At 34.2% G+C, this 67,577-nt stretch overlaps 1 protein-coding gene and 1 long non-coding RNA gene across 3 annotated transcripts; both read left to right on the top strand.

Annotated features, from left to right (window-relative positions):
- The first annotated feature begins 32,234 nt into the window (after window positions 1-32,234).
- On the top strand, window positions 32,235-38,219 carry LOC140011114 (SWI/SNF complex subunit SWI3A-like). 2 transcript variants are annotated; one of them, XM_072059334.1, is made up of 7 exons: window positions 32,235-32,384; window positions 32,651-33,225; window positions 35,108-35,569; window positions 36,986-37,149; window positions 37,248-37,321; window positions 37,428-37,591; window positions 37,813-38,219. In XM_072059334.1, the coding sequence occupies exons 1-7, from the start codon at window positions 32,297-32,299 to the stop codon at window positions 38,008-38,010; spliced, it is 1,725 nt and encodes a 574-aa protein (XP_071915435.1). In that variant the 5' UTR covers window positions 32,235-32,296; the 3' UTR covers window positions 38,011-38,219. The 2 variants fall into 2 exon arrangements, with proteins under 2 accessions (XP_071915435.1, XP_071915436.1); XM_072059335.1 differs by having other exon boundaries at window positions 37,436-37,591; window positions 37,813-37,954.
- Window positions 38,220-54,550: 16,331 nt separating this feature from the next.
- On the top strand, window positions 54,551-63,132 carry LOC140011439 (uncharacterized). Its single transcript, XR_011818594.1, has 4 exons — window positions 54,551-54,747; window positions 60,911-60,989; window positions 61,081-61,172; window positions 61,303-63,132. It is a non-coding gene; the product is annotated as an uncharacterized lncRNA (long non-coding RNA).
- Window positions 63,133-67,577: the final 4,445 nt, after the last annotated feature.

The following is a 67,577-nucleotide window of genomic DNA, read 5'->3' as shown; positions in this document are numbered from 1 at the left end:
GATTAAGATTTTGAATAACCCAATTCACCCCCCCCCCCTCTTGGTTGTCTTTGGGACTTACATATTCCAACTGCGATATCTATCTTAGTTTGAGAAACAAAAATTCAATTTGGTAGGCTCGGTTTCATCGTCTTTGTAGTTTCTACTTTGTTTAAGCATAGAGACAACAGATGAAGAAAATCCCGTGTCTATCTTCATAGAAGTGCTTCTCATCTTTGCCCTAGTAAGGCTTCGATTTTAATGGCTATCTTTCCGTTGATAATTTCAAGAATTTTCTCATGGATGACTACCGTAAGATGGTTCAACAACACCCAGTCAAGAAGGATGTGGTGGAAACCAGTGCGGTGACTCTAGCCTACTTCTTTTTCTTGGTGTTCTTAACAGTTGTTGGTTTATGGTTGGCTATACACGTTTCAAGAAAATTCATTGAGTTAATATGACAGAACAGACACATGGACCAAAATCAATTTTTTTTAAAAAAAATTCTAATGTAAAAGCATTCATTTCGTATAAATGTACTTAGAGCAAACCAATATATAGAGTTCGAAGAATTTCCAAGATTATTTAATATCACTATATTCTATTATAGATGGATCATGCATTCATATTTCTATCCAATACAAGAATCAATTTTGTTACACTCATTAACATCTAGAATCTGTAAGGTAGTATCAACTATGTCTACAGCAGTTTGGATTTCTGGAGTTAATGAAGGTTCAAGTGGCTTTGGGTCATTCAACACATCTTCACACTCTTGAGCTTGACCATAAGCTTCTGTGAGTGCTACGGCAAGTGTTGGATACGTTTCATGATTTAACACTGAAAAATTTCGTCCAATCTAAAGTTGACTCTATCATATGACTCTGAACATTCTTAGAGAGCACTTTTAAGAAGAGGATCTGTGGTGGTTCTTAGTAGACTTGAGATTTTTGATGAGGTCCCAACAGCAATTGCTTTGGCCTCATCGTTGACTATGGTGCAAAAGCCGCTGAGACTAGTCTTCAAATCGCTTCGAGGATCGGCAGAGATCACATCAATACACTTGGCACTATGGGTTGTCTTTTTACACCATGTATGGAAATCCTCTGCCGCGGTGCCTTGAGAGGTAAGAATGTGCAGGAGGAATGTTGCTATCGAAAGTACGAGTGACAGGCCAACTCTATTGGTAGCCATAATCTCCTAAAGCTGATTTAATTTTCTGCTGAGTAATGGCTTTGAATTTTTAAGATGAGGACTGGAAAAGGCTGAAGGCCTTTTAATACAGAAAATAAGCGAAGACAGTGAGAATTGAATATGGTAATAAGCGATAGAGAATATGCCAAGACGGAGATGGAGTTTTCTATCAGTTTACAGAAAAAAAGGAAGTTCCTATAGACTCATAATTTGGTAAGGCATTCAACCCACATTGAATTATATGCTTACCATATTAAAGCTATCAAATAGCAGTATTTCTTAAAGTTGGCTAATTAAAAATAAATAACATACCACCTAAACTTAAAAACTTACCAAACTTATGAATAAATATAATTCGAAAAAAATAGAAATGACCATAACTAAAAGTAAATAACAACATTCCGAACTATTTATTTTGGGAATACTAAAAATAAAGATGGGTGGAAAAAGTCGTACGAAAGAATTTGCAAGAATGGTGCGGGATTGGCCAATTGGGTAGAAAACAAGTAGGTGAAGGAAGGTAGGGCTTAGGTGAGGGGGGATGGTTGCTAGGAAGCTTGGGTTTAATAACTCAAGTGAGGATAGCGGAGAGTTAGATGAGGGTATTCAGGAGAGAAAAAAGAGGAAGGAGGTTACTACCCTTGTGAGGTGGAGCAATGGCTTGATGTGATTGAATTGGGGGAGGGGGGGGAGAGGGAGGTGATCATGTGTGTATCTGGTGTGGTTTTGGTATTTCTTAAAGTGATTTATTGAGTATTTTTAGTATTTATTAGCAAAGTATATAAAATAAGTTATATGTTGTACGATATTTCGATATAAATGAAATACTATTATAAAATTCTTTTTTATTTTTAACCTCTTTTGCATATAACTATTTTTAAAAATTATTATTATTATTTAATTTATAAATCCGTACATAGTATGAGTCAAAATGCTAGTCTGTATCATGACACAATGCCTTGCATGGCCAAAATGCTAGCTTATATGATGAGGCATTGCCTTGCACGTATTAAAATGCTAGTTTGTATCACGATCAGACAATGCGCATACTTATGTAAAATGAAATTAAACATCTAGTTCAATGAATTTAGACTGTTGATGAAACAAGTGCAACAAAACTAGGTAATATCTTCAAGATAATATATCTAATTGATACTAATTCTACAAGGCAACATGTTTATCGATGTCAATTAATACAAAAGAATACATCCTAATTAGTGCTAATGGTACTATTAAATACATTAGATTTATTTACATTAATAGATACAAAAAATCCTTTCTACCTTTGGAGCACACCGCATGATTTATAAGTGAAGACAAAGAGAATTCAATATATGGTAACATGTGGTAGAAAATATGGCAAGACGGACTTACCTATGAGATTACAAAAAAACCAAAAAAAAACATCATATAGACTCATAATTTGGTAAGGCATTCAACCGCATTCAATTTTTTAACAAATTAGGACTTTATACTAGTAATCCCAGATAAGAAAATAATCAACAATGTAAGACACCATCTAGCTAATGGGTACCCAATGGTGTGAGGATCCGAAATTTTTTTATTTTATTTTATTTTACTAGCTTAATTAATTATTTACTGACCCGTTCTCTCTAAATATTTTATTCCAACCTTTTTAGACCCAATTATATGGAATTATGGCTTACATGTATTTTTAAATTGACTTGTTACGAAAATTAATTTTTGGAAACTCGTTTAGTGAAAAAAAAAAGTGAATATGCGTTTGGAGACAGTGATCGATTTGAGGATATAGTGAGTTTGGAAAATTGGAGACTTATACATTAGTCTTAAAATAGGTATTTTTTATGTTTAAGTACTCAAGTATTAGTTAGTAGTACAATCGTTATAAGAATTTCTTGAAAATTTCACTTTATCGCGCACAAATCGGAAATACGCGTTTTCACACGCGCGGTTTAATTGAGGGACTTAAGAACTTTATTTCTAGACTATTAAGAGTGAATAATTATAAGGTTTAAGGAAGTGCATTAGAGATTTAGTGCACAAGTGAAACAAATCCGAGGGGAAACGAGCACGAAACGCGCGCGTACGCACACTAGTCTTGGTTGACTTTTAGAGTATTCTTAGCCACACAATCTTAAGCTTCCTCAAGAAGCTTTTGCAGCTGCAACAACCTTTCTTTTCTTCTCTACCAGCCGTGCATCACTCCAAGGAAGATGACAACCAAAATTCTTCTTCAACAACTCCCTCATTTCTCACCCAAATCACTCCAAAATTTAACTACAACTAGCAAACAACTTGGAAATTCACTTGAGCTTGGAGGAGAGATTCATTTCACGATTTTTCTTGGGCTTAGAGTGACCAAAATTTTCTACTCAAATCATCCAAGGAGGTAAACAACGATCAACCTCTTAAACCATTGTTTATGGAAGTTATCTAGCACTTATAAGTTCATAATTTCATGTGGGTAGCTTTAGATTGTTGGATTTTGGTGTGTGGGCTCTATGAACTCCCACAATGACTTGAGGATTGATTTCATGAGTTTTGATGTTATTAATATCGGTTTAGTGCTTAAATTAGTGAAAATAAGTTGTACTGGTGAAAGGAAACTCAAAGGAGGTGATGAGCAAAAATATTTTGAAACTGCCCCTGTCATTTTCGTGTGCTTTTGAGCACTTTTTAGTGGTTTAATTGACTTGTTTATGATGTATATATGTTGTATGGGTTGTGTAAAAAGTTTCATCAAAAAATAACGTGATTTGGTTGGCCAAATGATGTGTTTTCGGAAATCAGCAAAACTGGAAATTTTTTCCGTAACTACTCTGGCAGTGTTCTTGTTTTGGATATAACTTTTTACTTCAATGTCGAAATTGAATGCTGTTAGCGGCACTGAAAACTAGACATTCCCAGTTTTCCAACGGTATAAAATGTACATTCTGGTTCCACCTGAGTCATCCATACCAATAGTTTAAACATGACTGTCCTGTTACACGTCTACACTGGGAGCTCTGTTTTGAGTAGCGAATTGATGCTCAAATGTGAGCTAGTTTTCGACAAATTTTGAAAATGATTTCTTCTAAGAAATTGTAGCCTTATGAATCTAGTTTTCAATGCTGCCAACCACGCTCAATTCTGAGTTGAATTGAGTGATTTATGACTAGAATTCGAAACTGACTTTGTGGGAGAAAACCCTCATGTTGGACAGATTTGTAACCAATTTTGATTTGAGACTTGCTCTTCGAAATTCTTGGTTTAAATCACCTACCAAATGTATCTTGGATCCTTATTAGACCTGGTTAGCATAAATGAGACATGTTTTAAGCATTTTATTGGCCAAAGGTTTGAGAAAAAGAAAACTAGTGGTGCAAGGCAGCTTTGCCTTGGAGATTTAGAAATTTTGATGGTTTTGTTAACCGACATCACGAATGAATTTTCCTATGAAATTTTGTAGAGGAATAGCCCTTATATGGTAGCATAATACTGCCAAATTCGGTGCCATCCGAGTCCATTTCAATGCTTAACCAAAGTCCCAAAGTTTGTGATTTGAACCAGAAAATTGCCTAAAAGTTTCGATTTTTCTGCAACTTTGAACTACTATATCTTGGTGCTCAAAACTCTGATTCTTGTTTCGCTTGTTGTGTTTTAAACTTTGTTTATGACTCTAATTGAGTTCCAAATTTCAGAGGTTGGTTCACATTGTGTGAATTTTGCCGAATTTCCAAACTTAGCCGAAAATCAACCCCAAAACTGTCTTGCAAGCCAAAACAGCAACTTTGAGACAAATTTTGAATACCTTTCGTTTGGAATCATGGAAAAGTGTCTTCTAAAAACTTTTCGTACTTTGGAAGAAGTTTCCAACGGTACCAAGTTTTCCAATTTTGGACTTATAGAGAGTGAGATCTGATTTTTCAAAATTTACTTACCGAATCTGAAATTTCCGAACTTAAAGGAAATTGAGGGTTTCGAACTCTCCATTTTCCTCCAATATTGCTAGACCATTTTACACTTGATTTCAAATGTGAAAATCAGATTTCTCTTGTGTTTTTGAAACCCACTTCCGAGCCTCGATTATAAATAATTAAGGTTCAATTCATGAAATTTCCTTAAATGGTATACTAGTACAACCTTCTTTGATAAGTTGGGGTTCTAAGTGATAGTGTATAATAATTGATGGTTATTTGCTCAGGTGCCCAAGGAGACATTCAAGAGGAACTCGAAGTGGACGCCTAAACACTTATTTGCGTACTTACTCACTTGTTCTGAATAGGTGAGTGTTCCATATAGGAGTACGTAATTTGAACAAGTCTATGACATGCTTATCTCATAGTCATTAAGTGTTAAGTGCTACATGTTAAGTATTTACCACACTCATGCATATCTAAGTAAGGTATACTTGAATTACTAGATATGAAATGCTTGAAGAGCATATTTACGTGACTACTTGAATTACTAGATATGAAATGCTTGAAGAGCATATTTACGTGACTACTTGAACTACTCGATATGAAATGCTTGAAAAGCATATTTACGTGACTACTTGAACTACTCAATATGAAATGCTTGAAGAGCATATTTACGTGACTACTTGAATTACTCGACATGAAATTCTCGAAGGGCATATTTATTTAATATATCTATCAATTAACCGTGACTACTTACCGTTAACCGTTAACCGTAATTACTTACCGTTTATCAATTTACTTGATTACCTGCTTACGTGATTACTTGACTATTTGATTACTTGATTATCGTAAATTATATGTTCATATGAAATTATCCACCATTTTAAGGCGAGTGTGTACTTTATCTCACTTGATCTATTAAAATGATAAATTTTTACTGTTCATCGATTTACTTGATTACTTGTACATGTTGTAAGTTCTAAGTTGAACTGGGCCCTGCCCTTGGTTACTAACCTACTCGAGTCAGGATTGGACTCGGTCGGGTAGGTTGGAATCTTGGGCCACCGTTTCGGTATACTCGAGTACTACTACTGGAGGGATAAGGTGATGGCCAGACAAACCGAGGGGATCCGGAAGTTATAAGGTGCAGATGACCGACATGGTTCCACTGGAACACTGTATCCTTCAATGTGTATTTATTTTGCATAGAGATAACTATTTCGTGTAAATGTGCCAACATGTAAATCTTGACTCATACCTGTGACATGCTCAAATTACTCGTACCATGATAATTGTCTCATGTTAATGTGTCATACCTGTGATATGGTCAAAGTACTCGTATAATGATAATTGTTTCATGTTCATGAGCCAACGTGCAACCCCGAACCATACATGTGGTATGCTCAATTACTTGATTTATTAAAACTGCAAGAGTGTCTTGAAACCTCACTGGGTTGTGTAGCTCATCCCACGTTTTTGTTCTCTTTAACAGGGTTCGAGACCAAGAGTGCTCGTGAATAGTACTAGATAGCTTTCTTTTGAAAATTTTTAAGTTGTATTATAGCGGATGGTTATAGTACATATTCCGTTGGGTTGTACTTAAGCTTGAAAACTAAATAATTGTAAGTGTGAAATATTTTGGAGTACTTTAATTATGTATTGAAGTTATTTGAAGTATTACGAGTTTTGAATTGTGGATTGTACCGAGTCCTGGCGAGAGTTGGGCAGGCGTCCCGCAAATACCCTTTAGTTCTCCTTAGGGAGAAGTGGGGGCGTCACAGTTGGTATCAGAGCTTAGGTTTCAGATCTTTGTAGTGTATCTTAGGCTTAAAAATTTAGGATGCCGGACTGTGGGATTAATTTAAAAGTTAAGTGACCGCTTGTAAGGATGAAAATCAGAGCTCTTCGCGTAGTTTGTGCGCGGGGTGAGTTTGGGCCAAGTGGTGTTATTGTCCTTATTATGTGAATGAGTAGGCTTAAGTACTCTTCTAGAGTATAAGCTGTGAATCATGAATGTGATAGGTATAAACCCCCTTTGTCTTGATATTTGGGAAAAACATTTGGTATGTATGTTGGATAGGAATCTCAAATGTGATGATTTACTCTTGGAAACTGGCCAGCTTGAGACGTGAATTATCTTATTTCGGATTCTTGTACTCGAGTACTCAAGCGCTGAGGACAATTCTAAGGACTTGAGATCTCCATTTGTGGGAAATAAGAATGAATTGATGTTTCACGTGAATGGTTACAAGAAACCAGTAATCGTTTGGCTAAGATGACACGATAATTAAGAGCGGGAGGTGGAAATGATCGTAACCCAGAAGATCCTTATGTTGGGATTGAAGTTGAACGTGTTAGGGAACGGGAATCATCTAGTTCCAATTGATCTAGTGAAGTACGACTTGTGATCTTTCGTAGTGGAATGATGGGAGTAGAACTTAAGAGTTTGTGCCTTAGAGATGGATGCACTTTTGATAATCACTTGTTCATTTTTGTTTATTGACTTTGACTTGGTATGTACTTTACTTCGCTTGTTTGTGACCTCTTGATTCGTATTATGACTTTTGATATATGTAAAGAATCATGTTTCTAATTCTAAATGTATTTGTAACTTGTATATGTTTTAAGTTCTTCTATGCCTAATTACTCTTTTTCTTACGCCTATAGACTTATATTAAGTATGGCTCGGCAAGAACAATGAATGGATTGTGGTGTGGGTTTAGGCAACCCGCACCCTTGAGAAAGAATGATGGCTGGTCTTATTGTGATACCCCAACTTTTAGGATACTATTGTTGTTAAGTTTCAAAGAAAATATTACGATTTCTTTAGTTTATTTTTCTTTTAAGACATTGTTTTGTTTAAAGACTAGAAACCCTAAATACTAAAAAGAAAAAAAAAACCCTAGTTACTTGTGACTAATCGATTTTCTTAAATCTCTCATATTTTAATCGACACTCTACTTTTAATGGAATTGTAAAATTCCGCACATTTTTCTCAAAATTCCTTTTGATTGGAAATTATTACTTTATATTGGTCCTACTACCGAATCACCCCACAATAAGTGCAAATGAATATAGAATTAACAGTTTTTCCTTTTCGTTTTCAAATTAGTGTGAATTAGGATTTTTACGCCTATCCGTGGTGTGACTATCCGGTACGGAGTGTGGATCAAATTTGATGATTAAGAGTGAGTTTTAGATGATATTAAGTGTGTGATTAGAAGTGGTAATAATAAGTTAGTGAATTATAAGTTAAAACCCTAGGATATGCAATTTAAGGAAAAACGGGTTGAACCGACGGGTACCGTTCACTATTGATGAACACACCACTTGACTACCACTTTCCTACCATAAAATATCCTTGATATTCTTGCAAAATATCCCCCTCATCCTCAGCTTAGGTTGGCCGAAATTATTGACCAAAAAACACAAGGAAAAGAAAAAAATTGAGATGGAATTTGGTGGTGACAAGTGGAGGCTATCCAAGCACCTTTGACCCAAACCAAGACCAAGTCTTATAACCTTTCTTAGCCTCCAATATTCTCCATTTTTCTAGCTGAAAACCGTGAGCTTGAGGGAGAGAGAGAGCAAGAGAAAGAACTCCACTTCATCTTGAGCTTGATCCATTTGAGTGAGAAAACAAGATTCTAAATCGATTAAATCCTTCTTTGAGCACTTGAAAAGTTTGGTGTGCAAAAGAATTATAAGAAGAGGTGGTGGATAACTCTTATAAGCATTTTTGAGAGGTATACGGGTTGACCATCACATTTATTTCCCTTAATCTTGTCTAAGTTGAGTAGTAACTTGTAATTTTGCTTGTGATGCTTAATTCATGTGATTTTGGATGATTGTAGTAATGACTTTTGAGTTAGGGTTTGAATGGTTCACTTGAAATTCCTATTGTTTGGATGGTATATGGTATATGTAAGCTTGTATAAGAGGTTGTGGTAGTGATTTAAGCAAGAAATGAAGAAATTTCCCTTTGAAACCCCAAATTCCAGATTTCAGTTTTTCACCTCCCCTGTTCTGCCCGGTTCTGGTTGACCATGAGGAAGGCCGAGTTAGGCTTAGTATAAAACATGAAAGTTGTAGAGGATGATGTTTTATAACTGCCTATAAAATTTCAACTCAATATGAGCACTATAACTTGTTAAAAGACAAAAAATACCCCTAACTACCATAGGTTTAGTCCAATAGACAGCTTTGACATTTCATCAATCTGATCGTGTCTTTTCACCTTGATACATACTGAATTAGAATTTGGTCAAAACATAGAAGTTCTAGTGATATGTCTTAGCTTTCCAACGGCCCTAAAAACGCCTTAATCGGACTTCGATAACCTGAGTTGTTGTCATTTACGCATAGTATAGTTAACTAGTCCGAATGTGAGATTCTGGTTCTGTAATTTGAAATTTTAACTTAGATATACTACGAACTGGACTAAGTGGTCTTCATCAAAGTTGTAAATCTTTAGCTTAGCTTCAAAACGGTATAAATTGCACCCCAATCCGATAAGCGTAATTTCGATTGTGTCTGTTCTGCTAAGAAACGTCAAACCTGCTATTTAGCTTTTGTCCTTAAAACTTGATTTCTAGTTGCATTCTTAGACTTGCTTTGTATTTGGATGAACTTGAACCTAGTTGAAGGGCTATTGTATTGAGATTTCTTACGTGTTGAATTGGACTGACTTAAGGAAAAACAATGAAACCATAAATGGCTGGAATATAGCAAAATACAGAGAGCATGCTGCCCAAAATTTTAGGGCTACGCGATTCCTTCAAATTGAGTTGATCTTAGTAAAAATGAAAGGTTTTAAGGATTGTTTGTAACCTAAGGACCAACTATTGTCTTTTTACTCAAAAGTCATATTTTTATTCTTCTGTACTAGTACTTAACCTGAAAAGGCGTACGACATGTAGTCGGGTCTCATTTATGCATTCCATTTACTGGATTTGTGGATGTGCGAACTATAATTGTTTTATCTTGATTATTTTAGGGTTTCTTGGCGATTAAAATTACTTTGGGTAAAAAACTTTTGAAGTATCTGTACTGGAACCGGTAAGTGTACAACTCCCCTCATTTGTTGCTTAACTTGATTTCTGCACCTACAATCTATGATTTAAATGATTGTATCATCTGTTTATTCTGTTTGAGACGAGGGTGTACTTTATCACACTCGTTCTCTTGGCTGTCTGTATGCCTATTTACTGTGTATAATCTGTTATCTGTATCTGAGTCTGTTCGGACGTCGTTTGGAGGCTGGTATCCAATGACCTTTATGTGACCTCTGAACTCAACACCTGTGACTAGTTACTCGAGTCAGACCGGCAAAGGCCTGGTCGATTAGATAACGAACCACGGTAGTCTGTTTCTGGGAATTTTTGGGTATTGAGACTCTTGATTCCGGTATACTCAAGTGTTACCACTTCTGTTTCTGTTGAGGTGTTCAGGCCCGGTAGGGGTATGTTTGGTGGACGAAAATTGGTGTAAAGTGGGATCTACGGATATGTTGGTTCTATTTACGTTGATGGAGAGTCAACGGTCGGATCAAGTACTGCAAATGGAAATCTGGCTCCTGAGATCCACTTGTATCATTTCCCTTTGAATCACTGCGTCTAACTGCTTTCCTTTATATCTGGTATATGTATCTGATTGGTTAAACATGAAAAGCCATGATTTTATCCCTATATGTTTGGTACCTCATTGAGCGTAAACTCACCCCTTTCTGTTACCTTTGTTTTCCTTACAGAGAACAAACTTGAAAATCACGATTTTGGAAGAAAAGGGTCAAGCTAGTATATATGTCATGTTGTTAAGCTCTTTCGAAAACGAAGCCCTAATTGTATTTTGTGTAGTATGAATATCTTGGATTGCACTGTATGTTAATTTGACTCCAATATAAATATATGTATAAGTGTTTAATTTTGTCTATTAAATGTATTCCGTTGAAACTATGATTTTATGGTTTGGTAAGCATGTTCTCACCTTAGTAGTTTCCGATTGTTGGTTTTCTTTGGGTCCTATCGCGCGTACTATATTGGGTTTGTGTGAATCGACTCCGTAGTCCTGGCGAGAGTTGGGCAGGCGGTCCGCCGATACTCTCGGGTTCTCCCAAGCTTTAAGGTGAGGTGGGGCTGTCACAGGTGGTATCAGAGTCTTTTCGCGTGGTCTCTGCGCAGAGTGGCTTTGGACCAAGTGGTATTATGGTCCTAATTTCATGAATAGGTGTAAAGGATTAAGGACTCTTTTGAGCATAAGTTACGAATCATGAAACGTTCTAAGTTTAAACCTTTATCATGGTACTTTGGGGACAATAGTTAGGTATGTCAAGTAGGAATCTCTAATATGGGTGATTTACTCTTGGGACCGGCCGGTTCGAGTTATGAATTGTCTTATTGTGGATTCTTGTACTTGGGTACTAAATAGTGAAAAGCGCTAGAATAAGGGTCTGTATCTTGATTGCACTTGAGGTGAGTTTTGATAGCAAAGGTTAAGGCGTGGATGATTCTAACATTTAATCTAGTCATTGGACTGATCAAAGGGATTTACAATACTTGAACTGCCTGAGACCGACTAAGATGAGATCATTTGAGACTTGAACTTGTTTTGGCGAGTGTGCTCTTTCGTACACGTAATGGACCTGATTTGACTTTACGCATGAGTAATATGACCTATATGTGGACTTGAATTCGGTGACTGTTTGAGAATGTAAATTGCTGGGTATAAGCTAGTCGAGTGAGTTCTTATTCGTACCCGTGCTCCTTGAATTTGAAGTAATTGACTCTGCTTTTGAACTTATATGTTTGAACCCTGTTTTGACCTTGCTTTTGAACTTATTCGTACTCGTGTGATTGTAGACCGGTTACTACTCCTCTGTAGCAGTTGAACTGAACCTCTCTGGTGAGACATTGCCTGTTGTGTTTTCAAGCACCACCAGGGATGAACTTCTGGAACTGAGACTCACTGGTGAAATATAGCCGTTGTGCTAGCTTGTTGTGTTGTCCAGCACCGCCAAGGGTAAAATTTTCGACTTGAGGCTAAGCCATGTTCTGAATTTTTCAAATATCTGAGACTTTATTTTCACTCAGGACCAGTTGTTTGAACCGAACCCTTTTGCATGTTCTATTTGGTTACTTGTTTAGCTATCTATTGGCTCTTTACTAAGTGATAAAATCATATATAAGGGATTGGAGTGATTTTTAGTACTTGACTGACTTTGGAGGACTATTTTGACTGGATTAGTACCCGTTGGAATGTCGAGGACGACATTCTTTTAAGAAGGGGAAATTGTGATACCCCAACTTTTAGGATACTATTGTTGTTTAGTTTCAAAGAGGATATTACGATTTCTTTAGTTTATTTTCTTTTAAGACATTGTTTTGATTAAAGACTAGAAACGCTAAATACTAAAAAGAAAAAAAAACCCTAGTTACTTGTGACTAATCGATTTTCTTAAATCTCTCATGTTTTAATCGATACCCTACTTTTAATGGAATTGTAAAATCCTGCACATTTTTCTTAAAATTCCTTTTGGTTAGAAATTATTACTTTATAATGTCCCTACTACCCAATCACCCCACAATAAGTGCAAATGAATATAGAATTATGGATTTTTCCTTTTCATTTTCAAATTAGTGCGAATTAGGGTTTTTACGCCTATCCATGGTGTGACTATTTGGTACGGAGTGTGGATAAAATATGGTGATTAAGAGTGAGTTTTAGATGATATTAAGTGTGTGATTAGAAGTGGTAATAATAAGTTAGTGAATTATAAGTTAAAACCCTAGAATACGCGATTTAAGGAAAAACGGGTTGAATCGACGGGTACCGTTCACTACCGATTAAACACCCCACTTGACTACCACTTTCCTACCATAAAATATCCTTGATATTATTGTAAAATATCCCCCTCATCCTCAGCTTAGATTAGCCGAAATTATTGACCAAAAAACACAAGGAAAAGAAAAAATTGAGATAGAATTTGGTGGTGACAAGTGGAGGCTATCCAAGCACCTTTGACCCAAACCAAGACCAAGTCTTATAACCTTTCTTAGCCTCCAATCTTCTCCATTTTTCCAGTTGAAAATCGTGAGCATGAGGGAGAGAGAGAGAGCAAGAGAAAGAACTCCACTTCATCTTGAGCTTGATCCATTTGAGTGAGAAAACAAGATTCTAAACTGATTAAATCCTTCTTTGAGCACTTGGAAAGCTTGGTGTGCAAAAGAATTACAAGAAGAGGTGGTGGATAACTCTTATAAGCATCTTTGAGAGGTATGGGCTGACCATCACATTTATTTCCCTTAGTCTTGTCTAAGTTGAGTAGTAACTTGTAATTTTGCTTGTGATGCTTAATTTATGTGATTTTGGATGATTGTAGTGATGACTTTTGAGTTAGGATTTGAATGGTTCACTTGAAATTCCTATTTTTTGGATGGTATATGGTATATGTAAGCTTGTATAAGAGGTTGTGGTAGTGATTTAAGCAAGAAATGAAGAGATTTTCCTTTGAAACCCCAAATTCCAGATTTCAGTTTTTCACCTCCTCTATTCTGCCCGGTTCTGGTTGACCATGCGGAAGGCCGAATTAGGCTTAGCATAAAACATGAAAGTTATAGAGGATGATGTTTTATAACTGACTATAAAATTTCAGCTCAATACGAGCACTGTAACACGTGAAAAGACAAAAAATATCCCTGACTACCATAGGTTTAGTCCAATGAACAATTTTGACATTTCATCAATCTGATCGTGTATTTTCACCTTGATACATACTGAATTAGCATTTGGTCAAAATATAGAAGTTGTATTTCTATGTCTTAGCTTTCCAACGGCCCTAAAAACGTCTTAATCAGACTTCGGTAGCCTGAGTTATTGTCGTTTATGCATAGTGCGGTTAACTAGCCCGAATGTGAGATTCTGGTTCTGTAATTTGAAATTTTGACCTAGATATACTACGAACTGGATTAAGTGGTTTTCATCAAAGTTGTAGGCCTTTACCTTAGTTTCGAAACGGTATAAATTACACCCTAATCCGATAAGCGTAGCTTCAGTTGTGTGTGTTCCATTAAGAGACATCAAACCTGCTATTTAGCTTTTGTCCTTAAAACTTGATTTCTAGTTGCATTCTTAGACTTGCTTTGTATTTGGATGAACTTGAGCCTAGTTGAAGGGCTATTGCATTGAGATTTCTTATGTGTTCAATTGGACTGACTTGAGGAAAAATAATGAAGCCATAAATGGCTGGAATATAGCAAAATACAGAGGGCATGCTGCCCAAAATTTTAGAGCTACGCGATTCCTTCAAGTTGAGTTGATCTTAGTAAAAATGAAGGGTTTTGAGGATTGTTTGTAACCCTAGGACCAACTGTTATCTTTTTACTCAAAAGTCATATTTTTATTCTTCTGTACTAGTACTTAACCTGGAAAGGCGTATGACATGTAGTCGGGTCTCATTTATGCATTCCATTTACTGGATTTGTGGATATGCGAACCATAATTGTTTTATCTTGATTATTTTAGGGTTTCTTGGCGATTAAAGCCACTTTGGGTAAAAAAATTTTAAAGTATCTGTACTGGAACCGGTGAGTGTACCACTCCCCTCATTTGTTGCTTAACTTAGTTTCTGCACCTGCAATCTATGATTTGAATGACTGTATCATCTGTTTATTCTGTTTGAGACGAGGGTGTAATTTGTCACACTCGTTCTCTTAGCTGTCTGTATGCCTATTTACTGTGTATAATCTGTTATCTGTATCTGAGTCTGTCCGGACGTCGTTTGGAGGCTGGTATCCAACGACCTTTCTGTGACCTCTGAACTCAACACCTGTGACTAGTACTCGAGTCGAGCCGGCAAGGGTCTGGTCAATTAGATAAGGAACCACGGTAATCTATTTCTGAGAATTTTTGGGTATTGAGACTCTTGATTCCGGTATACTCGAGTATTACCACTTCTATTTCTGTTGAGATGTTCGGACCCGATAGGGGTATGTTTGGTGGACGGAAATTGGTGTAAAGTGGGATCTACAGATATATTAGTTCTATTTACGTTGACGGAGAGTCAACGGGTTCGGATCAAGTACTGCAAATGAAAATCTGGTTCCTGAGAGCCACTTGTATCCGTTTCCTTTGAATCACTGCGTCTAACTGCTTTCCTTTATATCTGGTATATGTATCTAATTGGTTAAACGTGAAAGGCCATGATTTTACCCCTATATGTTTGGTACCTCATTGAGCGTAAGTTCACCCCTTTCTGTTACCTTTGTTTTCCTTACAGGGGACAAACTTGAAAATCACGATTTTGGAAGAAAAGGGTCAAGCTAGTATATATGTCATGTTGTTAAACTCTTTTGAAAACGAAACCCTAATTGTATTTTGTGTTGTGTGAATACCTTGGATTGCACTGTATGTTAATTTGTTCAAGACTCCAATGTAAATATATGTATAAGTGTTTAACCTTGTCTATTAAATGTATTCCATTGAGACTATGATTTTATGGTTTGGTAAGCATGTTCTCATCTTAGTAGTTTCCGATTGTTCGTTTTCTTTGGGTCCTATCACGCGTACTATATTGGGTTTGTGTGAATCGACTCCGTAGTCCTGGCGAGAGTTGGGCAGGCGGTCCGCCGATACTCTCGGGTTCTCCCAAGCTTTAGGGTGAGGTGGGGCTATCACACTTATGTAAACCAATGGGATCTTAGTGATAGATATGAATCGAAAATGAACGAGAAGTTTAGACCTACCAGTGATATAAAAGATTGATCTAGTTGGGTACCTAGAGAGGTTCTCTCCTGTGTAATTTTAATAATTGTTCTACCATATCTTGTGGTTGGTCCTGTGGATATGTTTCAATCTTTTATGAATGTTTGAACTTTCGAAGTATTTCATTGGTTATTTGTGAAATGACTTAAACTCATTACTTATCTACTGTACTTAAAAAAAAACACTTTCTCTCTTAAAAGCGCTTTCTAGAATATATGTTTATTCAAACGCAATTCTTAACTCGAAACATTGATGAAATTTTTTAAACATCCTTCAGTTATATGTTATTTCATTGTTACGCTCTTTAATACCCATGCATTGAGTCGCATGATTAATCTTCTTAAATATATTTGAGAAATTTGAAATATGTATTAATGACGGTGGCAAAAACATTACCTGAAATTTCTTATTAAGAAAACTTAAACATTACCTGAAGTTTCTTACTAAGAAAACTTAGTTTCGGACCATGAAGAAAGGTTTGTATCTTTTAGCTCTAATTTTGAAATTGTGAATCGTATTTTGCCACATACATATCCGAAATACATCGAAAAAAAACCCTCATTTTTGTCTCGCATATTATGATTGACTTGATTTGAATAAAAAATTTGAGTGGTCATTTGGGACCAAAGAAATCCGATTATTTCTAAAATTGTTAATTTTGGAGATCGAATGCCAGTAAATGATTTTTGGACAAATTGAGTCGAAAATTTTGGTAAAGTTAGTTTTCTATTGAAAATATATCTTCCTATTCGAGTTTCGAACCATTAGATAGAATCATTTAACTAGACCTTTAATTAACCCTGGAGTTGACTATTCTTGTGAAAACCCTATTTTCGTAAGTGGTACAAGTAAAGTGTGATTGTTGCCATATAGTTTGAAGGGTAGGAGTCCTATGAAGAAATCAGTACTTAATTGTTAGTGAATATTATAGAACCTGTGAATTTTGGTAGATCTAGTGGACCTGGCAAATAAGGGGTATGATATTATCGTAAGTGTGAATTTCGAGGATGAAATTCTTTTAAGGAGGGGAGGTTGTGAGGACCCGAAATTTTCTTATTTTATTTTATTTTACTGGTTCAATTAATTATTTACTTATCCGTTCTCTCTAAATATTTTATTCCAACCTTTTTAGACCGAATTACATGGAATTATGGCTTATATGTATTTTTAAAATGACTTGTTACGAAAATTAATTTTGGAAACTCGTTTAGAGAAAAAAAAAAGTGAATACGCATTTGGAGACAGTGATCGATTTGAGAATATAGTGAGTTTAGAAAATTGGAGACTTATACATTAGTTTTAAAATAGGTATTTTTTATGTTTAAATACTCAAGTATTAGTTAGTAGTACAATCGTTATAAGAATTTCTTGGAAATTCCACTTTATCGCGCACAAATCAGAAATACGCGTTTTCACACGCGCAGTTTAATTGAGGGACTTAAGACCTTTATTTCTAGACTATTAAGAGTGAATAATTATAAGGTTTAAGGAAGTGCATTAGAGATTTAGTCCACAAGTGAAACAAACCCGAGTGGAAACGCGCGCGTACGCGCACTAGTTTTGGTTGACTTTTAGAGTATTCTTAGCCACACAATCTTAAGCTTCCTCAAGAAGTTTTTGCAGCTGCAACAACCTTTCTTTTCTTCTCTACCAGCCGTGCATCACTCCAAGGAAGAAGACAACCAAAATTCTTCTTCAACAACTTCGTCATTTCTCACCCAAATCACTCCAAAATTTAACTACAACTAGCAAACAACTTGGAGATTCACTTGAGCTTGGAGGAGAGCTTCATTTCACGGTTTTTCTTGGGTTTAGAGTGACCGAAATTTTCTGCTCAAATCATCCAAGGAGGTAAACAACGATCAACCTGTTAAACTTTTGTTTATGGAAGTTATCTAGCACTTATAAGTTCATAATTTCATGTGGGTAGCTTTAGATTGTTGGATTTTGGTGTGTGGGCTCTATGAACTCCCACAATGACTTGAGGATTGATTTCATGAGTTTTGATGTTATTAATATCGGTTTAGTGCTTAAATTAGTGAAAATAAGTTGTACTGGTGAAAGGAAACTCAAAGGAGGTGATGAGCAAAAATATTTTGAAACTGCCCCTGTCATTTTCGTGTGCTTTTGAGCACTTTTCAGTGGTTTAATTGACTTTTTTATGATGTATATATGTTGTGTGTGTTGTGTAGAAAGTTTCATCAAAAAATAACGTGATTTGGTTGGCCAAATGATGTGTTTTCGGAAATCAGCAAAACTGGAAATTTTTTCCTTTACTGCTCTGGCAGTGTTCTTGTTTTGGCTATAACTTTTTACTCCGCTATCAAAATTGAGTACCGTTTATGGCATTGGAAACTAGATATTCCCAGCTTTCCAACAGAATAAAATGTACATTCTGGTTCTACCTGAGTTGTCCATACCAATAGTTTAAACATGACTGTCCTGTTTCATGTCTACACTGGGAGCTCTGTTTTGAGCAGCGAATTGATGCTCAAATGTGAGCTAGTTGTGGACAAATTTTGAAAATGATTTCTTCTAAGAAATTGTAATCTTATGAATCTAGTTTTCAATGCCACCAACCACGCTCAATTCGGAATTGAATTGAGTGATTTTTGACTAGAATTTGAAACTGACTTTGTGGGAGAAAACCCTCATGTTGGACAGATTTGTAACCAATTTTGATTTGAGACTTGCTCTTCGAAATTTTTGGTTTAAATCACCTACCAAATGTATCTTGGATCCTTATTAGATCTGTTTAGCATAAATGAGACATGTTTTAAGCATTTTATTGGCCAAAGGTTTGAGAAAAAGAAAACTAATGGTGCAAGGCAGCTTTGCCTTGGAGATTTAGAAACTTTGATGGTTTTGTTAACCAACTTTTCGAATGAATTTTCCTATGAAATTTTGTAGAAGAATAGCCCTTATATGGTAGTATAATACTGTTAAATTTGGGTGCCATTCTGAGTCCATTTCAATGCTTAACCAAAGTCCCAAAGTTTGTGATTTGAACCTGAAAATTGCCTAAAAGTTTCGATTTTTCAGCAACTTTGAGCTACTATATCTTGGTGCTCAAAACTCCGATTCTTGTTCCGCTTGTTGTGTTTTAAACTTTCTTTATGACTCTAATTGAGTTCCAAATTTCAGAGGCTGGTTCACATCGTGTGAATTTTTCCGAATTTCCAAACTTTGCCGAAAACCAACCCCAAAACTGTCTTGCAAGCCAAAACAGCAACTTTGAGACAAATTTTGAATACCTTCCGTTTGGAATCATGAAAAAGTGTCTTTTAAAAACTTTTCATACTTTGGAAGTAGTTTCCAACGGTACCAAGTTTTCCAATTTTGGACTCATACAGAGTGAGATTTGATTTTTCAAAATTTACTTGCCGAATCTGAAATTTCCGAACTTAAAGGAAATTGAGGGTTTTGAACTCTCCATATTGCTAGACCATTTTAGACTTGATTTCAAAGGTGAAAATCAGATTTCTCTTGTGTTTTTAAAACCCACTTTCTAGTCTCGATTATAGGTAATTAAGGTTCAATTCATGAATTCTCCTTAGATTGTATACTAGTACAACCTTCTTTGATAAGTAGGGATTCTAAGTGATAGTGTATAATAATTGATGGTTATTTGCTCAGGCGCCCAAGGAGACCTTCAAGAGGAACTCGAAGTAGACGCCTAAACACTTGTTTGCATACTTACTCACTTGTTCTGAATAGGTGAGTGTTTCATATAGGAGTACGTAATTTGAATAAGTCTATGACATGCTTATCCCATAGTCATTAAGTGTTAAGTGCTACATGTTAAGTATTTACCACACTCATGCATATCTAAGTAAGGTATACTTGAATTACTAGATATGAAATGTTTGAAGAGCATATTTACGTGACTACTTGAGTTACTCGATATGAAATGCTTGAAGAGCATATTTACGTGACTTCTTGAACTACTCGATATGAAATACTTGAAGAGCATATTTACGTGCATATTTACGTGACTACTTGAACTACTCGATATGAAATGCTTGAAGAGCATATTTACGTGACTACTTGAACTACTCGATATGAAATGCTTGAAGAGCATATTTACATGACTACTTGAATTACTCGACATGAAATCCTTGAAGGGCATATTTATTTAATATGCCTATCAATTAACCGTGACAACTTACCGTTAACCGTAATTACTTACCGTTTATCAATTTACTTGATTACCTGCTTACGTGATTACTTGACTACTTGATTTACCGTAAATTATATGTTCATATGAAATTGTCCACCATTTTAACGCGAGTGTGTACTTTATCTCACTCGACCTACTAAAATGATAAATTTTTACCGTTCATCGGTTTACTTGATTACTTGTGCATGTTGTAAGTTTTAAGTTGAATTGGGGCCTACCCTTGGTTACTAACCTATTCGTGCCAGGACTGGGCTCGGTCGGGTAGGTTGGAACCCTGGACCACCGTTTCGGTATACTCGAGTACTACCACTGGAGGGATAAGGTGATGGCCAGACAAATCGAGGGGATCCGGAAGTTATAAGGTGCAGATGACCGACATGGTTCCACTTGAACACCGTATCCTTCAATGTGTGTTTATTTTGCATAGAGATAACTATTTCGTGCAAATGTGCCAACATGCAAATCTTGACTCATACCTGTGACATGCTCAAATTACTCGTACCATGATAATTGTCTCATGTTAATATGTCATACCTGTGATATGGTCAAAGTACTCGTATAATGATAATTGTCTCATGTTCATGAGCCAACGTGCAACCCCAAACCATACATATGGTATGCTCAATTACTTGATTTATTAGAACTGCTAGAGTGTCTTGAAACCTCACTGGGTTGTGTAGCTCATCCCACGTTTTTGTTCTCTTTAACAGGGTTCGAGACCAAAAATGCTCGTGAATAGTACTAGATAGCTTTCTTTTGAAAATTTTAAGTTGTATTATAGCGGATGGTTATAGTACATATTCCGTTGGATTGTACTTAAGCTTGAAAGCTAAATAATAGTAAGTGTGAAATATTTTAGAGTATTTTAATTATGTATTGAAGTTATTTGAAATATTTCGAGTTTTGAATTGTGGATTGTACCGAGTCCTGACAAGAGTTGGGCAGGCGTCCCGTGAATACCCTTTGGTTCGGCTTCGGGAGAAGTGGGGGCGTTACAAATGGGTTCTCGTTGATATGGATAAAATTACCATAATTGACAAATTTTAGCATTTAAGAGGTAATGTCATTAGTTTTGGAGAACTTCTGGCGAGGTAAGAATTTTGCACATGGTGAAAATGACTATTTCAAATAAACCAATAAAGGTAGGTGAAAGTTGGACTATTTGTGCTTCAATTTCATCTCTTTTTATTCTTTTCTTTTGTGTTTAGTTGTCTTTTTTTCTGCAACATAAATTTAGAAATATAATAATTTACTCTTATAAAACTAAGCACACAAGTGTGGCCAACTTTGTGCTTTTTCCTTCTATGGATCTAAAAGATGCATAATATGTCAAGGTAGTTAAAGTAACATATTTTTATACTTTTATTTCTTTTTTATTACAAAGAGATAGTAGGTTCCTAAATTCTAAACCAAACCAAATCAGGACTTTTATGGCTAAAACAAGAAAAACAATTATGAACTTGAAAATTTTTATCCTCAACAAAATGACAAATTGAAAGGAAAAAATGCAATCTATTTTGGAAGAAGACATAGAATAACAAATTTTTTAAGACTTGTAAAAAAAAAGAAAATATAGAAAAAAATAAATTCAAAAAACATTGACAAAACACGCAAGTACTCTCTAGGTTAATTTTAAACAAAGTCGTACGAAATAAATGAAAACTTTAAGTGAATGGTTTACTAGGTTTTCTTTTTCTTTTATTTGATAAATGAATTTAACATAGTTCTTGTGACATTTTACATCACTTGTCAAAACTAAATTAATGATTTTAATGTGAAAATATGTCTAAAACATAAAATGAGTCGACTTCCAATACATGAATATTTTTCAACTAAAATGATAATGTCTTTCTTGGATTTTACATTTGTTTTATCTTTAATATATTTTCTCAAAGCATTGAAGATTTTTAACATGAGTTAAAACTTTTGTAGTTCTAAACATGAGTTAAATATGGGTTTTATGCATCTTGATTCCATTTTTTAGGCTTAAAAGCATCACTTTTGGTGCCATGGTGAATTCATTATTTCAACGGGAGAAAGATAAGTGTTAGCACAAGATTTGTGATATTTATTTTTAGGAAAAAGGTTACGTATGTCATTTAGCATTTGAATACTTAAAAGTAGCTTTCCAAAATATGAAATAATTAAGCAGATTGTTTCTTATCTATATTAATGAGTGGATAATGGGCACTTGGTTAGAAAATCCCTAGATTTAATTATCAATGAGTGAACCAGTGACTTGTCATGGATATGAGTGAAGTAATTTATATGATTTAATTGTTCTTTTTCATTTATGGTAGGTTGATTGATATGCTAATAGCAAGTCCACAATGGAAATATTTAGAGCGGGAAATGTGATTGTTTGTGAGCATAAATAAATAAATAAATAAATATATGTATATATAACTTTCTTACTTTATATAAGTACAAAAATTAAGAATAACAAAGTGGTGATTGATTATAGTTAGGGGTGGGCACGGGTCGGGTACCCGCCCCAAATGTGATTTGACTGACCCGACCCTAACCTATCGGATCACTATTTTTTTTACCCTAATCCGCTCCACTTATCTACGGATACCCAAGGACCGGGAACCCGAAAAAAAGAGGCGGGTCATCGGGTACCCGCCCTTATAATTCATGTTTACTAATATCCATTTTTCAACCACAACAAATATCACTTTCCAATTAATTACTAAACCAGAATAAGAAAACATAGAGGATAAGTGCCAAATTCAGCTTCCACATAAACAGAAAACAGAAAAGGAAGTGCCAACCAAATCAATTTCAGCAACTCTTGGTTCTAGAAACAAATTCCCCCAACCTAACAACTTTCACAAGCCTACTAAAATTCAAGAAATCATAGGCTAAAAGAGATGCTACATGCTAATGCGAATAACTACAGAAGTACACACAAGTAAACTTTAATTATTTAAGAAACATCAGCAAAGTCAATAAGTACGAGTTCTGTACTTTCCAACTCCACCTTTCTATCACCTAGCAAAGATGCTATTCCCTCCCCCATCCTTATTTTTCTGATTTAATCCATTAAAAAATCCATATCTCCTATCAAGAATCTGGGCAGTAGGCATCACAGATTCACTGAAAATACTAGGGTTCACTTACGAGGTTGAGAGTTTGCATTGACGTTCCGGCGTTCTGCAGCTTCTGCTCGAGGCTTGCTTTGAGGAGCACCAACAAATCAGAAATGGGTTGTGAATCTCTCATGATTCTAAGACAATCGTGTATTTGTAGACGAAGTGGTGAAAATTGAAGAGAAGAAGAGGAGATATTCGGCTGAAGACTGAAGATAGAGAGAAACTTGGAAAGTGAAAAACTGAACGTCGGTAAAATTTAGGTCTTTAGGGTTAATAATTTAAGGAAATTATAAAATTATCCTATATTTTTTAATATTTATATAATATACCCCCGAGTCGGGTACCCGCGGGTTTTTATTTTTGTAACCCATATCCGTATCCGAATTTTACGGGTACCCGACCCTCATCTACTCCGCTGATAGAAATCGGATCGGATATCCTAATTTTCGGTGCGGGGCGGATCGGATTGCTCAGATTTTCGGGTCGACAGGTTTTTTTGTCCACCCCTAATTATAGTTAACAAACTTAGTAAACTTTCTAAAATATGACCAAAATTAAACACAATAAGAATGTAAAGTAAGACCAGTAGCCAGGGAAGAGCTCTTTGAATTCTTCCCACTGTTAGGTTCAAAGTTCGAATCTTGAGTCTACAGTTATGGGTGAAAAGATTGTGGAGAGTGGAGGGACATTTAAAAAAAAGAATGAAAATTAAGGATAGCAAAGTGGGATTTTTTTTCTTTTTTTGAGGTTAAGTGGGAGGTTTTTAACCCATGGTCTCCAACTTATAATCTTTCCCTCCTTACCCTTTCCTTACCTCTTACCCCAACAAGGTAAGTGATTAATCATTGTTAATAGAAATATTACACCTAAAACATGGAACAGTTTAGGATTAGCTGTTGTTAACAAAAAATAAAAATAATTTAAATCTAACCAAATAAATTAGGGCAATATGTACATATGACAGAAATATGGGACATCCACTTAGCAGAACATGGGAACAACTAACTCAATAACCTACGATATAGGGAATTGAACATCATTTTATTATACAAATATATGTGATACATATAATTAAGAACAAAAATTAAGGATGGCAAAGTGGAGAGTGGAGGGACATTTAAAAAAGAAAGAACGAAAATTATGGATAGCAAAATGGGATTTTTTTTTATTTTTTTGAGGGTAAGTGGGAGGTCTTAAACCCAGGGTCTACAACTTACAATCTTTCCTCCCTTACCCCCAACTGGGTAAATGATTAATCATTGTTAATAGAAATACTACGCCTAAACATGGAATAGTATAGGATTAGTTGTTGTTAACAAAAATAAAATAATTTAAATCCAACCAAATAAATTAGGGAAATATGTACGCATGGCAAAAATATGGGACATCCACTTAGCAGAACGTGGGAATAACCAACTCAATAAACTTCGATATAGGGAATTGAACATGATTTTATTATACAAGTATATGTGATATGGTATGGCATTTTCCTACACCACAAATTTTAAAACCTTATTATCCTATTTTCGCAAGTGCACGATTTGTTGATTGAGTATAGGAATAATAGGTGTCAATCCCACAAGGACTTAGAAATTGGCAATCACTTAATTTTAATCACTTGTTTTATTATCTAGACAATCAAAGTTTTAAGAAGGTAAAAATGAAGAAAGTTAATTAGGCGGTAAAATCAACAATGAAAGATGTTAGCTTAGGTGGTACAACTAGCCATAAAAGTTAGAAGTTGGTTAGGCAGTACAATTGGCCATATAGCAAAAGCAATAAATAATAAACCGGCCATTAGGTGGTAAAACCAACCACTTAGGTAGTAGGTTGCAAGAAATTAGATGAAAGTGAATACAAGTTAGATTAGAATTGCTTAAAGATGAAGTGAGAGGATCCTAGGAATCAGAATTCCTTGTTATATTAGAAGTTAGTTATGGAAAAACTGAAGGTCTTTTAATACAGAAATTAGTAAAGATAGAGAATTCAATATGGTAATAGGTGGTAGAAAATATGCCAAGACGGGGTTACCAATGAGTTTACTAAAAAGTTAAAAAGGGGACTTCTATAGCCTCATAATTTGGTAAGGCATTCAACCCACATTGATTATATACTTACCATGTTCAAGCTATCAAATAGCAGTATTTCCTAAAGCTAACTAATTAAAAAAAATTCTAACATACCACCTTAAATTAAAAACTTACCAAACTTACAAATAACTGTAATTCAAAAAATAATAAATGACCGTAACTAAAAGGGAAAGGACAATAATCCAAATTATTTATTTTGGCAAAACTAAAAATAAAGGCAATGTCATAGATTAGGAAAAGTAAAACAAACAATCACATCAACATGGAAACAATAATATTCCAAATCTTCTATTCAGTAATTTTGATTCAAGTATGTAAATATATTTTTCCTCCTTCAAAAAACTTCTTGACTCATGGAATGTGTTATTATAATTCAAATTTCAATAGAATTTGAATTTTCATACATATATTTTGACGATGAACAATGGCAGCTAGTAACACTACTATATGCTAATTAAGAAATTTGTTTGCTTCTTCTTTTTTTTTTTGGTATTTAGTGAGCTTAGGGCACTTTAGTAAGTTTGTTCTTTTCTAAGTTTATATTTTTAATGTTGGACTTTATTTAATATTTTCCTTTTCAAATATTTAATATTTTTAATGTTGGTCTTTATACTCTGACATTAAATATGTAGTATATATATAAACTATAATTCAGACATTTCATTTGCCCTTATAATAAATTCCATATTGATAGTGTGCAAGCATCTGGGTAAATTTTATACAACAATTTTACATCATCAAAAAGTGCATTTTAAAAAATTAATAGATGAATTTAAATCAATAGAGCTGTATTTAGACGGTTGCCTTCAGGACTGTTTTAGAAAATTTTTTAGACCAAATATTTGATTAAATAACTATCCTTTGATAGATGGTTGTGAAAAATATAGTATATCATTGTAATAAAAATTTTAAAAAAAATATTTGATACTCTATATTTGATCAAAAACGATCCTTTGATGGTTGTTTATGAAAAACACCAAAAATGGTAGGATTTCACGATATTTACACCCAAATCTTTATTTTTCATGAGAACTGCAATTCTAGTTTTATTCAACCAAAAACAATTGACAAGTGAGGAAAGGATTCATGAACAGTGAAAGGAGTGCAATTATATACTTACCATATTGAAGCAATCAAATAGCAATATTTCCTAAAGTTGACCAATTAAAAGAAATCATACCACCTTAAAGTGAAAACATAGAAACCTATAAATGACTATGATTCAAAAAAGATATAAATGAACATATATAACTGAAAGGGAAATAAAAATATTCAAAACTATTTATTTTGGCAATGCTAGAAATAAAGGCATAGATTAGAAAAAATTAAAATAAACATTCAAATCAATATAAAAACAATAATATTCTAAACCTTCTTTTCGGTAATTTTAATTTGAGTGTGTAAACATAATTTTTCTCCTTAAAAAAACCTCTTGGCACATTGAATGTATTTATATTATAATTCAAATTTCAATAGAATTTGAAATTTCATATATATATTTTAATGGTGACCAATAGCAGCCGATAACACTATTATAAGATAATTAAAGAAATTTGTTGGCTTCATCATTTTTTTTTTTTGGTATTTGGTGAGCTTAGGGCACGAGTAGTTTTTTTTTTTTTTTTGGCTAAGTTTCATATTTTTAATGTTGCTTCATTCAATAGGTTTCTTTTCAAATATTTTACATTTTCAATGTTGCATTTTATATTCTGACGTTAAATTTGGACTATATAAATTATAGTTTAGATATTTTATTTGCACTTAAAATAAATTCTATATTGATATTTTACAAACGTCTAGATAATTTTTCATACAACATATGTACATCAAAAAATGCATTTTAAAAAAATTAATATATTAATTTAAATCAACATAGGGGTATTTAGATAGTTGCCTTTAGAATTGTTTACAAAAGATTTTAGACCAAATATTTGATTAAATATCTATCCTTTGATAGATGGTTGTAAAAAATATATTAGATCATAGTAATACCAAAAAAATATTTTAGACCATCTATTTGATTAGAAAACTATCCTTTAATGGTTAATTTTGAGAAGCACCAAAAATGGCAGAATTTCATGAAATTTATACCCAAATCTTATTTTCTTGAGAACTGTAATTCTAGCTTTTTATTTGACAAAAAACACTTGACAACTAAGGAAACGAATCGTGAACAATGAAAAGATTGGAAAAATAGGATTGTAGTTGTAGGGTTGGGGAAGGAAGATCTAGGATAAGGTAGAGTTGTCAAAACAAATGACTCATATGGGTTTAAACTTGTTATGATTAGGTTAACTCATATTAAGTTATTAACAGTTCAAAATCAAGGAGTCGTATGTAACTATGGTCTTAAATGGGAGTGGACCACTCAATTATCAATTTATGACCCACGCAAAAAAAAATCGCTTAAATTTTTTATCACATTTTGTTTAGCAGCAATATAATATATCATTGTAATACAAACAATAAAAAGATACCAAATTAGTAAATGAAATTTTACCTGAATAAAAATGAATTGCATAGAGGAACAAAAAATGGTGATCATAGCGAGTTTAACTGTTGTTGCTTTTACAAGAATCTATAAATCATATAGGTATTAATGTAAGCAACCAATTATTACTCAAAGATTTCGTTAGACCTATACGGAAAGGAAGAATTGGATTGGTAATGATTTAAATTTACGCACTTAAATCTAACTTAATTAGGTCAAAATGACTGACCCAAATCTACCCACTTTATACCCACTAGCTAATGGGTTTCATTGTTCACCCATCTAGACCCAACTAAATTTGGTGCATACCCAAACTCAATTATTGATGGGTGAGTCAAAATAACAAAAAGTTTACGACCAAAACTGTTCAAACTAAATAGTTTAGTGATATTTAAAGCCATTTGCTCTTTTCCTTTTCTAGTTTTCTTTAGTTTCCAGATTCGGCCCCATAGCTTTAATTATACGTGTTTTCAGTTAGATATTTTGTGTTAAAAGTGAAAGTTTAGTTTAATCAAGATCTTAACTAGCTCATTTTAGCTTATTTTAGCTTAAGATATAATTTTGATAGGTATGCTATCCTAATTAGTTTTAACTATTTTTTTTAATCCGTTTAGCATCATGTGAGCATAATGAGGGAGCATAGGATCCTATTTTTGTTATTTTTTCCCTTTTTTATTTATTTTCCATTTAATTTTACAAAATGTGATCATGTATGCGCAGAGTGCAAAATTTTCGGTGGAGGCTTCGACATTAGCATTTTGTTTTCATTTATCTATGTGTGTGTGTGTGTGTGCGTTTTTCATGCATAACTGTTTAATTGCCTTTTATGTTAATTAAATGCACGCACTTATTTTAGGAATTAAATGAACTCATTTTGTAGGCTTTAAAGCTAGACAAAATAGAAATTAAACCATTGCATTTGCCAAGTCCCGTTTTAGGCACACCTTTTTGTCCTTTACTTTTATTTTACTTTATTAAGAACCAAATGGTTTCTCATACCCTGATTTTATATCCAAAACATCTTGGGACTGGCTAGCAAATCTAATTATGACCAAAAAAAACACCTTAAGCAAATCCATAACCTAATCACCAAGTTACAAGAGGTTGCCAAACAAAGGACGTTACATCTAAATCACAAATTCAAATAATTCATTACTTAACATTACTAGAAGTTCATACCAAAGTACTTCAATGAGATCTAGCATCTAATTGCGCAGTTTCATTCAATTCTTAACTATCTGGGGAAAAAATAACAATAGCATGGGGTGAGCTCAAGAACCCAATAAGTAACCAAATTATTAACTAGTTGGATCAAGACGTGAAATCAAAAACAATATTTCAATGACTACAAAAGTTTATGGAATAATTTTAGAAACCTCCCTTGAGCTTTTTGGTAATTTCATTTAGCTCCCTCAAGATTTTAAAAATTACACATACCTCCCTTGTCATTTAAAATGACAATATTACCCTAAATATTTTAATGAAATTTCCTTGTTGGTATGCTTATACTTAAAATGACTTTTAAAATTATTTTTTTCATTCTTTTTCCTCCTTATTCCTTTTTTTTTTTTAGCCTTTGCTAATAAAACTGTAGAATTACCACTATTACTTTTAATTTCTATTGCAACCAAATGTCGAACTGGTGATTTTTTTGATGGGTTAATTTTATATGTAATCCAATGTTTTTGCGAATCTTTGTTTTCTATTTTTTAGTATTAAAATTAATAATAAATCAAAAAGAAATTGCCCAAAACCACTACTAAATTATGATAATCCCACTATTCGAAAAATTCATAAACTCTAAAATATATTATTTCAACGTTGCCTTTTCCATCTTATAAATCTAAATTCGGAATAAAATACCATTTAAAGTATCCTATCATAGTAATAAAATTATTATTATAGTTGTTTATTAAATAGTAGGTATGGTCATGAAAAATTTGGCATCTTTCTTTATAATATACTAGATAATCTTGTAATTGTATAGGAAAGTAAATTAAAACTCATTACATAAGGGCATTTTTGGATATTCATTTAAAAATTTGACCAAGTCAATATTATTTTAAGGTTTTGTTACTAAAACTATCAAATTAAGGGAGGTAGGTGTAATTTTTCAAATTTCAAGGGAGCTCAGTGAAATTGTCAGAAATCTTAGGGGAAGTTTCTAAAATTGTCCCAAAGTTTATACTATCACCCTTCAAATTTTCGATAATTAGACCTTATTTATAAATACCTAATTAAACACACCAAAAACCAGTTACTTAACCATGCAAGGCAACCTATAACACGAGTGAAGTTTAACCCCCCTTGAATTGGGTCAAAGATTGGACTTCACCTCTCCAACTTGGATCACAGATATACATTTAACCTTGATATTGTGACAATCTCACCTCTTCCTAAGGCGTATCCAAGGGTTTGACAGACTACTTGTCCAACTCTCGCAAAGACTCATTAAATTTACTACAATAAATTCTCAAGATATCCGTTCAAACCTCCAAAATAACATTTGACTTCTACAATTCAATCAAAATTCAAACTTAATTACAAACTAAAAGTACATGTGAAAGAGGATCATTACACACTAGTTCAACCTTATCCGCACCGAACCTCCACTCTTGCAAGGAAAACAAATCTAAGGGGGGGAGGGGTGAGTTATTGTCCAGTGAGGTTTCCCAAACAAGCATCCAAGCAAAACACCAGTCAAAGTACAAAAATATTGCATTTAACAATTTCACACACTTTGCACAGTAGTAAACAATCTCAAGACATTCAAGAAGTAATCATTCAATCATTTAAAAGATACGAGTTCACTTGAAGCCATTCATTCATTCAATCATTCAGTCATTCAGTCTCCGTCCATTTCTCCCTTATAACTTCCGATATTTGAAAATACATTTGAAAACAAAACCTTCGATATTGATCATTTCATTCAGTCATTCAATTAGTCATTTAGTCATTCATTCATTGCATTTTATTCACTGGCCAGTACTCTACTAAATTTCATGATCATACTCGAGTATACCAAACAATGGCCTAGAATTACCAACCTACTTGACTGAATCCGCTTCTGGCTCGAATAGGCTAGTGATGAAAGGTAAGGGTCCAATTCAGCCAATGACTTACATTCATGCACAAGTAACATTCAATCATGTAATTGTTGAAAATTCATATTCACTTAAGTTGAGTACGGTAAAGTACACACTCGCCTATCAATAGTAAAGTAATCTTTGAAATACATTTAACAGTCAAACAATAACCACACAATCAAAGCATTCAATTCACAAACACAAGGAACACTCACTAATGGATCACAATCGTTTCACTTCAAACCCTAGTTCGTCCTCTTGGACATGCTCAAATCTTGTGGTCATATAATATATCAAGAATCTAACTACTTGAGGCCAATATAAATGCAAAACTATGAGTTTTGAAATTTCACTTAGCCAATAAAGTGATTTGCAGGTTTGACCCTCATTTAATTTTCAAAAGTGCCAAATTTTCTTGTTCAAATCCATGGAAAAACCCACGTGCATGCTGAACCAATATTTCAAGGAGAATATGAAGTACAAAGATAGTGATTATAATAAAAAATTTAAAGAAAACAGGACAAGACTTTCGAGGTACAAGTTGGAAATTCCGATTAGAAAATAGTTTGGAAAAAAACTCATTTCCTTTCGTTTAAATCTCTTGTTTTGGCTCAAACCTAACACACATGCAAAGAATACGATTGTAACAAGTGTCGCGAGAAAGATCATATGCAAGAGAAAAGCAAAAAATCCTAAATTTACACCTCAACTCTCACTGATATAACTCGATTGTCACAACTGGTTTCAAAATGTTCGACTCACACAATACACAACTTATTTCCAAAGCAACCAACCTTTGAACCAATAATATAAAATAAATCATAACTAGTCCAAACAATTCACAAATCTCATATAATTTCATATGAACAAACATCACTTAATTGATCTTTTTTTAAAGAACATTAGAGTACACATGCGATGAACACTACCAACTTCAACTTTGGTGTAAATAAATTATACGTTTAAGAAGATACTAGAGAGGAGTAGGTCATCTTCATCAACACCTAATCTACATAGTTTGAAATCAATCCCAAGTAGCATCTCAACCTCAATTAGAATCCCTATTCTCTAACGCCGAATTATTCACCACTTTTCTTGAATTTTCAAACTTCCATCCCTTTTGAATTTTCAAGCCTTCTTCTTGAAGCCCGTTTGAAACCCTAGGAGCCATCATAATTTTCTTTTTAAAAAAAAAAAAAAATTGTTATCACCGCTGGGTGAAAAGAATATTTGAGACAAATTAGAATTTTATATGAATTAACTACTTTTGGTGGGTATTTTTAAAATTTTTTTATTATAACATTATATTTGAAAAACTTTTGACCCCTAAAAGTCAAAAATTCTAACGTCTCGTAGTAAAACTAAAAGTCAAAAATTAACTCTTGACCCCTAAACTTTCATTTTATTAATGAACTTATCCAATCCTTAAAATTACAATTCACAACCGTTAATTTAAACGCCGCCCAAATAATAAATACGCATATAGTGATTTTCTTAACCTTTTAAAAAATCGCCTCCCAAATTTTAACCTTTTATCCATCCATGGCGATGGAGGCCTCGAACGTTAAACCACCAGTTTCCGCCATTGAAGAAGCTCATCTCGACCTCTACACAATTCCCAGCTACTCCAGTAAGTTCTAAACTCATTCACAACATAAAGTAGAAGTTCATTTTTTTGAAGTTTTTGTATGAAACCCTAATTTATTGTCACAAAGGTTGGTTTCAATGGGGTTAATATTCACGAAATAGAAAGAATTTCCATTGAGAGAATTCTTTGATGGAGTCTCAATTACGAGGACTCCTAGAATTTACACAAGCACAAAGTAGAATTTATTTTTTGAAGTTTTGTATGAAATTCTAATTTGTGAAGGTTTGCACTTATTTATGTTTTGAAAGGTTGGTTTCAATGGGGTAATATTCACGAAATAGAGAGAATTTCATTGAGAGAATTCTTTGATGGAAGCTCAATTACGAGGACTCCTAGAATCTACAAAGAGTATAGAGATTTCATTATTTGCAAATACCGTGAGGAACCGTCCGGAAGACTGACATTCACGGAGCTCCGAAAGTCACTGGTGGGTGACGTTAGCACTCTCCACAAGGTCTTCACTTTTCTGGAGAAATGGGGGATCATCAATTTCAGTGGAACGGTGTCAGCCGAGCCTGCTGAGGTGCAGCAGCGGCACAAGAAGGAGGTTAGGGTTGAGGAAGGAGCTCCGTATGGGGTTAGGGTTGTTGCAGCCCCTAATTCGTTGAAGCCAGTTGCCCCACTTCCTCCGCCTGTGGATGTTGGTGGTGGCGGTGGTGGAGAGCTGGCTGAGAATGGATCCAAGTTTCCTCCATTGGCATCTTATTCGGATATCTATGGGGAGCTGTTGCAGCAGCAGCAGCAGGGCAAAGAGGGGAAAGAATTAGTATTGTGTGGGAGCTGTAAACAGCAGTGTGATTCTGGACATTACGAGCATACGAAGGTATTTGAGTTGTATTTATGTTTGCAGTCATTTGATCTGTGTTGGATATCAGAGATTCCATGTGCTATGAAAATTAAATGAAACTGCAGTATAGCATCTAGAAAGCCGTTTGTTTGGTGAAATTCTCTTTGAAGGCTTTTTTTTTTTGGGAACCCCTTACGGACTGCAACAAAACATAACTATTGTGGGCAAATTATATACTGATGGTTCAGAAGGTTCCAGAATTATATATAATAATAGCTGATTTCTTGGTTTGGAGCACGTATGTCATCATTACCTGTAACTTGTTCAAGAGTGTGAACCTTTATATGCTGGTATAGCTTTATTTGTCCAAATTCAATATTATTCTCGATGAAGCACTGAGTGCAGATGGAGCAAGAAGTTCATCTCAAGGTCTTTTCTAAAATGATGGTGTCCTACTTTCCCTCTCCTCAACTCCTTTGGAGGAGTTAAACTAGAAAAATTTGTTTGCGCAAGGGAGGAAAATGCATCAGTAGTGATGGGTGGTTTAGTCATGTTCGGAGAAAATTCATTGAATGATAATTGGTAACAAAATCACTTCTTTGGTAATCAAGAGGTGAAATATTTTTGGCTTAAACATGAAAGCGCTTGTCTCTACAGCAAGGACTAGATTTTAATCCGTTAAAGTATTCCCTACCAAAGATTGAATTTTGATTTGAATACTTTATTAAACTTATCTTTTAGTTTGTGGACCACCGAACTAGGGGGAAATTAGTTTAAAAGCGAATTTTCAAGACCATACAGCAAAGCGTGACTTTGTTAGGTTTGCAGTTCACCCTATCGTACCTGGTGTCAATATGAGGTCAACAAGCAAGTCCTGTGGAGATCACAAGGTCCTGTACTGCTCCTGTACTTTTTTTTTTTTTTTGGTTCAACACACTGTGATATATTGGCCAAATTAGATCCCACTTTTTGCATGGTGGATTTTGGTAATTCGTCAGAAGTCTGATTTAAAAGCAACTGTAGCTATACAGTCTTCTGAGTATTTTTAAAATTCTTTTATTTCCCAGCAAAGTGTTATCTGAAGCAGTTTTCATTTTTCTGTAAGCAGTTAACTTGATTTTATATTTGATGAAATGATGATCTATAGCATTGATATTAAATTGAGCTGATATATTTGTTGGTGATTTGTAAGTTAAATATATATGCCTAGTTTGAATTAGTTTTGTAATTTGTTTTGCATAATGATTAAAAAATTGAAATTGTGTGTGTAAGAATAGAAATTGAAAGATTAGAGCGAATCATTATGTTGGTTCTTTAGTACTCAATTCATCTCCATTTACGTCCTTTATTTAAAAAAAAAAAAAAAGATACCATTTTTTCAGGTAGTCCCTGCATTGAATGGATCTACGGCAATATACTCCTTTTTCCGAAGTTGTGGATTAGAAAAAAATTTAGGTCTAAGAAGTATAGCGGCAAAATTTTCTTCTGCTCAATGGCTTTTCTTCCTTTCACACATCTGCTCCTCTCTCATTCTTCTCTCTGCCCTGTTCTCCACCTCATCATCTCTCCTCCCCTTTCCCAGTGTGTAGTTAGTTGGTACCCTACTCAAAAGAATAATCTACAAGAAAATTGGTCATCATTAGGATTTAATGAAATACATGATGTATTCAAATTTTGAGAGCATGACAGGAAATTTTCAGGTTAGTTGCACTTCTCGTTATAGTGCACGAATTTTAGGGCTACCCTGATGAAGTTTATGAATGATACATGAAAACTAATAGCATTGCCTACCTACAATTTCCCTTTATATAAGTTTGAGAAAACCCAATGAATTTGGCTGTCAGTCATTTCACTTGCATCTTCGCATTTCTGTCTGTTAGATATGTATTTGATGTTGGTCATCTTGTTATTACATCAGGACGAGTTCTTATTACTCTGTAAGAAGTGCTTTGGAAATGGTGATTATGGGAGCAAATCTGCTCATGATTTTAAGTACGTTGATGACACTAATCAGGTGGTTTGGACAGAAGCTGAAACTTTACTCCTTTTAGAATCTGTTTTGAAGCATGGAGATGACTGGGAGCTTGTGGCTCAAAATGTTAAAACAAAGAGTAAGTTGGATTGCATATCCAAGCTCCTGCAGCTGCCTTTTGGGGACCTCATGTTGGGGTCTGCTTTGAGAAAAACTAAAGTTTGGGATAGAAATGCTGGACAAGCAGTGCCCGCTCATAGTGTACAAGACACTGTCACTGGGGATGATCAGCAGCATGAGCATAAGAATCAGGGACAGCAGAATGCTAATGTTGAAGATCCAGGTCCCCCTCACAAGAGATTGTGCACTGTGCCTAATTTAGATGCCAGCTCTTCTCTGATGAAACAGGTAAATATTGTTTCTTCGAATTTAGTGCTGGATTTATTGTTAGTGAGATTTATTCCGTTAACATGAGTAGCAGTTTTTTTCCTTTCATTGTATCAAGTTTGCTCCTTTGGTTCTGTTGCTGTTAGTGTTATTATCAAACCTTTTCAGATTGTCTCGATAAACTTGTTCCCATGTGGGTTTTGCAGTTATCTTGCTCAGTCATGTGAAATCAATATTTGCAAACAATATCTAACAGCTTGAATCTCAAACAAGTGATATCTTATAATGAAAAACAAATTGATCTGTGCAAGTAGAGTTAATAATCTTTGTATCTGACAAGGGAACAGAGACCACATAGAATTTTAGAAGTTGGTTTTTCATATGATAGCACTACAATATTGTATAGCATGTTGAAGGGAAAAAGGAACAGAGCATTCATGCTGCGGAATGTTGCACATGATCTCTAAGGAAACAATTTTCTTTATTGTTGATAGCTCACCACTGTGAGGAAGAATTAAAAACACAAGTTTTATTTTTATTCAGCTAATGTAGCTTCTGTCTATTGAATGTCATGAAGTATCATTCACCTTCTGTGATCTTGGCCAATAAATGTGATTGAGTATGGTCCTTCCTTTGATTGTTTTCAGGTTTAGTTCCATACTTTGAGTTATCTTCCATTGTTTTTATTCCCCTTTCTTTTCTTCATGAATTTAACTTCCCTCCCATTTTGGCTATATCTTTACTTCTAGGTTTCAGTGGCTCCTTGAAGTGTATTTGTAGTATATTTCTGGACAGTGACATAGCAGTTCAGGTTGGATCTACTGCATTAAGAAGTTGAACCAAGAAAAAAAATCATTCTTTTTTGATAATTTTATTATACACATGCATGCTTGGCAATAGATAGAAAGGAAATAATTTGGAGCAGAATTTGTTAAAATGAGGCTTATTCTGAGTATTTGTGAATGGATGTTAAATTAGATTGGGTGTCTGTTTATTGGTACATTTGAGCCATCCTCAAATTGCAGTTGAAGCTAGAAGTTGCTTATACCAATCTGTATTAAGAGAAAATGCAGATCATTTGTACTTTGTTGGACATTTGAGGCGAGTTGTTTTTTATCATATGCAGCTAATGGTATGATGACATGACAGTGCTTCAGTTCCATGAAGTTTTCCCCTTGCTGGTTATATTTATTTCTTCATAGCTGTTCGATTTAAGCGCATCTTCAGACAATATATGCTATGTCAATAAATGTAAATATTATAATAGGTTTATTGGGTGAAATGCATTTGATGATGTGCTCTAGAAAAAGTTGGAATATGTCAAAGCAGGCGCACTGAACAATTGTGTGGCTGATGGGTATTGTATTGAGCCTTGATGTTCTGATACAGATTATGATATTGGGATTTATGAAAAATATATTGTTGACATATTTTTAGGTAGGACGCCTTTCTTCAGTCGTTGGACCACCTGTAACAGCTTGTGCTGCAGATGCTGCTGTTGCAGAGCTTTGTTATGAAAACCGATGTTCAAGGGAAATTTTTGATGATGATAACTTTGGAGATGAGTTGGGATATTCTGCACGAACTGATGAAGAAGAAAGGTTATTTATTTAGCAAGTTCTTATATTATCCTTCTTAATGTTTTAACCATTTGGTTTAGCAGTAAAATAGAATCCGGCTTCTGTTTTTACTCTTTCAGAGTCCTTCCGGTTGAAAATTCAGAGGGTGAAAAGGGTCCCACAGTGTCAGGTGCTTCTGAGCACAGGGGAAATGGTATTTTTGATTGCAGAGTTTACCTTTTGTCATCAAACTGTAATCTACGTTTCTCATGCTTGGACAATCTTTTGCACTTTCTTACTTGATGAGATTTTGCCGCCAGAACTTCAGGAGCAAACATTTCGAAAGAATGTTGTACCATTAACTTTGCGAATGCGAGCTGCAACTGCAACTTCTCTTGGTGCTGCAGCTGCTCATGCAAAGTTATTGGCTGCTCAGGAAGAGAGAGAAATTGAACATTTACTGGCTAGTGTGATTGAGACTCAGGTGGGTTTTTTTTTTTTTTTTTTTGGTTAAGAGTCTTAGGTGACTTATGCAGAAGTTGAGACAGGAAGAATAATTGGGGCAAGAATGCAAAGACCTTGCACATTTTCTTCCAGTAGAATTTGTAATTCTTTATCAATTTCTAATCTATCCAGAGTTTAGAAGTTCACATTCATTTCCGTCATTCACTTGTATATTTTGTCATTTTCTGTTTTTGCATGTAGTTGAAAAAGTTGCAACGCAAAGCCAAATATTTGGAAAATTTGGAGATGATAATGGAGAAACAACAAGACCAATTCGGGGAATTTGAAGAGGATATTGTAGCAGAGAGAATGAAAGTCCTGCAGGAGATTATCAGTGCTGGGATCCCTAGATGGAAGGATCATACTTCCATGAAATCTCTTACTGGCAATGTACTTTGAGTTTACTTGGAGTTTGCCTTGATTTAGACACTGGTGGTTTTCCTTCTATACTGTGTAAAGAACCCACATTTAGGACGTTCAACATGAGAAAATTGCATTCATTGTCCTTTGGCTTTGTGCAAACTTTGCAAAAGATCCAATCTGGCCATGCTGATCACTTCCAACTTTTCCTCAAGGCCAACAGTGGCCAATGAAGACTACTTGACTCAGCAACATTTTGTCATGACCATAGGTAAATTCATTTGCTTTTCTTATTTACTGCGTGACAAAGATTAACTGTATACATAGCGCACAAGGATGTTATGGAAGTATGATTGTAAGGATAACGAAAGATTATATATTTGACAATGCTGAATTAACAATGTGGTGGAGATTGCATAAACTTGGCCATATGTATTTGACACAGTAGCGAAATAGGTGAAGCTACAAAATGCTTTGCTTTAGAAACTAAGGAGATCAATTTTAGTAGGCCCAGACTTTTTCGAAACCTAGGCATTTCTACTTTTGGGTTACTTTTTCTGATTAAGAGATTTAATAAAAGGAGTAAAAAGTGTATCAAGATGATGACGATCCCTTGAGTAGACTCACTAATCTAGTCTTGTCACGTCAGCAAAATCTCACTTAACAAGTTTTGTTAGCAGTCGGTCTTGGAAGGAATTAATAAGGTAGATACAAGGTAGGAATTTACTAAATCTCGCTTAATAAAGTATGTTAGCGGCGGATCTTGGAAGGAATTAATAAGATGGAGATTAAGTAGGAATTTACCGACATGGCAAGGTGGGATTGATGCTGCATCAAAATTTAACACATGCCAAAAAAGTTGATAAATATTTGCTAATTATCTCAAAACTTTTTACAATGACCATAAACCTAGAAGTATATGTTCGTACTTAATTATATAAAAATATGCAGCATTTCATTTATTTTATCAATTGTCATGATTGATACTGTTTATGAAGCAATGAAACTTATGATGTTTTATAGAAAAATTGATGTTGTTTATATTTTCATTGTGCACTCGTTAAGAAGCAACTCATGTGTTGATATTTTGTAAAAATACCCTTAAATAAAGAAAATATATAATTGCAAGGTAGGGTTATAATTATTAATGTGTGCATTTTACATGGTAGATATGGGGAGTATAATTTAAGTATAGTAATAGACACCCGTTAGAAAAAACTATTATATATGACAAATGAGTGACCGGCGGGATTCAACTGAAATTGGAACATATGGGCCTACATCTTAAGCATCTAGTCCCATTTTGATACCGCTAACATACTCAGTAAATCTCAAACTACTAATTTTCTTTTGTAAACCCTACAAAAATACAAAATACTTTTACAATTAAAATAAAATAATCACAAGTTTTTCAGTTAAACCTCAATTGACAACAAATCTCAACAAACTAGTCTTAATATTCTTGTAACAACCAAAAATACTTCAAAACACACGCACAAATGATGCAAAAACATACATTTATCGTATTATTATTATTTGATTTTTTTTCTTACATTTCAAATAGCTCCATGTAATTGAATAAATTGTGTAGATTTTGTCTTAACACCCATATATTATCTCTAGTCTCTTTTTTGGTAAAAATTTGGGATAGAGCTATTTATTTATATATACTCATATATATATATATATATATATATATATATATAAAGAGTCATATCTGTTGCAAACCTTTTGGAGCTTTAATCCTACTCTCTCTTTAGAAAGTTAACACAAATGATCAACCAATCAGTTACATGAACTTTTGTATATCCATATGGAATAGCGCTATCACTAGTTTTACTATTTTATTATTGTTGGATCGACAAAGATTTAAATATTTATTTGAATAAGTATAAATTGTCTTTTCTACAAATGATATTTGATTAAACTTGAATATGCATTATAATTCTTAAACATTCTCATATAAGCGACAAATATAGTTGAGGCTTGTTAGGGCATCCTTCAAGTTTTGAAAGTATTGATATTTAATTATTATTCCCTTTTTCTTAATTCTCATTAGTAGTTTTGAAAAACATTTCATGGGGACTGCATAAAAACAATGTGGCCTCACATGAATCTCTATGATCTTTTATCTCACTCTTCGAGATCTCATTTTTGAAAAGACCCTATATTTTATATTCTTTAAAAAGGTTCATACTTTTGCTTCTTTGCGAGTTTATAACAATGATTCTAGAAAATTGTGCATCATGCTTGCAAATTATGGATTGACATAGTTTTACAGGTCTGTAACCATATTTGTGGCGTTTAATCCTATGAAGTAATTTGAATAAATCAAAGAATGATAGTAGTTTGACAAATAATAGATCTTCTAATTAGCAAAGTACTTGTATTACGATCAGCGTAAGAGTCATAGTTTGCTACTTTATTGAAGATAGTATTTCATCTTTATTTATCATTTATTACCACTTAAAACTTGAAATGTATGTATCTTCATTTGAATTTTCTGATCCAACACATATAAAATAACTAATTTACTACTCTTGGTTTACATTCTTGAAAAGTTTTGCTGTGAATTAGCAAATTAAATTTATGGGGTGATTTGGAGAACTAATGTATTTATTAGACATCAAATGAATCTATGCTTTCTTTATATGTGGTGATTTTCCATCTTCATATTTGGTGAAATAGGAAACTATTGTTAGCATGTTTCATTGACTAATTAAGTAGATATCAAGGACAACTATGCATTTATTTGATTGATGATTTGTGTCATATTTATATATGCTAGCATGTGTGATTAAGTTCAACTTTAGTGTGATTATGTGTAAAAGTTGTCAAAATTATAGTTTTTGTTAGGTTTTTTGTGTTATAAGTATGGTTTGAAGTTAAAGTTAAAAATAATAACTTAAAGTGGTGTTTAAACTTTGTTTTGATAGGTTTTGGAGTAAGGAATTAATTCATACTTAAGAGTACTTAAAGAGCTATTCAACGAAGGTTCTTAGGGGGAAGGGATGGGTTGGGTGGCATGGGTGAAGGACGTCTATGTGGGAGGTTTCAAGTTCAACATTTGAGCAATTTAAAGGAAAAAGGAAATCAAATTGAAATCACCTTGAAAAAATTGAGAAAGTTAGTTTCCAAATCCAACTGAGATTCAATTTTTTGTAATTTGGTTATAACTGAGCTATAGACCTCGTATTGAGGTAATTCCTGACATGTTCTAAAGTTAAAATCAAGGGTTATAATTGAGCAAATCTAAGTCCTAGGAATTGTTTGTTCTTGGTTAAGTTTACCTTTAATTAATTAGTGTTCTTTATTTGATATCTTCGTATGATTGTATAGTCTAAATGATAAAGAAGTTTGATAAACATTGGTATTCAATTCATCTTCTCTATAAGATAGGACACTTGAATGCTCGTCCTGCCTGCGTATGATCCATGTACTTGGATTTGATTTAACTTCACATAAATTTCTTGTGTCGTTACTAGGGAAGATTTTAATCAATATGAATACTAATAGTTTAGACATTTTTACTTGTATCTTTTTGTGTTTCTAGTGTCTTGTGTCATGTGTTTGTTATGTATTGTGTGTTTTATTTCTTTTTCATTAGTATGTGCTATTTTTTTTTTATTTTTCTTGATAAATTGTACCTTCATGTGATTTGAAGATACTTTTAAGAGCTCTAGAAGGATAGTTAACAAAGATAGACAGGGTACGAGAGAAGAAATTTGGGTAAGGGTCCATATTACTTTTAATGCGCACTCAATAGTGGAAATAACCAAAGAAGACCCATAGATATGTTTGAATTTGATGACATGCATATGTTAAATACTAAACAAGATAATTTGATGCATAAGGTTGAACAAAATAGAAATGTTAATACCTATCATTCCAATTTTGTGTTGTGGATACCATATCACTCATGAATATTTTCAATCACAATATGTAACTTAATTTGTTGCATTAGAGCATTATAACCCCTATTCTAGTCATTGTAAACCTAGCTTGTCTAATTCCTTTGATTGTGGGTAGGAGAATCAATTTACTTATGGTGATTACAATAATTTTTCTGATTTTCAATCTGAATTGGTCCAAAATGAACATTTTTCATGTTGGAAAGTAGTTATTGAAAAGTTAGCAAATATGATTTCCGACCATTTTAAATAATATAAAGCTAGATGTGATAAGATTGAAGATAGACTATACCAATTTTCTATACACCCTGTAGATTAAAGACTAATTCCATGCTTTGTTTGAAGTTAGTTTATATAGTAATATGGAAATAGACCCTAGAAAAAATAGTATGATTGCTACATGTGGAAATAAGTTATATTTTGAAGAAGATTGTGAGAATACTTCTATCTCTTTTGATAATGTGTTGAGGGGTTCTTTTAGTAAGCTCTAAGATTTGAAGCCTCTAGAGTGCAGCTGTTGGATGATGATCTAAATAACCAAATACTAGTCCTTAAGATCCTTGAAACTTGATAAAAGGTGGCAGTGAGAGCTCTAAAGGGGTTTAAGATCGAGATAAATACGTCCTTTCAAGCAAGTAAGTTCCTCCCATTTATAGGTATCTCCATCCAATCCGCCGATGCCAGCCAAGTGTCCCATCATTGCATTATTTCCATTAGTCTTGCACTCACACATCCAAACAATGAACGGAGCGACCGCACTACTAACTGTCAGTTGACCCCCATGGTGTCATTCCATTACTTAAGAAATCTCCAGCTATCTTTTGTCTTATTGTTGTGGTGACGGCGGTTTGCCCGTACAACACTCAGCTAAGCAGTTTTCTTCGTCCTATACTTTGTCCCTAACTAACTTGTCTCAAGTTCACTCTTAGTTCTATTCTGTGACCCTTACCTTTGATTGAGCATCCTAAGGGCAAAAGTCAAGCATGCCTAGGCTAAGGCACCAAGATAAGGCCATATCTCTATCTAAGTTATCAATCTATGGATCCCGAGCTATCTCAAATCTAGGGCGGGCAACTGGTTCCAGAGCTGATCCTACTATATTCATATTCTAGCATGGACCATGCTCCCATCCATACGAAACCAAAGTTAGGTTGCAATTTTATTCAATCCTACATTGGATCAAACACCCTAACGGGCTTTCAATCTAACCACACACAAATAGGGCACAAATATAATGCTTTTAGAACTAACTTTGAGAATCAAGAAATGACTATGACTCATGTATTTGCAAGCTGTCCTGAGGAAGTTTTATTTTCCATATGTTCTAAAGACATTAGTAATCAAGGCATCTTTATGGAACTACCTTTGATGATCCAACTCTAGCATTATGTGAAGATATGACTCTTGCTACTCCACCATCTTCTAAGTTATTGGAACAGTTGAATATTCTTCCTTGCAACATCATGGTTAAATTGGTTAGAAAAAGATTGGTCACGATTTGTTCATCTACCACATCCAAAAATGGTGGATTACTCTTTGAGAAAGCCTGATTAAAGAATAAAGGAGTATAGTCAAGCTAATGACTATAAAAAAAGGTACTTATTGCGAGGCAACTCAATGTTTTGTTCAAGTTTATTTTTAGTTAAGTACTTGTAGGTTGTTTTACATTCGTATAAGTGTCTGCTTTGCATTTTTTTTTTTAGGTGAATGGCAAGGAATGAGTATTTTTAGGGTTTCTTGAGTTGAAATTCTCAAGGAATGATGCATGAATAATGGAGTTTTGGCCTTAGACAATGAAAAACATCGCAGCCAAAGAGCCAAAAATTGTCGTCTTCAGTAATTAACTACAAAAACTTATCATTGCCAAGTAATGTCTTTTAAGTAATGTCTCATAATGATATATGCTTCTTGAAGTAAAGCATTTGGGAAATAGATACACTTTATAAAGATCCATATGTGATGGTCTGTGGATTTAAATACTATACAGACATCAAAATTTTCATCTTTAATATATGCAACAGCAAAGTTACATGTTTGCATAAAAATTCATGCAGTAGAAGTAATTTCAACATTGCAATTTTGGAGGCTTATTTTGATATTTGCAATGCAAACTATACAGGAATGTATGGAAGTTAGAGACCACAAATCGCTACAATAACCATGTTATAGTCGAGACTAGTTGTTTGATAAGAAGGCATGCGGGACTAATCTAATAAGAAGGCATAGAAGGATAAAAAAAACTTATTCAACAAATTGATTACTCTAGTACAATTATGGACTTAGAAGTCCTTAAGTAGATAAATAAAATTATAAAATCTATTCCAATCCTAACTCCCAAGTGCAACCTAATTTTATTTCCTAAACCAACTTTAATACCAACTCTAATTTAATTATCAAATAAGAAATCAATTTTTAAAACTTCTAAAATTAGCTTGATTTATTATTATTTTTCAACATTGTTTCCCTTAAATCAACCTCTTTTTGTAATCGGATCGAATGCCATCTCTAGCTTGAATCATCATTGCAAGGTCCCTAGTAGTGTAGACGATAAACAACTCCAACTTTTCATTATTTTTTATTTTCATCTTCATACGTGCAAGTGGATAAGACTTGTACTTTATATGCAATCTGGCAACTAGTTCTCCTTGGTAAAAAAAACTCATTCATATTATCCCATTCACCATTAGAAGCACAATAATACTTTTCCACATGAAAAGCAACCATATAATTTTCAGTAACCAATAAATCATGCCTTTTTTCTTCAAATAATTTTCACCACAAAAGTTCCTAATTTCATGATTGCAATAGATTCATCCATCCCACAAGTACCAATAATTTCTTTTACATCTCCATCCATAACCAAATTGGTGCATTCACTAACAGATTTTTCTTTATCAATCACCCTAAATAATGTATGTAAATCAAAATTTTCAACCATATCAAAATCTTTATATATTTTCTCATCATCAACAAACATATTTTCTTCTACATTAACTTTTCATTCCAGACCAATTTTTGACTTAGGACAAGATTCATATGAAAATTCTATCACCAAAATATAAAAGAAATATGACCAAAATCACTGAAGTGACTGAGAACAAAGTATAAGTCATCTATAAAACTCTTCAACCATTGATTTTCACATTATTTTGAAAAATAATTTAGTCTCCCTTTTCTCAATTTCTTTTGATGAACAGTTATTCAAACTTATATCAAGAAATTCACCCAAACCACATTTTAAGATATTTTCGTATTATTTTTGACCATTCAGATATTTCTTCTTCACCACTCAGTATGTGTAAAACTTTAAATTTTTCACCATAAAAAAATTCTCATTCCATGGCAATTCAAAACAATTTACAAACCTTTACAAATATATTTCTTTCCCTGCTTGAATTTCTTTGTCTCCATGACTTCAAACTTAATCGAACTCCACTATGGGCAATCAACAATTTGGTAGGATCGTTTTTCTGATCACTATGCAACACCAACAATCTCGACAGAGTCACTCTTTTTAGACTGTTGTCCAAACTCCAAGCGCTACAGATATTTCAGGATCAAACTCTTGAACATAGAGATCTAAAACCACTTATTAGTACAAAAAATTATACGGCAGAAGTAATTTCGACCTTAAAATTTTGAAGGCTTATTTTTTATATTTGCAATACAAATTGTACGAGAATGTATGGAAATGAGAGGCCACAAATCACTACAACAACCATGTTAAATAATCGTGATTAGTAAATTGATACAAAGGTACGCGGGACTAGACTAGTAAGCAGGCACAAGAGGATAAAAGAAATTTATTTAGCAAATTGATTTTCCTCAAGTACAATTGTGGCCTTATAAGTCCTTAAATAGATAAACAAAATTGTAAAACTTATTCCAATACTAACACCTAAACACAATCTAACTTTATTTCCCAAACCAACTTTGATACCAATCCTAATTTAATTACCAAATAAAAATTAACTTCTAAAACTACTAAAATTAGATGGATTTATTTTTTTGTGCAATTAAGAATTTGATCTTTCATGCATATTTTATTGGTTGAAAAGTGAAATTAAAAACATAATTCAATTTTTTTGTATGATGGAAGCTAATGAGAGCAATGCATTCTTTATGTAGATTGGAGATTTTAAACTATGCTGATAATATCAATTTTTATTCTCTCATTGTGCTTTTAATGCTTAAATTTGAAATATATATGTTGTCTTATGAGCACTCCTATTTGGACACACTTGTCTGTCCCTTTGCTATTGTAAATATAGACATGAATTATTAAAACCTTAATTTTGCCTCTTTAACATATTGACAAAACACGTTCATTGATTGATATCTCTTTCAATTATTTTCTATAGACTGATAACCATAAACCAGTGGCTACTGGCGGTGATGAAATGGTAAGCATGAAGAAATAATTGAAATGGTTCTTAATTTTGAGAATAAGAAGTTGCTTATACACCACATTGTCAGCTTTGAGGGTGTTAGTAATTATAATTTTGATAAAATTTCATAAAAAAAAGTCTTGTTTGGACTCTAGTTATGAGATTCAAGTATATATTATATTATGTTCAAGTATATATTGTCAGACTTCATAAATATCAGAAGCTACCTTTTGTAGTCTTAAAATGTGGACTAAATATTTGCAGCATGCTTTGTATTTTTTGTATTGTTGGTTCTTCACTTGTATGAGTGGGATGATCAGTGTTCCCTGCCATCATTTAGTAGGATGGGTAGAGAATAGCATATATCTAGATCAACGAATATATTTGACAGGAGAAAATTGATGGTGGACTTTTAAAGTGGTAGTACTGAGGTTTCAATGCATCTTGACCCACTTCGTCTTGTTATGGCAACTTAGCAATGTGTCAAACTTATTGTTTAGTGGTTTGTACTTACTAAAGTGTATTTCTTTCACATATAGTAAGTATGCTTTAGTTGTGAAATAGAGGAATGTAGAATAATAGTCTTCTTTTCAATTGCTAACTGTATATGCAACCTGTATGTAAGTGGTGCAATTTTGCTTCCGTGCAGGTGTTTCATTTTTGCTAAAAACTTTGTAGTGATGTAAGACTTTATATTAGTTTCTTCAAATGTTTGCCATTTGATCAAGCATATTCATGTGCATTTTGTTTTCTCTTATGCATTAACCATGAGTTTGTGTTACCTAATGTATTTATAAACTTTTCTGCATCTTTTGGTTGATGGTCCTTGACCAACAGCTGTGTGGTCTTAAGAGATTTTAATAGAGCATCTTTTGGCTAAACTCTTGTAATTTGAAAGGAATTGTATCCAACAAAAGCCACAAGTTCATAGAAGTTTATGGACATAATTAGATTGTTTCTAGATAGTGGAGAAAGTAGTCGAAACTATCGGTTCATTTTTCTACTTTCTATTAAAGTTCAAGTGGAGTGGCTACATATTTATTATTTCTATTCAACTTTGATTGGACTGGCTGCATCTTCATTGCTAATTCTTCCAATTCTTAAGTGGTATTATTATATTACATAAATTTTCCTACCATGTATAACTCATTTCACAATAAACAATATCATCTCATTGTAGACACCAAAATTTCATCATTTTATTTTTCTTATTTTTCTTCATTTTATTCCTATTTTTGTTTATTTTAGTTCAATTTTAATTTATTTTGTTTCATTTTCTATTTCTTGAGAAACATCATTGTAGAAAAATCGAAAAAAGAAGAGAAGAGAAAAGCAGAAAAGAAAAGAAAACAAAACAAAACAAAATCAGAAATCAGTTAAGAAAAAAAAATTCATGGCTTCGTACCCTATGGACGGTCAAGGAAAATTGCAGAGGCCATTTCTTGGCCTTCAATTCCACTCATTTTGTCTCTTTCTCTTTCCCTAACCCTTTGCCACCTCACTCCCTTGATTTCTACCAGAAAAATCTAGAAGTTTAGTGAATCTAATGGCTCAAAAGAGCCATGAATTTGCAACTCAATCCACCCCATTAATTTTAGGGTGGAAGGGAGGTTACGGTTCCTATAAAAGGAATAAAACGCAGCCCAAAAGAAAAAAAAGGAGAGGAGGCGGCGGAGCAAGAAAAAAAACAGCAAACGAAGGAAAAAAGGGAGAGAAAAAAAAAAATTTCTGCAAATTTTTCGGACCGAGGCTGATTGTTTAGCTGGGTTTCGACCACTATTTCTCTTTCAATATAGCTTATTTTAAGAAGATTTCAATTTCTGGAATATTTAAAAAGTTAGGAGAGAAACTTTCGTTCAGAAACTCTGTGGAAAAAATGACTAGAAATCCTTCGAATCTGACCTCAAACTTGCCATCTTGTCATCCCTGATTTCGCTGCCCTCTTGCTGGAACTTTCATAATCGGCTTCCATTCGCGTTCTCTCGGTTCTAGGTTGGTTGTTCATAATTGGTATTTTCATAATCAGTATTTTTCACAAGGTTCTAGTTTGCCATCTTGGTTCTTAGTTTGATTCGACACTAATCTAAGATATTTGCATGAGTTTATGGGATTTTGCCTTTTTGTTGATTTTTGGTTGAGATTTCTTATGTCTTGGAAAGCTGTTCTTTTGATGGTTTAAAAATTAGCTAAAAATAGAGTAGAACATGGCTTGATGTTTGCTTTTTGATAGAGTGGCCGAATAACTTGTAGTTCTTGGTGTTTCCATGGTTGGTTTCGTCGAAGTCAGTTTCATGGCTTCTTTCTTGCATTATTATCCTATTTGATCTTCAAAAAGGCTTTGTATCGGAGATTTTGATTGTGTTAATGAGTGGTATATTCTGTTGGATTTTAGTTGACAAATCAATGGGTTTTGTATGATTTTCCGCGTATAAAGCTGATACTTTGCAAAGAAAAGTTGCAGAAGATGAAATGAAGAAGAAAGCCTCGGTTCTGATTTGCATGAAACTTTTAAAAACTGCATTTTGACCCTTGACTTTTCACGTAATTTCACTCTTGCTCAAAAACTTCTACAAATGGATTATTTTTACTCCTTTTAAGCATTAATCTTCTTTTAGATGTCCTAAGCATGTTTCTGAGCATGTTATTTTCAGATTTCAGGGCATGAATAGAGCCTAATTTTTTTTAGAAGAATTATTGTTTTGTTGGATTAGGTTTTGGGTTAAGAAATATTTTTAGTTGGGTTGTTGTTTTATTTCTCTTGGGTTTGGCATTGGGTCAAGAGGGTAAAGCCCAACACTTTTGATTGATTTTCTTTGCTTGGTAAAAGGCAGGCCAACCCACCCTTTTAGTTGGGTCTGTTTGGTCAAAAATGATAGGCTAGTCCGCATTTCTTTCCTTGGGTTTTCAATGGGCCGGGTGGCTTTCAGCCCACAAAAGAAAAAAAGATGACCCAATGGCCTGGTTTGTTAAGAAAATCTAATGCGTAAATTGCAAAATGGTCCGTGTACTTTTCATTAACTATACTATTGCCCTAAAAATTTTGATTTTATTTCAATAAGGTCCCTATGTTAAAAAGACAAAGTATAATCATGAGAGTTCGTCTAGTCACGAATCTTAGTCCCCGCACCCTTTATGTTGCATTCATCTCTTTTAAGTCATGTGTATTTATATATTATAATTTTTCTTTCCTTTGGGTCTCATTTTTGCATATTCGTGGCCTCTTCAAAGAGTCATTCTTGGACGTCGCAATTAATGCGATTGACACCAATTAAATTTCGAAGAGATATTCCGGCCCCTCGATACCCTTCTAGGTTTAGGTTTTGCATCCATGTAGAAACATCCCAATGTGATAAGTCTATAGGTTAGATTAAGAAAATTTTCGACTAAATCTCGCAACTAACTTTGGTTAGGTTGAAAGAGTGCTTTAGGTATGATTCTATCAAACCTTTACCTTCCCTTTCTTCAACCGTGACTTCCGAACTCTTTTCTCTTATTATCAAAGATCTGGAGTCATCTAAAAAAGGGTTTTATCTATTTTTTTTTTATCAAAAATACATTTTTAGGTGACTTGGTACACCTAAACTCGATACCAAGTGGCGACTCCTATTTTTTCTAAAAAATCCTTTTTAAACTATTATTTTGATCCAAAATTGCCGTACTTTTAAGTCCCATTTTAGGCCCTTTTCTTTTGTTTACTTTTCTAAAATAAAAAACTCATTTTTCAAATCAAAAATTCATTTTTCTAACACCTAAACGCACTAGATTTATTTTATTTTTCAAAAAAATGGGGCGCGACACTCATATATTTACATATTTTATACTAATATAGGCATATAAAAACTAAATTTCACCGTGTATGCCTACTAGTATTAATGAATGTGGTAAATGGTTCCCTTTTTGAGTCTTGATAGATTCATCTTCCAAAAAGCATATTGTTTTCTTTAATATCTTCGTAGCTAAGGTGAGTCATTGTGATGGGTCTGATAATCAAAAGAAATCCTTACCTACTCTCGTTGGCATAACTGTGTTAGCTACTAGATTCGATCAGTTCATCGAAGGGGCAAAGTTGCATATTTTTCAAAAACAAGATTTTCAAATACAATGCTACAGTAATATTCAAACAAAAACAATTGAAAAAATATTTCATCCATACAATATATCAAATATTTCAAAAAAAATCTATAATAAAGTTTTTATATACACTACTACAGTAAAATATTTCAAAAACACCCCAAAAAACAACTAATCCAAATGAAGCGTTAGTTTTTCACTGGCTCTTAGTTCTTCCTTGACATCTTCTTCAAGTCAAAAGTCCATAATCACTCTCTATGAAAACAACCTGATATTTTCTAAATACATAATAGAGTTTAATGTTGACAATTCCAAATTAAAGTTGAATATCAATTAAACAATAAAATAGCATTTGGAATCCTAAATAAAAACTTTAATTATTTCCCCAATATTAGGGACTAGTGACTAAATTCAAATTAGGGTATTACTATTAGGAATTCCTAGCAATTTTAGAAAATCAAGAACAACACAAAGCAATTAAACTATATTTATAAACAATTACCTCAAAACTCAAATCCTATTCTTCTGAAACAATTCAAAGGCGGATTAAAAACCCAATTACGCGACCTACTTCCGAGTCCTAATTAGCCCTTAACGAACACAGTAATGTCTCATCCCCAGTTGGATGAGAGGAGAAGAGAGAGGAAGGAGCATCAAGAGAAAAAATAGTTTGCGACTTTTGTGTATGGAGAATAAATGACAGTGATGAAAAATTTAGGAAGAAAAAGAAACTAGTAATTTTACCAATTATATATATATATATATATATATATATATATATATATATATATATATATATATATATATAATTGTAGGGCATTGTAGATCACTCATTTACACCATTGCTTGACATACGCAATTAACATGTCATCTAAACCAAGTAATTTTAAAAATAAGAAATCTAAAAATTCGAGAAACTTAATCCGAAACACAAAGCCACATATTAAAAAGAAGTTGTAAACAAGTAAATTTAATCAGTAAAATCACAGTTCCAACGGTATTTACCTTAAATTAGAAGAATGATAATCAAAGAATTCGAAGCAACATTTCAATCTATTTGAGGAAAAATCTTAGTCAATGACATGTAGAAAAAGTAATTTTACCAATTCAGAAAAACGAACCAAGAGACTAAGTCATATGAAGACTTAAATTAAACGTTAGCATAACTAATTAAACAAAATTCCACAAATTAAACCAACAAAACAACGTGAATTTTGAAAATAGATAGAAAAATAGAAATATTCCACCAAAAACTTTGAATAAAAGAGTAAATAGATTTGATTTCAAGTGAAGCATAATTTAAAATAACTAATTTCATTACCTTAATAACAAAATGAAATTTGTCTCTCTAAAACACTAGCTTACAATACCTTCAAATCCTATATATATATAAAAGAAGACAATAGATAGCAACATAAACTTATAAAGGGTAAGTAGAAAAACATCGAAGCAAATGAAGAGAGAGAAGGACACTGATTATTGGATCAATTTATTTGACTTAAAAGAGGAAAAGAAAGAAATTAATAAAGAAGATTGCATTCTAGTGAAATGGAAGTAAAAGCAAGAATTTTAAATAGCGGGAGTTACAATTGTATGGACAACAAATTAAATTACTTCTTTAATACATATTAAATGCAATCTTATGTATTCTAAATGATTACTTATTAGAGATTCCACAAAAACCATCTAATTTAGACAGATGCAAAACTTACAAACCACATATGAGGGTAAATAGGTAAATTTATCAAAATAGTAACCTTCAATAATACATCTGCATCTACATTATGTGTTGGATGAGCACATAAAGGCTAAAAATGTCATTTTACTACATGTCTGCTTGTTACATTTTTGTACAATTCACTTTAACTATTTTACTATAGTGATTTAAACTACTAAATTAACCCTAAAACAAGTGGATGAAAACTTATCAAATATAAGTCACAAACTCTTTTTTATACACTATACTAGGGAGGAGTGCCTGCGCATCGCACTGGTGTTTGGTGCCTGTGGGGAAAGAGGTTTTTTCGTTGAACAAATAATAGTACATTATGAGAAGAAATAAAACTTAATATGGAAAGATAAACGATATAATTAATCAATTCACACAGTGTTACAATAAAACTGTGTCAAATTAAAGGTCGTTGATATTGCAGAAAGGTAGAGCAACACAGAAAGCTAACATTATTCCATGATCCCCACCGAGAGCTCTTTCTTGCTGTTGCTCCAAACCTATAAGATTATAATCAATCCAGACCAATTGGGGTTAGGCAATGCGAAAAATGCTATCTTGCAACTAAGCAATGTGATAAGAGTCGCTAATTGTAAATACTAAGAATACACCGACAAAATTAAGGGAGGAACTGAAAAATTGGGGGGGTGAAATCTAACCTCACGCTGAACCACCAGGAGTAGCTAGGACTGAAGAGCATTCTGAGCTGATTAGTATGAAACCAGGTAGAATTATCCCAATCCTACAATACGAACAGGGAGAAACTGATAATCAACCATTTAGGCATTAAGATACCAACGATTCGGCAATTGAATTGGGTGTAATTAATGACGAAATAATAGGTAATTTTAGAGTTGAGCTCGGATGGAAGAAAAAACGATGAGGCAAATCGTTGTAGACAAAAGCAAAAAGGGAAAACTTAACTCCTGAAACTGAAAGGGGATAAAATGACCAACGTTTGTGGCTGGTACATGCAGATTATAAATGATAGAGAAATGGGTTCCTACCATTGATAGAGAAATTGTTGGCTTATTTCCTAAATCCGATTGCCATTCAAATGTTTCAGACAAATCAACATTTCAAACGGTTATTTGCGGCTAAAAGGGGAATTATTGGTAGTTAAGGGATATTCCGGTAATTACACCAACATACAAACATATAAAGGTTGTACAAAATGCAAAAACGGTTGCACACTAATTACACATTCCATCAATACCCAGATGGCTCATCAATGACAACTTTAAATGTATTAAAATAGGGTCATTTAAGTAAACATACCCAAATACATGCTTCCTTAACTTGTACTTAAAGCTTTTAAACTAATACACAACATTTTACATTCCTAGAAAGCCCCCACCTATGCAGTTGAAATTCAACCTATTCTTTGATCAAAATTCAATCTTATATAGTATAAGAATACTAGGGGGAAAGTGTCCGCCCATCGCGCGAGTGTTTGATGCCTATGATTAGGGAGGATTTTTCATTAAACAAATAATAGTATATTTTGGAAAGAAATAGTTATCAAATATGATAAAACTAATAATAGTATATTCTAATTGTAGCACACACTTGTACATTTTATCAATACTTTTACAATTTTACCATTCCTAAAAGACCCCTACATATGTCAGTTGAAAATCGTCCAAGAATAAATATAAGTTGTTTCAGACAAAGGAATATCCTTCAACGACTAGTTATAGCAATGTGTTAATTGCATAACGTATTAATATGTCTTTATATTAATTACACAACAAAAGTCATACTTTAATTAAATGAGTCTATAACACCATTTCAATAATTATATCAATACATAAGGTTATATGAGTTGTACTCGATGCAAAAACTGTTGCAAAATAATTTCATATTTAAAAAATATCTAGATGTCTCCATAAATCAAAATTTTAAATGCCCCCAATTGTACCAAAAGTTTTAAAAAAACTACACAGCATTCCACATTCACAAAAAGCCTCTATCCATATGGTATAAATTCAAACCTCCTTTGATTACAACTCATTCTTATATAGTATAAGGATATATGTATATAGGACATGCAAAATATCAACATACAATATTCAAAAAATGGTTAAAAATTCGCCACTTCAACAAATTTTTAGAGTTATTCAGCAAAGACGGTTAAACATTCTCCACTTAGACAAATTTTTAGAGTTATTTAGCAGTGAAATGTCTCGCATTCACTTACCAGGCGTCAATTAAAAAACTATGGGTGCGTTTGGAATGTAAAATCGGACTGTTATTTAACCTTTTTGATAAATAAGAGTTTGGACTGTACACAATAAATAAGAGTTGGACCGTACACATTGGATTCCTTCTTGTGAGCAGTCATTTTCACAAGCAATTAACTAAACAACAAAACAGAAGACGTGGCAACCACTGAGGCAAAGTCAGAAAAAAAAACCGTTGGGTAAAGAAAGAGAGAATTTACTTTTCACTCAAACCGACAACTAAAGTGCACCTTTCTTCTCTCCAATTTTCTTCTACATCCCACAAGCGATATAGCTCCAAGCAAATCCAGCAAACTGATCGGCCAACAATAACTTGCAAAAAATAATTTGAAAGTGGTGAAAAAGGTGTTGGGTTTTAATTCGCCAGTCAATTGCATTTTCGACCGGCGATTTGAAAGAGCTTTAACACGGCTAGACGAGCAAGCTCTTGGCAGGTATGTTCCTGGCTGCTCATTCACATGGGAGTTAGGTTTGTCTTCTAATTATTGATTGGAATGAATCATGCTAATTTCAGCCGTTTCCTTTGTTGGATTGTCTCCTTGTTTGCTGTGGCTATTCTCCCTCTTTTATGCCTCAACTCAGAAAATTTATCGCTTTCAAATTCACAATTCACATGGCCTTTATTTACATGGAATTGATTGTCTTCTGAGTACAGAAACAAAGGAAATAGAGTATATATTGTGATGAGATTTACACTTATAGTTCAATTGCTTGTAGGTGCTCTGTTTTATTTTGCCTCACTTGTAATCGGGCTTTTTGCAACTTCTGGCCATTATAAACAGTTGGTAGGAATTAGCTGTAATTAGTCTAAGAATACAGCTATGTAATTAGTCTAAGATAGCTGCTGTAATTAGTCTAAGAATACAGCTGTATATAGTCTGTAATTACAGACTATATACAGCTGTACATGGCTGACCATTTAACCTAGTTACTTGTATAAATAGATCAATGAAATATATGAAAAATAGACTTTTTAGCATAATTAATAACTTGGTATCAGAGCATTGGGGTTTTTTCCTTGCTCTCCTCTTCTCTGAAGATTCCAGCCATTCTTTCAATAGCCCACACTACTGAAATTTCTTCTCTAAAACACTAATCACATCACAATATGTCAACCAAACCTGATGTTGAATCTCCTAACAGCAAGAATCTCTCCACTCTAACCATACAAGATGCTTCTTCTTCCATCCACATTAAATTGGATGGCACTAATTATCGAGTTTGGTCCAAGATTTTGGAGATGCATATTGCTGGAAGGAAAAAAATGGGCTATATTAATGGAAAAAAAGCTGCACCAGCAGTAGATGATTCAAGTTATGATGAATGGGAAGCTGAAGATTCTCTTGTCAAATCTTGGCTCATTAATTCAATGAGTGATAATCTGATATCTCATTTTGTACAATACGGCACATCAAAGGAAGTTTGGGATGCTGTAAAAAGAAGTTACCTTGATGTATCAGATTCCTCTGAAGTTTATGAGCTAATGAAGAAGACTTTTCATTTACAACAAGATGGTCGGCCTCTAGCAGAATATTACAACGAATTAAACTCAACCTTTATGGAGCTCGATTATCGACGGCCCAATGACATGACATGTGCTGCTGATATGGAAAAATATAGAAATCGTATTGCCGAAGATCGAGTTTATATTTTTCTTGCTGGGCTTGATAATAAGTTAGATCAAGTTCGCAGCCGTGTTCTAGGTACTTCTCCTTTACCAAGATTAGAAGAAGTCTACTCCATGGTTCGTCGAGAACTACAAAGACAAGTTGCCATGGGAGCAGAATCACACTTTGAGGCTTCAGCTCTAACTATTCAAAAGAGCACTCCTATTACCATTAATGGAAATTCTATAGCCTCTCAGTCTCGATTTTGCACCTACTGCAATAAGAATACACATACAATTGATGTTTGTTGGAAGAAGCATGGCTATCCAGAATGGTATAAACTTAAGCAAGCTGAGAGGAAAAATAAAAAATTTGCTCATAATACTGTTGCTCAAAACGTTGCTGCCATAGACACTACTCCATCTTCTGCTTCCCATGTGTCTCGGGCATCTTCTCAAGAAGGTATTTTTGGTTTGTCCGTTATTTCTGCTCATCCTAGCACTTGGATTATTGATTCAGGGGCTACTGATCATATGACTAGTAACTCTTCTATCATTGACTCTCTTACATCTCCACCTGTGAAGTCTGTACAGGTTGCTAATGGAAATTTTACACCAATCATAGCCGCTGGAAATGTGTCTCTTTCACCAAAGTTTTCTATGTCCTCTGTTTTACTTGCACCTAAACTCTCAAATAATCTCCTCTCCATTAGTAAAATAACAAAGCATCTTAACTGTTCTGTCATTTTTCACTCTACTCATTGTGTTTTTCAGGACAATCTTACGAAGATGACGATTGGCATTGGTAAGGAGAGGGATGGTTTATATTACTGGGAAGACAATCAAGGCATAACAATATCTGCTCGAGGTCTTCAAACAAAAAGTGGGACATTAGAAATAGAAAGAATAATCCTGTGGCATCGTCGACTAGGACATCCATCTTTTTCTTATTTAGAGCATATGTTTCCTAAGTTATTTTCCAATATTTCAACTTCTAGCTTAAGATGTGAACAATGTGTTTATGCAAAAAACCATCGTGTTCCTTTCAAAGTTAGTTTTAATAAAAGTGTCACTCCTTTTTCATGTGTTTATACTGATGTGTGGGGTCCTTTCTCAACTACTTCTACTTCAAGACATAAATATTTTGTATCTTTTATTGATGACTGTACTAGAGTCAGTTGGGTATATTTGATGAAATCTAAGAGTGATGTTTGTCATATTATTCCTCAGTTTTATAACATGATTCTTACTCAATTCAACACTAAAATTAAGGTTTTTCATTCTGATAATGGTCGTGAATTTGTGAATCGATCTCTTGCTGATTTTATGATACAACATGGCATTCTTCATCAAACCACTTGTGTTTACACACCCCAGCAGAATGGCACAGCAGAACGGAAAAATCGTCACTTTCTTGAAGTAGCACGAGCCTTATGTTTTACTATGCATGTTCCAAAACATTTTTGGGCTGAAGCTATTATGGCTGCTGTTTTCCTCATTAATCGAATGCCTGCTAAGGTTATTGATTTCCAAACCCCTTTGAGAATGTTATCTAAATTTCATTCTATTCCTTCTGCTCTTAATATTTGTCCAAAGGTTTTTGGTTGTGTATGCTATGTTCATGTTCATTCTCATCATAGAGATAAACTTGATCCTCGTGCTATCAAATGTGTTTTCCTTGGCTATTCTAATTCACAAAAGGGATATAAATGTTTTCATCCTCCTACAAGAACCTACTATGTGTCTATGGATGTTCAATTTTATGAAAATGAGTCTTATTTTTCTGGACATATGTCTACGGTTCCTCTTCAGGGGGAGATTAAAAGTAGAGAAGAGGAAGAACAATGGCTAGGAGAAAAAAGGATTTGGATCTCAAGTATAGAGAATGCAAAGGAAAACGGGGAATCCTTAGTTTTAGATGATGGTCAGGAAAATAAAATTGAAACTAATAGTGAGAGACCCGTTCATCTCTTTGGGAAAGGATATTCTAGGAGAACAAAAGATACCACTGTTATGCCTCCTGATTCTTGTACCTCCCTTAATGATAGTACCTCCCTTGTTGATACTACCATGCTATCGAATGAATCTTCCAAGATTGACACTAAGGTATGTACTTCTTCTGAAAGTCTCGACTCATATCCTAATATTGATCAGAATAGAAGATATCCTCTTCGTGAACGAAAAGAACCTGATAGACTTGGTTTTTCAAAAGCTTCCAATGTTTCTTATCCAATTTCTGATTTTATATCCTATCACCGTTTGTCTAAGGCTAACTTGACATTTGCTCTTCAGTTGTCTTCTGTATATGTTCCTAGTCATTTTCAGGAAGCCCTTGATGATCCTAAGTGGAAAAATGCAATGGTAGAAGAAATGATGGCTCTCCAAAAGAATTCTACTTGGGAAATGGTTGAGTTACCAATGGGAAAGAAGACCGTAGGGTGTAAATGGGTATTCAATGTCAAACACAAGTCTGATGGGGCAGTTGAAAGATACAAAGCTAGACTGGTTGCAAAAGGCTACACTCAAACCTATGGTATTGACTATCAAGAGACATTTGCACCGGTTGCCAAGATGAACACTGTTCGAGTCATATTGTCACTTGCAGTTAATTTAGACTGGCCTCTACGACAATTTGATGTGAAGAATGCCTTTCTTCATGGTGAGTTGACTGAGGAAGTTTTCATGGATCCTCCTCAAGGGTTTACACTAGAAGAAGGAAAGGTATGCAGACTGAAAAAGGCATTGTATGGATTAAAACAATCACCAAGGGCATGGTTTGGAAGATTGAGTCATGCCATGGAGGAGTATGGATTCAAGCAAGCTTCAGCAGATCACACGCTGTTCTATAAACGTAACTACAATGATATTACCATACTTCTTGTCTATGTTGATGATATGATTGTAACAGGTAATAACAAAGAAGAAATAGAGAACCTTCGAAGCTACTTGGCCAAAGAATTTGAGATTAAAGATTTGGGGACTCTTAAATATTTTCTTGGCATTGAAGTATCACGGTCTAAGCAAGGACTCTTCCTTTCCCAAAGGAAGTATACATTGGAACTCCTAGCTGAAACTGGTATGTCTACGTGTGAGCCGATAGATACTCCGATTGAAGTGAATCATGGCCTAGCCTTCTTTTCTGATCAGATTCCAACAAACAAGGAAAGATATCAAAGGATCGTGGGTAGACTAATCTATTTAACTCATACCAGGCCAGATTTAGCATATGCAGTCAGTGTTATTAGCCAGTTTATGCACAATCCAAGTGATCAACACATGAATGCTGTTAATCGAATCTTGGCTTACTTGAAATCAGCTCCAGGAAAAGGTGTCTTATTCTCCAAACACGAACATTTTGATGTTGTTGGATATACAGACTCTGATTTTGCTGGTAGCAAGTTAGATAGAAAATCAACTTCTGGATATTTGGCTTTTGTTGGAGGCAACTTGGTGTCTTGGAAAAGTAAAAAATAGAACGTGGTTTCATTATCTAGTGCAGAGGCTGAATATCGAGCTATGCATCATGCTATCACAGAACTCTCTTGGCTGAAAATTCTCTTAAAGGAGATTGGGTTTGGTCCAAAAGGTCCTATGGTATTATTTTGTGATAATATGGCAGCCATTAAGATTGCAAATAATCCTGTTCAACATGATCGGATAAAGCATGTTGAAATTGATAGGAACTACATCAAAGATAATCTTGATTCAGGGACAATTGAAATTCCCTATACTAGAAGTTCAGATCAGTTGGCTGATATTATGACTCATGCTGTTACTAGTAACTTATTCAATGCATCTCTATCCAAGTTGGGCATTTGTGATATCTATGCCCCAACTTGAGGGGGAGAGTTGGTAGGAATTAGCTGTAATTAGTCTAAGAATACAGCTATGTAATTAGTCTAAGATAGCTGCTGAAATTAGTCTAAGAATACAGCTATGTAATTAGTCTAAGATAGCTGCTGTAATTAGTCTAAGAATACAGCTGTATATAGTCTGTAATTACAGACTATATACAGCTGTACATGGCTGACCATTTAACCTAGTTACTTGTATAAATAGATCAATGAAATATATGAAAAATAGACTTTTTAGCATAATTAATAACTTAAACTGTTGCAAACCAAAATATTTGTACCCAAAATCTAACTGTGCATGTCTTTACTGTCTCATAAATTTGGCCAGTATTATAATCCAAAAAATAAAAAATGGTTGATAGAACTGGGATAGGAAAATAGCTTCAACGCTTTCATTTGTACTTCAGCAATTTCAAATCTTGAAGAGGTTGCTAATTGTTAAAGTTTCAACAAGCTATTGCTTGAGGAAAAAGCCTTTACGAATTTAAGTCCATGTCTTAGCCTTGGAAAACAAAATTTGTCAAAGCTATAAATCATTCTAAAGCAAATCTCCAGAAGGTTGCCAAAAAGCCTAAAGCAATTGTAGTTGTCAATAGCTGAGTCAGCATCTGTTGTTTATGGAGGCGATTTTCTACTTAGTATTAATGTGAAAACAACATAAATATATTGATTTTGAGTTATGCTACACTAATTCTGCGTATATGAAGGCTCATACTATACACAATGCACACAAATGTATCCACTAAAGAGAATTGAATTTCTTTTGTAATACCAAATTAATAAGTCAAGGCAAAAATAGCTCGTGTATTACCCACCATTACCATTTAACTTTCAAAATTACTCTCTTGGTTTGTCAGTCCTTTCACAATATCCTTATCCACAACAAAAAAATGCATCCACAACAAAAAAATGCAAAAAAATTAATCTTTAGTACTCCAAGTTTTAAGTGCCTTTTGGTACTATTCTTAATTGTTTTATCTATAAGGGGGGACAAACCTAACAAAAAATTAAGTCAGTGAGATTCATCGTCCTCAATTACAGTTCATCTACTTGCTATTGTATTTACTTGTCAGCCAAGCATTTCTTTCATGCACTTGGTAAGCTTTAGAACTGATGAATAATAATATACATGTCTAGCTGCTGCCATTACTTGGTGCTGACGCTGTTAGATCTTCGGTTATGACCTCTGACAAGAGGAAGAAGCCTTCTTGCGATTGTATGTCCCTCTTCCATTGTCTATAAGTATTTTGTACTCATTTTCCCTGCCAATTACATGAGTTTTACTAGTTGTTGTTGGAATTTTGTAGCTTCACCTGTTAGCTGTACTTTCGATTGCTCCTCCCGTTCTTCAACTGCCTTCAACAATTACATCAATTGCCTTTCCACCTACGTTGACCAAGTAAATTCGTACTTCATCCAACACCTTTGTTCTCGTACTATTATTTATCGATTTCTATTTTCCAAAGCACTTCAAACTATTTTCTAATATCCAGCCTGCTCATACATTTTTTTCTTTCCACATATTTCAGCAAATGGCTTCTAGGATTCAATGGACCAATGCAATTGACGAAGCTTTTATGATAGCCTATGTTAGCTTTAGGGAAAATAACTGGTGGGACAATAAGAAGTCGCTTGAGATGAACTATGATATGTTGGCAGGCCATTTGGTCAGTAATGGCATCATGACTATCACTGGGCAGCAATTACAGACCAGATTCTATCACATCAAGAAAAAATAGGACTTGTCCTATAATCTGTGTGGGATATCCTCAAAATCAGAGACCAGGATTGGGTGGGTTACGGATAGCTACTGCTTCACTGCTGATGACGAACATTGGGAAAGCTTGGTGCAGTTATGCACTTATAACTGCCTTTAATTTTGTGAATTTACTTACTTAGAATGCTCTTGAAATGAATACTTGTTCATTTGAGCAAACTGTTGACAAATGAGTTAGGGAATCACATGCTCAACATTTGGTGTTGACCAAAAATAGATATTCAGACCTGCTTCAAACTCAGTGTCACACTTTGGCCATAAGGGTAGTGCATTACTATAGGAGATGTATTAGTATGGTAATATATGCTATGTGTTTTGGTCACTGCTGCTTCAACATCTCTGTATATATCCTATCTTCAATTAGGAAAATATTCAAACAAAGGAAATTGTGCTAGGAGGACATTTAAGTTCATGTGTATAATGACCATACGGGAAAAAGCTTTGCTGTTTACCTTTCTTTTTATGTGTATTAATATGATTGATTCTTGTAAAGCTTGGTAGATTTTGCAGCTTTTTTAACTTGTCAGCTGATTCTTACATTAAAAAATTTGATGGAACTAGACATTTAGTTCAGCTATTGCTATTTGTGTTGTTGAATACTATTTAATACCAAATTTAGTAGACGGTCTCGGGACCCTTCAATTGCTTGTTCGTTGGATATAATAGCTTTAATGTGCAAATAGTATATGGAGATTCCCGGGTAGTTCATACCTGCTATTTAGCAGGGGATGAGGCTGGCTTTCCCTTTGTGCTGTCTCTTGCTCTATTGTTACTAGTTTGCTTCAGATTTATACTTATCTGATACATTAACTATCCTGTTAGTTTGGCAAGTAGTTATATAGTAGTTTGGGCAAAATTTCTTGGTGCTGACTGCTATTTTGCTTTTCATTAAACCAATTCCTCATATGCTGAATTCGAAAAAGAGAACTCATGCTACTAGTATGATCGGCTGACCCCAATATTGTTTGAAAAACACACCACAGAGAGTCGTGCCCAATCTGCAAGCGAGATAGTTCCACCGAAACCGCCTCGTCGTCAAAAGGCCAACACTTCTGCTAGAAGTCGGAAGGGAAAAGGTAAAGCTTCTAGCTCGAGGAACGATCATCCTGAGGACATGGGCGAACAAGGGGATGAAGATGATATCTACTATATTCGTCCAGTCCCAGGGGCTGTGGGAGGAAAACGGCCAGTCTCAAGTCTAGGGACAAGCGGTGAGCTGGAGGGGACTAGAGGGTCAAAATCAACAAGGTCATCTACTGGTCTTGAGGATGCTATTAGTAAAATTGGAAACTACTCCGAACTTGCACTGGAGGACAGACGGAGTAGGATGGAGTTTGAGTCCCTATATAGTGTAATCCAATGTCAGAACGTGATCAACACAATAAAGATTCCCGACGATTGGAGAATACATGCTAACTACAATTATGCCAACAGTGATAGAGAGGAGAAATGAGTTGTGTTCCTTAGAAGTTCTAATTCAGACCGATACGACTATATCTTTAAATTGATGTGGGAGAAGGGCTTGGCTTGAGTTGTAGCTATTGAAAATTTAATATTTGAAATTATATTTGTTGCTGTGACATTTTTTTTAGGGTAAAAAATAAAAAAAACCCCTGTGCTAAACCTAATATACAAATAAGCCCCCTATGATTTTAAAATATACAATGCGATACCTCATATTTTGAACTAAATTGTAATCCTGACGAAAATTGGTAAAATTAACGGGACTAATGTACTGGAAGCTAAAAACAAATTCTTTATACTTAATTTTTAGCAAATATTTCTATTGTACCCCTTAGCCCCCAATAAAACTCCTAGTGATACTTGTGTAGAGAAATCGATTTTCTACTTGATTGAGAGAAATTGAACTAGCCTTTTGGAGAAATCAAATTACCACCCAATCGAAGAGGAAGGTAAAACTTCTCCAGAGATGAAGTCAACCACCAAGCAGCTACTACACAATATTGGCTAAGGTAAAAAGTTTTGATTTTGGGTTTTGGCTAATAAATTGTTGTTATTAGGGTTTAAAGTAAGAATATTGATAACTAAATTGAGATTTATTTACTGATGAAGGGAAATGACTGGCTAAAAAATTTGTTCATGTCTTTCTCAAGCTCTCGAGGGTGTAGTGGAGTTAGGGATCTATGGTACCAATATAAGATTTGTGACTGTCGAAGAAAGGCGAAGGTGAATATTGTTGAGTCCGAAAAGCCATCCAAAGGGATGCTGTACTTTGTGTGTGAAAGGGATGGATGTAGATTTTTCTCATGGTGTAATCCCATCTATAGAGATGAAACCAACAGAGAAAGCTTTTTTGGGAGGCCAACGGTTGAAGAACATTTCCCGTGCTTGAACTCGAATTCTGAAGTGAAGAACTTGAATGATGAAGTGAAGAACTTGAAAGTACTAGTTAGCAATTGTCTAATGGTATCTATTTTTTCACTTTTGCTTTTGTTGATGATAATTTTTATAAAATAAGACAATGATTTTGTTATGAATGAAAATGAAGAAATTTGGTAGTTTGTTTTGTTCATGAAAATGTGCACTTTATTCTTTTGATTTTTCGAAAAATGTCCTACCAAAAAGAAACAAACAACTATTATATACCTTACAGCCCTTAATCATATTTATGCATTGAAAACAGTTTTGATCAATAAGTACACGTAATAACGTCTTTTGCAATTGAGAAATACACTTGTAGCTCTTAATCAGAATTCTCCATTAAAACAATCAATAAGTACATTACAGTTTCCAACACTTGACAAGAATTCCAAATAAAGTAGACAAAAGCATCCCACCAAAGTACATTAAAATTTTCAATAGTTGATAATAATTCCAAATAAAGTAGACAAAAGTATCCCACCAAACAAAAACTCCCTCAAAAACTGTCTAAATGTTTGCCACCAACTCTAATAGCAACTACTAATGCCTTAAAACTATACAAAAGGCAATCAACAAACATACAGTTCATTCTAAAATCAACTCTAAAGTTGCTATGTTAACTGAACTACTTCTGTCCACATCTTCTTGCTTTCTTGGACCTTAGGTTGTATAGACATCAGCAACAGTAGGATGAAGGGGTCCTTTTGCTAGTGAAGTTGTGCCATTCACAGGAGAGGAAAATATGAATGTCCGAATGAAAGATGCTTCATTAAATCACATTTGCAGTTCATCTAATCCAACCTGAGAACATGATTGTCTAGCAGGTACATTTTTTGTCACACTCACAATTGTTGGCTACGTATACTGCTTCCCAGGCCTGCAGCTTGTTTTTTGAACAGGTGAAGTTTGTTCTTGATTTGGGACTACTGGTTGTGGGGGCACCATTGGTGAAGGAGCTAATGAATGAATTGCTGAACTTGATTTAGCTACATTAGTGTCAGGTACCTATGAAAAACAAGTTCATATTAATGTTCAATTAATATGATTTGGGATAGCAAATAAGATGGAAAATCTAGTTTATGTTACCATGTAGAATTTAGAATTGGGATGAATGGCATTCTTGCAGGTCCTTGAATTATGTCTTGGCTGAAAACATCTCTTGCAATGTACCACAAGACCCGTCCTGGTTGAGACTTAACCCTTTTTAGGTTCATCGGCTGCCCTTTTTTTGAGTCTGCCAGGCAATTTTCGAACTGCAAGAGGATTTGGGAGTTGTTCTTCACATCTCACCCAGTACTTATCACTTGAGACAGGTGTGACAGTGTGCTCATATGTTCTCAAGTAATTTTCTCTATTATAGCATGTATGCACATAATCAAGCAAAGGCAATCTACGTGCTCCTATTGCAGCACATGCATGAGTACAAGGATAACCTGTAAGCTGGAAATAACCATATGTGCAAGTCTTTTGGTTCAAATCCACCACAACAGATTTTCTAGGCTCACAGTCAATTTCATATTTGTTCTTGTCATCCCATGTGGGAATACACAGCCTACTAAGTTTCAGATTCTTGTCAATCTTCTCTGCAATGTTAGGACAGATTTTTTCTTGAAATTTTTGCATACCAGACCTCTTCAGTTGAATCCTTTGCATGAGCCTTCTTTGGATCCACTCAAGTATCCCTATGATATGTAGCTCTCTGGCTTCTAAAATATAGTTATTGAATGACTCACAAAGGTTGTTGACAAGAATATCACATTTGTTAATTTGTCTAAAATGTGACCTACTCCGTAAAACACTTGACATTTTTTGCAGCCATTCAGCTGCATCCTTTGAAACTTTTCAAGGGAATTCACTGCTAATTTTCAGTCTATTTCATTCCCAGCACTTGCAGCTGTCCAGAACAAGTCTTTCAACTCTTTTCCTTTGAACTTTTCCTTGAAATTTTGGTACATATGTCTCAAGCAAAACCTGTGTTCAGAATTTGGAAATAACTCGTTCACTGCATGGACTAGTCCTTTTTGTCGATCTGAGATGAATGTTCAGGGTATGTTTTTCACACCAAGTCCCAGATCAGCCATTAATAGTTCCAGGAACCACTTCCATGAGTCATACCTCTCTACCTCTACCACTGCTACTGCTATTGGAACCATATTATCATTGCCATCTCTACCAATTACTGACAACAACTGACCACCAAATGCAGATTTTAAAAAACACCCATCAAGATCAATTATTGGTCTATGGCCATCGAGGAACCCCTGTTTGCAAGCATGAAGGCAGTAATACAGTCTTTCAAATGTCTCCTGTGAACCCTCTTCTGCTGTATCAACCTTAATCTTGACAGTGCTACTAGGATTTGTCTCTCGGATTGTAACTGCATAACTCCAAAGTTGGTGATATTGCTCCATATCTGTGCCAAGCATATCATCTTTTGCCTTTCTCTTTGCTCTGCGTATCTTGGCAACGGACACGTTAATCATTAAATCTCTTCTAATATCATTCTGAAATCCATTCACGGCACACTTCGGGTCACCTCTTATCTTGTCTTGGTACTTCACGCTCAAATACTTGGCTGTTGCATACTTATTGTTGTAATCTCTAGCACAAACATGCTGATCCTTCAATGATTTAATTTGAAAAATAGCTTCACCTTGGATTGGCGTTGTACGAATCCTCTAAGAATAGCCCTATGCACACTTGGCAATAATCTTTTTTGAGTAATTTTTTACCCATTCAACCTCATATCCCTCTCTTACCAACCATTTGACCAACACATATCTAAAAACTTTGAAATTGAAAAGCTTTTGCCCAACTTTCAATTCAAAATGTGGCTTTAGAAACTCCACTTCAGGGTTAAAGTCAAGGCAGTCTTCATGGCCTTCATAATCAAATCCGCACTTGTCCAGCAACTCTTCATCAGAAACTACTGGTTCCTGCCAATCCTCTTCTGGTGTATGTGGTGCTCCTTCTTTTATTGATTTTTCCTCAGCATTTTTATTGTTCGCTGCTTCAGCTTGTGATGGGATCTGAGATGGGTGTTGGTCAGCAGCTTGAGATGGAGCCTCAGATGAAATCTGAAATGAGATATGAGGTGCAATTTCTCTATTGTTGTTTGGCCCTACAGACTGCTTCTTACTTTTGTTGGACTTTTTTTCCTTATTAGTTTCACTTTTGGTAAGGCTTTTGAAATCCATCTTTGCAGGAAAACAGAACATATGATAAGGCTTAAAATGGGTGGAATGTAATATGGACCCACCTTCTGGTTTACTACTTCTGTCCACATCTTTTTTAGTTGCGAAAATGTTCTCATACTCTTTTGTTTCCAACCCCTCCTTCAGCCATTCAGGCTCATCATCATCAGTATAATTTGTTTTCTTTGGATAGTAATTACTAACCCCATCTTCTTCTTTTTTTCTAAACTCTTTATGTTATGTACCCCATCATCGTCGCTGTCTATTTTGGTGTTATGTACCCCATTTGCACATTTATTTGATGTTGATGCATCCATTGTCGAATTTGGCTCCAACACATTGTCCTTACCATGTTCTAGTGGTTTTTCAAAAGGATCATCCCCACTGCAGGCATATATTATCCTTGTTGCCAAACCCCAATGTGCTTTATTCATCAATTTAACATCCCATT

The sequence above is a fragment of the Coffea arabica genome, chromosome 7e (genome assembly GCF_036785885.1).
Source record: "Coffea arabica cultivar ET-39 chromosome 7e, Coffea Arabica ET-39 HiFi, whole genome shotgun sequence".
NCBI lineage: Eukaryota > Viridiplantae > Streptophyta > Magnoliopsida > Gentianales > Rubiaceae > Coffea > Coffea arabica.
This window is presented reverse-complemented; position numbering and strand designations above follow the sequence as displayed.

What these genes read in the sequence shown, in the direction of transcription:
- LOC140011114 (XM_072059334.1), top strand. Translation starts at nt 32,297, where the DNA reads ATGGCGATGGAGGCCTCGAACGTTAAACCACCAGTTTCCGCCATTGAA. An exon ending in GACATTACGAGCATACGAAG is followed by an intron (nt 33,226 to 35,107) that starts GTATTTGAGTTG and finishes TTATTACATCAG; the next exon opens with GACGAGTTCTTATTACTCTG. An exon ending in TTCTGAGCACAGGGGAAATG is followed by an intron (nt 37,322 to 37,427) that starts GTATTTTTGATT and finishes TTTTGCCGCCAG; the next exon opens with AACTTCAGGAGCAAACATTT.